The sequence below is a fragment of the Phoenix dactylifera genome, chromosome 15, assembly GCF_051530095.1.
Source record: "Phoenix dactylifera cultivar Ajwa chromosome 15, Ajwa_hap1_PhDact_Kaust_v1.1, whole genome shotgun sequence".
Taxonomy (NCBI): Eukaryota; Viridiplantae; Streptophyta; class Magnoliopsida; order Arecales; family Arecaceae; genus Phoenix; species Phoenix dactylifera.
The window spans coordinates 11,243,909-11,315,997 of NC_143204.1; the positions used below are offsets into that span (position 1 = coordinate 11,243,909).

At 40.5% G+C, this 72,089-nt stretch overlaps 1 long non-coding RNA gene and 1 pseudogene across 1 annotated transcript; both read left to right on the forward strand.

The window, feature by feature from the left end:
* The first annotated feature begins 23,889 nt into the window (after positions 1 to 23,889).
* LOC149751224 (premnaspirodiene oxygenase-like) lies at positions 23,890 to 57,243 on the forward strand (annotated as a pseudogene).
* Positions 57,244 to 66,337: 9,094 nt separating this feature from the next.
* On the forward strand, positions 66,338 to 67,096 carry LOC149751225 (uncharacterized). Its single transcript, XR_016398569.1, has 2 exons — positions 66,338 to 66,559; positions 66,677 to 67,096. It is a non-coding gene; the product is annotated as an uncharacterized LOC149751225 (long non-coding RNA).
* The last annotated feature ends 4,993 nt before the right edge of the window (positions 67,097 to 72,089 follow it).

Below are 72,089 nucleotides of genomic sequence, written 5' to 3' on the forward strand. Positions count from 1 at the left end.
GGACTTGACCCAATTGGATTGGGCTTGATCTAAATCAATTAGAAGACCTTATTTGATGAGGATTATGAGTTCAAATAATCAGAATTAGATAAGGAGAAGAATCTCTAAATTTTAGGAACCCATCCTTATCTTCTTGGAGAAGAATGACACCTTGATTTATCTCCAATATTTTTTATGTCTATCCTCTTTATTTTTGGCCAAAAATTTGCATGAGAAGAGAGGAGGCATGGGGATATATTTTCTATAAAAATGGTGCCTTAAATCTTTCTAGAAAGATTTAGATGAATTTCCTAATTTGTAGGGATTGCATGGTGAATGAAATAGGGTGGTCTGTGGCTGAACTTTGGATGCATGAATTCCTATCTTTTAGGGATCCAAAATGCACAAAATTTGGATATGTTTATCTCCTCTTAGCTACCAAACTATCAGAATTTTTTGGGAATTTTATCAGCCAAATTAGTTGGCTAAATTAGGTGTGAGGCATGGGATGGTCTTTTGGCTATAAAAGACCCCCATGCCTTGGGCTCAATATATACCATATTTAGAGGTTTCAAAAAATTCTGAAAAAATTCTTTGAGGGCCTCCATCCCTTCTTCTCCTTCTTTCTCACATCCATCCTCCATCTCCTTGAAGAACAATCAAAGGTTGAGTGTTTAGAAGGAAAAACCTTCAGCCATTGCAACGTTCCTGCGCGAGCTAGCACTCCCGCAGAAGTCGATCTACCTAGGGCTTCGCGTATACTTCTCATAGAGGCCATTCGTGTGCGTGGCTGCGAAGTCAAGGATCAGATCCAAAAGTTTCTTTTATCATAAAAGGTATTAATCCTACATCAATATTTTATTTTGGAGTCAGAGTCTAGGTCTGATTCTCCGAGGTTTTACCCTCTTTTGGGGCTCCTCACGGAGATATCTCCAGAATCCATTCAATGGATATTCGGAGATTAATTGGAATAGAGTTTTTAAGTTTTAGATCTGATAGTTAATCATGCATGAAAGTTTTAGCATAATTGTTTAAACGATTCCGGCATAATCCTATGTGTTCTTAAGGTGTTGATTTCTAGATTTAATCTTGTAAGCATGCATGAATTAAATTGTTTGATTCGATTTTGCCGCTGCGTTTTAAAACTTAAAAAGAACTACGTATGGCTTGATCCCCTTTATGAAGGGGTACATAGGCAATCCGATCAGGTTCAGCCATGATTTTTTTTTTAAAAAAAAAAAATCAGCATGCTTAACACCGAAGAACCTAGGATTCACTTTCAGTGGTATCAGAGCAAGGTTCATGTTTAAACTTTTATGTTTTAATTTTTGCAATTAAATCTAAAATTATGAGCATGCTTAGATTAGATCTAAAGTATTTTTTTATGATTGATTTAATTGCTGATTATGCATGATTAACTAGATCTGAAATTTTGAATGCATATGATGCATGCTTGTGTTAAGATTTGTAACATAAATAAATCTGAAATCATAATATTGTTTAGATTAGATCTAAATAAAATTTATGATTCATATGATCTCTGATTTTAAACAAATTAGATCTGAAAATAAAAGTAAAAAAACAAATACATAAGATATATGTTGTTTGTATTAATTCATGTTGTTATGTATATGTGATGCATGAACATTAAAATAATGACTTAAACATGAATTAAATCTGATTATATGTGATTAATTACAAAAACTCAGATCTTAAAATATGTTTTAAGAACTGAAAGATTGTAATTAATATGTAATTAAAAAGAAATATGCAATGATCAAAACTTTCATAAGTCTAAACTTAATTGAGAATTAAGTGTTATGAAATAGAATTGTAACTCAATTAATTGACATTGCATAATTATTTGGGCATATGGGTTAGCTTGAATCAAGTTTCTAGGATTGGGTTAGACCTAAGGTTAGAATCATACATGAACAAATAGAATTAATTGATCAAATCTAATTAAGTAGTAATTAGATTAGGTCAAGAAAATTCTAGGTCAATTTACAATAGTTGTAGATGGATCAAGTCCATGTCTTTGATTAGACCAAGATGGAACTTGATTTAGGCTCAGAGGTGTAGCCCGAGTCATTTGAGTAATCAAATCAAAATTGATTAACCAGTCGGTGTCTAAGGTAAGTTTGGCAGTTTTGACCGGTGGTTTTTAATTGGGAGCTACTCGCACTGATTCGTCTTTGTCGAGTTAATGGCATATCCCTTCCACTGATCTCACTTATCTGGCCGACATGGTCAATCACATTTTGATTGGATCACTTAATGATTCGAGTTAGCCCATGCCTATAAGAAAAATCAGTTTGACTGATTTAGGTGCCTCCTTAACCGGTTTGAGTCTAATCTGATTTGGTGAAGTCAGTGGGAGAAATTAGACTAACCGGATCTTCTTATCTATCTAATTAAGAAATCCTCTAAAATTATTAGGTCCTTAAAATGAAATGATTATGGGGATAACTAGGTCATAGCCTCCCATTAAGTTGGGTGATAATGGGTCCAATATTTTGATAATTATTGGAGGCGCGACACGCCTGGTACTTATCAAGCATTGGAATTGTCATTCAATATATGATGAGTTAAGTGTACCTTCAATAGGCGGTCAGGTGAGCCGAGCCACACTCGGGCTTGGTCGTCTATTAGTTGATTAGACTTAACCCTATCATTTAATGGTTGGACCTGACTAGGGTATTCGGTGGAGGCGTCACACGCCTGCCGAAGAACCTAGGGCAAAATTATCACTAGAAGTTGCTTGGTGAAGCAACTGGTTTAGAACTGTTGGGAACCCGCCCATGCCGCTGATATTTCAAAAATTAAATCAGATGGCAGCGGAAGAGGCATGTGCGGGATCGACGTTCATCGCATGAACGTTGTTTCGAGACCTTTCGTAATTAGGTAAGAATTAAAACTTTTAAAACTAATAGGAAGATCAAATCTTCACCTTGCGCGGGTAGATGATCACCGCAAATCTGAATTCGTGATTTTGGAAGAGGGTTCGCTTGAAGCCGTTCAAACGTCCGGCCTCTACGGGTATCCACACGAAGCAGGAACCGATCCAAGCTCTCTATCTCACCGGGGTGCTAGCTCCCTTGCAGAGATAGCTTTTGATGGCTGATCTCCTCTCTTTCAATCAACCCTTGATTGTGCTTGAGTGGAGGAGGAAGAAGAAGGGATCTTGAAGAAGAACAAGAAGGCTAGATGCAGCCTTTGCTTTCCCTTGCGTCGAATCCCAAACGAAGGAGGAAGAAGAGGACCGCCAAGAGATCTTTCTTGCTCCCTTGCTTTCGGTTGAAGACCAAGGAGGAAGAGGAGGAGGCCACGGCTGCAAGGAGAGGGATTCATTCCTCTAGGGCGCCGGCCCTAGCCTCCTTTTAAAGGGAGTGGAGCTCCTAACAATTAGGAGCTCCAAGACAACTTGCCAAAGAGGGGGCGCCGGCCCCCTCTCTTCATGTCGCCCTAGCCAAGTGGAGAGGGGCTGATGCCCCTCTTACTTGGTTAACCTAATCCTCTTCCAAAGAGGATTAGGTGCCTCTCTCATGGTTTAATCCTAATCTAATTAGGATTAGCCAATTTTGGGTTCAATCTATGCTAGTCCTAATCCAATTAGGACTTGAGTGAACCATGACTCAATTGAACTCTTCAATCCTAATCCAATTAGGAGTCATGTTGATTCATTAGATTAATAATTAATTTAGACTTAAGGAATCCTAATCCAATTAGGATGTATTTAATTTTAGTCCTAATCCAATTAGGACTCTATTTGAATCCGAAGTCCTAATCCAATTAGGATTTCTAGGAATCCTACTCCAAGTAGGAATCCAATTTTAATTCAAAATTCCTAATCTCATTAGGATTGTAGGAATCCTATTCCAAGTAGGAATCCCAGTCCTACTCCAACTAGGATTCCCAGTCCTAATCCAATTAGGACTCTAGGAATCCTACCCGAAGTAGGACTCTTGTTTCAAGTCCAATTAATTAATTCCCTTTGTTCCTTCTTCAACTTCTTATCAATCAAATTGATTACTCGTGATTCATAATCACTTTTCAACCATCGGATCGGTTAATACTTCTAGTGTGTGTGACCCCATAGGTTCTATTCTGACTGGTAGTGAGATATATTGTGATCTCTATCACTATATCATTGAAAACTCCTTTCAATGGGTTGGAACGATTCCAACTCTACTCATTAGGGTTTATCGATCATCGAGATAATCCCTGTGAGTCCCACCATCCACCAGTGACACCTAGCAGCATGTAGTGGCTACCCAGCAGAATGGAATGATGAACCTCTAGGTGCAGTTAACATGTGATACAGTCCTACTATCGTGGATCCCTACAGGACGGAGGTCATGGACAACTCGTCAAACCCCATCGTCTGTCATATGTCAAGATTTATTCGACTCGAGTTCGATAGTGGAAAACTCTTTCTCCACTTTATATTACTGCCCTGGCCAAGGTCTTAGAACTCAGTCTAACAAATCACATAGGATCTCTCCTCTTCTATCAAGGTCGATAGATTCCTTGTAGGTGCATACCCTACTCCTACAGTGAACCTACTGCAGCCAATCTACACTGCATGGACCCATATGGCTAGAGACCATGTATGTGTGCAGTCAAACTACAATAACCTCACTGTGAGTAGCCGAAGCACCGCAGGTCAAAGGACCAGTCACACTACTGCAACATCAAGCAAGTCACTGACGAGTGGATAGACATCCAAGTGACTTCTTGTCTTGGTCACGCTCAGTACCCTTGTTCTCTAACAAGCACCTGCACTATCACTTCAGTGTCACTACACTGTGGACTCAAGTCTCGTCCATCCAGAGGAAAAGTGATCTGTGCACTGATCGGATCGATCACCGTCCTCGTGATGATCCATTGATCAGGAGCATTTAGAAATTAATCACCAATGATACATGGCTCAAATTCTCAACTCTTGAGAATATGTATCATCATCTTATTAATTTCTTGGACGATTCATAGACACATAAACAATATGAATGAAAAGATGCCTTTTATTTATTCAATAATAAATAGTCAAGTACAAAATTATGTCCCTAGAATTAATAATGTGTCAGCCAGATTGGCTTCTAGGGCATACATCTAACAATCTCCCACTTGCACTAAAGCCAATCAGTCATATATCTAAGCCCCATCTTCTCAAGGTGGGCTTCAGTTTTTTGCTGATTTAGCTGCTTAGTGAACGGGTCTGCCACGTTATCCGCGGAGTCTACTCTCTGCATTTCTTCTCAACATAGTCGCGTATGAGATGGAAGCGCCGCTCTATGTGCTTGGACTTCTGATGAGACCATGGCTCCTTAGCGAGAGCTATGGCGCCATTATTATCGCAGTAGAGTGTAATGGCATCTGATGGCATTACATTTAGCTCTGCAATGAATTTCTTGAACCAGAAGGCTTCCTTTGCAGCTTCAGAGGCGGCGATATACTCAGCTTCCATGGTAGAATCAGCAATGATCGGTTGTTTGGAACTCTTCCAATTTACCGTACCACCATTGCACAAGAACACATATCCAGATGTAGACTTTCTATCATCAATATCAGTCATAAAGTCTGAATCTGTGTATCCTTCTACCTTTAACTCCGATGCTCCTCCAAAGACCAAGAACAAATCTTTAGTTCTTCTTAAGTACTTAAGAATGTTCTTCACAGCTGTCCAGTGCTCTTCACCTGGATTCGACTGATATTTGCTAGTGACACTCACAGCAAGGGCTATATCAGGTCGTGTACACAGCATGGCATACATGAGGCTTCCTATTGCAGAAGCATAAGGAATCCTGCTCATGCGTTGAAGCTCTTCAGATGTGTTGGGGCACATCTTTTTGGAGAGATGAATCCCATGCCTAAGGGGTAATAGACCCCTCTTGGAGTTTTCCATACTGAACCTCTTCAGTACCTCCTCTATGTACATCTTTTGTGATAGGCCAAGCATCCTTTTAGATCTATCCCTATAGACCTTTATCCCCAAAATGTAGGATGCTTCCCCAAGGTCTTTCATGGAGAACTCTTTTGATAACCAGACCTTGACCGAGGTTAGCATAGGAATATCATTTCCTATCAGGAGGATGTCATCCACGTACAGTACGAGGAACACGACAGCACTCCCACTAACCTTCTTGTAAACACATGGTTCCTCTTCGTTCTTGATGAACTCAAACGATTTGATTGCATCATTAAAACGAGTATTCCAACTCCGAGATGCTTGCTTTAGTCCATAGATGGACCTTTGCAGCTTGCAAACCTTGTGATCACCATCACTGGAAGTGAAACCTAAAGGCTGCTCCATATAGATATCTTCATCAAGATATCCATTCAGGAAAGCAGTTTTCACATCCATCTGCCATATTTCATAATCATGAAATGCTGCAATGGCAAGCAATATTCGAATGGATTTCAGCATGGCTACAGGTGAAAAGGTCTCCTGATAGTCAATGCCTTCGCGCTGACTATACCCTTTCGCTACTAGCCTTGCCTTATAGGTCTCTACCTTTCCATCCGAACCTATCTTCCTTTTATAGATCCATTTACATCCAATAGGTACTATACCTTCTGGTGGATCTACTAAGGTCCAGACTTGGTTGGAATACATGGAGTCTATCTCTGACTTCATGGCTTCCAGCCATTTCTCGGAATCGATATCAGATATCGCCTCGTCGTAGGTATTGGGATCCTGTACATGTTCCCTATCTCCCATGAGGAACATTTTCTCGGTGTCCTCTACTAGTATACCTAAGTATCTTTCGGGAGGATGGGAGACCCTACTAGATCTACGAGGTGGAGGAGGTACTACGTGTACTGGCTCTGTATGAATAGGTTCTATAGGATCCATGACTCGTTGCTTTTCAGAGACTCTCTCTTCAAGCTCAATTTTTCTCCCACTGCCTCTATCAAGGATAAACTGGTTTTCCAGAAAGACGGCATGTCGGCTCACAAACACATTGTGATCCTCTGAGATGTAAAAATTGTATCCTAATGACTCTTTAGGATATCCAATGAAACGAGCACTTATGGTCCTAGGCTCTAACTTGTCCGCCTGTAGTCGCTTGACGTGGGCCGGACATCCCCAAATCTTGAGATGACCAAGACTCGGCTTCTTACCATGCCATATCTCATACGGTGTGGTAGGAACGGATTTAGAGGGAACTCTATTCAATAAATAAATTGCGGATAATAAGGCATCTCCCCAAAGAAACATAGGTAGATCAGTGAAGCTCATCATGGATCGGACCATATCCAATAGAGTCCGATTCCTCCTTTCTGACACCCGGTTGAGTTGAGGTGTACCCGGAGGTGTCCATTGTGAGACTATGCCATTTTTCTTGAGATAATCCCGGAATTCCCCACTAAGGTATTCTCCTCCTCGATCTGATCGAAGAATCTTAAGGATTTTTCCAGTCTGTTTTTCTACTTCATTTCTGAACTCTTTGAACTTTTCAAAAGACTCAGATTTATATCTCATAAGATACACATACCCATATCGTGAATAGTCATCGGTAAAGGTAATGAAGTATGAATAACGACCCCTGGCTAGCACATCGAATGGGCCACACACATCAGTGTGTACCAGGGTAAGTATTTCAGTGGTCCTCTCCCCATGTCCTACAAAGGGTAATCTAGCCATTTTTCCTTGAAGACAGGACTCACAAACTAGATATGACTCGGAAGTCAATGGGCCAAGAAGCCCATCTTTCTCCATTTTGTTCATTCTGTCCTCTCCAATATGGCCAAGCCTGAGGTGCCACAAATACTTCTGGTTTATCTCATCTCTGGATCTTTTAGATCCTATGGCACTCACTACTTGCTCAGACACATTCACAGACACATCAATATGCAAGTGATAGAGACTATCAATCATGAAACCACGTGCAACTAATTTATTTCTGAAATAAATAGAACAGCAGTCTTTGTCAAAGGTCAAAACATGACCATCCTGTGCTAAACACGAAACAGAAATCAAATTCCTGCTAGCAGCAGGGACATAATAACAGTCTCTAAGCAATAAACTAAATCCAGACGGTAATCGCAGAGGGTAGGTGCCCACAGCTACAGCAGCAACTCTTGCCCCGTTGCCAACCCGAAGGGTCACTGCACCTTCCGCCAGCCTCCTACTTTCCTTTAGACCCTGCATAGTAGTGCACAAATGAGCACTAGAACCAGAATCTATAACCCAACTAGAAGTAGAAGAAACTGTAAGGTTAGTTTCAATCACGAGCAAGTCTAACATACCTTCAGAAGGTGTGTCTTTTTGGTTCTTCAGGCTCTCGAGGTATGAAGGGCAGTTCCTTTTCCAGTGGCCGTTGACGTTGCAGTGGAAACATTTTCCTTTGTCATCAGCCCTTTTCTTATGAACTTCCTTCTTAGGCTTTTTGTCTTTCTTCTGCTTCTTAGCAGGCTTCTTTTTCTTCCAAGTAGACTTTCTCTTGGAACCAGAAGTCAACTCAGCAGCAAGGACATTGCCCCTTGAACCTTTCAAGGCTCCCTCAGCAGTTACCAACATGTTTATGAGTTCAGTCTTAGTGCATTCAATCTTATTCATGTGGTAGTTTACTATAAACTGACCAAATGAATCAGGAAGTGACTGTAGGATCAAATCCACTTGTAATTCCTTGTGCATGTCCATACCGAGCTTCTCAAGCTCCTCTAGGTCCTTGATCATGGTTAGACCGTGATCATGGACAGACTGCCCCTCGCGCATCTTCGTTTTGAAAAGCCTCTTGGACACTTCAAAACGAGCTGTGCGACTCTGCTCACCATACAACTCTTGCAGGTGTGCCAGTATGTCCCTAGCAGTCTTCATATTTTCATGCTGGCATTGGAGTTCATTAGACATGGATGCCATCATATAGCATTTTACTCTAATGTCATCATCCAACCACTTTTTATGCATCTCACGCTGAACATCAGTAGGACGTGTTGGTAGTGTAGGGATATCTGAATCGAGTATGTAGCCTATTTTCTCACAGTCCAAAACAATTTTGAGATTTCTAAGCCAGTCTTTGTAATTGGTTCCGGTCAGTCGGTTGGTCTCAAGAATACGGGTCAAAGGGTTTGAAGCTGACATTGTATCTGCAGAGAGTAAAGATTCTAGTTAGACTTTTGTACTTGATCCTAATCTGTTCTAAGGTCTTTTAGAACAAATGTAACTCCCACTATTTTCTCGAATCACTTACACTCCCCTGGTAGGAAAACGGAAATCCCACATGACTAGGGTTTCTAATGGGTACTGCGGTCCCACCAATTTACATGCCACCTCACCTAACAGTTATTGGTGACACATAGATGGATGAGTGTACAACTCTTGTACAATGCTTCTCAAGCATGTTGCAGTGTAACTTGGTCTCTAAGCCATGAAGACCTCACCTAACAGTTATTGGTCCCATTTCTTAGTTAAGTCAGACCCACCGTATAACCGTAGGAATAAAGTCGTCATTGGGTCCTTACCTAACAGTTATTGGTGCCCAACCCCACCTTTACCCTACAACATCTCATGTCTATAGAGAGGTCCAGCCCTCCGATGCAACTTGACCACTGTGTCCAGCCGAGACAAATCAACATCAGAAAGGCCTTAGCAGCTCTACTACAGTGGAAGACCTATTGACTTAATATTGATTAATCAGGTCTTAGTGTTTGCAACTTGAGCCCTTCATAAGAGGTAATCGAACAATTGGCCAGGTAAGCAGGTGGGAGGCTCCCCTTACTCAGTGAGTAAGGTCCTAATTAAGTAACCACCTTTCATGCTTTCCTAGACACCAATTAGATCAATTAATCTAATATGACTTGCTCATGTCGGTTCACCCTCGACTTGATTGAGGAGGTTTTGATTTAGGTCTCAATTGGGTTTGATACATCACATGTAAACCTATCTATCCGACTCGCATTCACATCACATGCAAACGGTACATCACAGGCAGTTATAATCGCAGCATCAAATTAAAGCTAAACTTTAACTAGGTGATGATCATGGATTCTAATTAGGTCGTATTACAAGCACATGCACATCAATCGATCAAGTGGTCTTCAACTCTTGAATTGGTTCCAAGCCTCCTTGATTCGATCCTTGATCAACTCTTGATCCCATCGCCATCAACCGCTTAGATCACCTTTCATCTCATGCCTTTGCTTCAACTTGATCGTTGATGTACATCACATCACAGAAATACAACCAGATGTAAAATAAAAATAAAAATAATTTACATCTCCTTTTAGGAGGCACGCAGGCCTCTCAAAATATCAAATAAGATGCATGCAAGCATCTGAAAAATTACATGACATTGCAGATCACATCGCAGGTCATTACATTTGATACCAAAAGGGGTTGAATCCTATGATCATCACCGTATGCAACAATTATAATTTTCAGATCTGAAAACTAACTGATTATATCATGACATAGGTCGCTGATCATGCTAATCATGATTCTAAACTTTGTAATCCCATTAACAATGCAATTAGAATCATCTTTTTATCGCATAAAAATCAGCATGCAAAAAATCAGCACCCCTGAAAAATCTGCATGCAGAATTTTTCAGCATGCATGATCAATCAATTTTCAGATCTAATAAGCCTTTAAATATTTAATTCTTACCTTAATCTACGAAGCCTAGGCTCTGATACCACTGTTGGGAACCCGCCCATGCCGCTGATATTTCAAAAATTAAATCAGATGGCAGCGGAAGAGGCATGTGCGGGATCGACGTTCATCGCATGAACGTTGTTTCGAGACCTTTCGTAATTAGGTAAGAATTAAAACTTTTAAAAAAAATAGGAAGATCAAATCTTCACCTTGTGCGGGTAGATGATCACCGCAAATCTGAATTCGTGGTTTTGGAAGAGGGTTCGCTTGAAGCCGTTCAAACGTCCGGCCTCTACGGGTATCCACACGAAGCAGGAACCGATCCAAGCTCTCTATCTCACCGGGGTGCTAGCTCCCTTGCAGAGATAGCTTTTGATGGCTGATCTCCTCTCTTTCAATCAACCCTTGATTGTGCTTGAGTGGAGGAGGAAGAAGAAGGGATCTTGAAGAAGAACAAGAAGGCTAGATGCAGCCTTTGCTTTCCCTTGCGTCGAATCCCAAACGAAGGAGGAAGAAGAGGACCGCCAAGAGATCTTTCTTGCTCCCTTGCTTTCGGTTGAAGACCAAGGAGGAAGAGGAGGAGGCCACGGCTGCAAGGAGAGGGATTCATTCCTCTAGGGCGCCGGCCCTAGCCTCCTTTTAAAGGGAGTGGAGCTCCTAACAATTAGGAGCTCCAAGACAACTTGCCAAAGAGGGGGCGCCGGCCCCCTCTCTTCATGTCGCCCTAGCCAAGTGGAGAGGGGCTGATGCCCCTCTTACTTGGTTAACCTAATCCTCTTCCAAAGAGGATTAGGTGCCTCTCTCATGGTTTAATCCTAATCTAATTAGGATTAGCCAATTTTGGGTTCAATCTATGCTAGTCCTAATCCAATTAGGACTTGAGTGAACCATGACTCAATTGAACTCTTCAATCCTAATCCAATTAGGAGTCATGTTGATTCATTAGATTAATAATTAATTTAGACTTAAGGAATCCTAATCCAATTAGGATGTATTTAATTTTAGTCCTAATCCAATTAGGACTCTATTTGAATCCGAAGTCCTAATCCAATTAGGATTTCTAGGAATCCTACTCCAAGTAGGAATCCAATTTTAATTCAAAATTCCTAATCTCATTAGGATTGTAGGAATCATATTCCAAGTAGGAATCCCAGTCCTACTCCAACTAGGATTCCCAGTCCTAATCCAATTAGGACTCTAGGAATCCTACCCGAAGTAGGACTCTTGTTTCAAGTCCAATTAATTAATTCCCTTTGTTCCTTCTTCAACTTCTTATCAATCAAATTGATTACTCGTGATTCATAATCACTTTTCAACCATCGGATCGGTCAATACTTCTAGTGTGTGTGACCCCATAGGTTCTATTCTAACTGGTAGTGAGATATATTGTGATCTCTATCACTATATCATTGAAAACTCCTTTCAATGGGTTGGAACGATTCCAACTCTACTCATTAGGGTTTATCGATCATCGAGATAATCCCTGTGAGTCCCACCATCCACCAGTGACACCTAGCAGCATGTAGTGGCTACCCAGCAGAATGGAATGATGAACCTCTAGGTGCAGTTAACATGTGATACAGTCCTACTATCGTGGATCCCTACAGGACGGAGGTCATGGACAACTCGTCAAACCCCATCGTCTGTCATATGTCAAGATTTATTCGACTCGAGTTCGATAGTGAAAAACTCTTTCTCCACTTTATATTACTGCCCTGGCCAAGGTCTTAAAACTCAGTCTAACAAATCACATAGGATCTCTCCTCTTCTATCAAGGTCGATAGATTCCTTGTAGGTGCATACCCTACTCCTACAGTGAACCTACTGCAGCCAATCTACACTGCATGGACCCATATGGCTAGAGACCATGTATGTGTGCAGTCAAACTACAATAACCTCACTGTGAGTAGCCGAAGCACCGCAGGTCAAAGGACCAGTCACACTACTGCAACATCAAGCAAGTCACTGACGAGTGGATAGACATCCAAGTGACTTCTTGTCTTGGTCACGCTCAGTACCCTTGTTCTCTAACAAGCACCTGCACTATCACTTCAGTGTCACTACACTGTGGACTCAAGTCTCGTCCATCCAGAGGGAAAGTGATCTGTGCACTGATCGGATCGATCACCGTCCTCGTGATGATCCATTGATCAGGAGCATTTAGAAATTAATCACCAATGATACATGGCTCAAATTCTCAACTCTTGAGAATATGTATCATCATCTTATTAATTCCTTGGACGATTCATAGACACATAAACAATATGAATGAAAAGATGCCTTTTATTTATTCAATAATAAATAGTCAAGTACAAAATTATGTCCCTAGAATTAATAATGTGTCAGCCAGATTGGCTTCTAGGGCATACATCTAACAAGAACCTACCAATAGGTGCATATGGGTTAGCCGAGCCACACTCGGGCCTATATGCGATCTATTGGGTTCTAGTGCCCACTAAAGAATTAGGAGTAATTTTTCGAATTGGAGGTAGAGGCTACCAATTTGTATAAAATAGTGTGAGTACCTTTAGACTAAAGTCCAAGTCTAATATGTTTAGTCAATTCATATACTAATAACCAAATTTTCTTTTATACAGAAATGGCCATTAATTTGTCACTTCGCTCATTATTGGATAATGACAAGTTGACAGGTCCCAACTTCAATAATTGGTATAGAAAACTGAAAATTGTGCTAGAGCATGAATGGATCCTTTATGTGATAACAGATCCGGCACCTGAGCAGCCCGCTGCTAATGCACGGGGTACAGTCAGAGACACTTATCAGAAGTGGCTCAGTGATCATATCACTGTCCGTTGCATTATGCTCGCTGCAATGAATGATGAGTTTAGTAGGCATTTTGAGAATGCGCAGCCGGAAGACATCATTCAAGTGTTGAATGAATCTTTCGGTATTCCTGATGATGTTGAAAGGCACAAGACTAATTATGCTATTTTCAGCGCACGTATGAAGGATGGGGCTTCGGTGACCGATCATCTATTATACATGATTGAGTTAATCGAGCGCCTAGGCACTTTCGGATCTTCCCTACATGATCAATTGGGGAAGGATGCCATACTGAATTCTCTTCCTAGTTCGTACTGCCCATTTCTCACCAACTTTCGTATGACGAAACTGGTAGTAAATTATCACCAATTGTTGGGTTTACTACAAACTTTTGAGAAGGATCACCAACTCCTAAAGGGTCGGTGAATTTAGTGGGAGGTTCGTCCAGAGGTCGTGGTACCTTTAAGAAAGGAAAGAAGAAAAATAAGAATCAAAAGAAAAATGTGCAACGTGCTAAGCCAAGTCAGACCAAAAAGATTAAGGCTGACCACAATCTGGCAGAATGCTTCTATTGTAAGAAGCAGGAGCATTGAAAGAGGAATTGTCCTCAGTACCTTACCTCACTTGACCCAAACAGGCTAAGCAAGAGAAAAGGGCAATCAGTTGCTGATCAAGGTATTTATATAATAACACCTTGTAATTTCTCTATATGTGATAATTCGACCTGGGTATTAGATACTGGAAGTCCGTTTAATATATGCAATTCGTTGCAAGAACTTCAGGTCAATGAGAGATTTGAAAACAGCGAGAGATTCCTGAATGTTGGAGATGGAAGATCTGTTCCAGTTCTAGCTTTAGAAAATCTCAAACTTGTTTTCAATTCTCATGTAGTTGTCTTGAGTGATTGTCACTATTGTCCTACGTTCTTATTGAATATAATTTCCGTAGACCTTTTGGCCATGAACGACTATGAAATTTCAATAAAGAAATGTTCTTGTGATATCATTATGAATGGTGTTACTGTAATGAATGGACAATTGAGCAATGGCATCTACTTGTTATCACAACCTGTTAATGTAATGTACACATCAAGTAAGCGTCCTAGAATAGATAATGTCATGGATGTCTACCTTTGGCATCATAAGCTAGGTCATATTAACAAGAACAGGATGAACATGTTAAGTAAAGAGGGAATCCTCAATGTTAATGATTGTGAATCATTGACAACCTGTGAGTCATGTCTTCTTGGTAAGATGACCAAATCACCTTTTACCAAAAAAGGTGAACGAGCCAGTGATTTATTGATTCTTGTACATTCTGATGTATGTGGACCAATGAGCACAGATGCTAAAGGTGGGTATTCATATTTCATTACGTTTACAGACGACCTTTCTAGGTATGGTTATGTCTATTTAATGAGACATAAATCTGAAGCATTTGAAATGTTCAAATTGTATCGTAATGAAGTAGAAAAACAAACTGAAAAGAGTATTAAAACTCTTCGATCAGATCGAGGAGGCGAATACCTTTCCAATGAGTTTTTGACATATTTAGGAGAGAATGGGATTCTCTCCCAATGGACTCCTCCTGGTATACCACAGTATAACGGTGTATCAGAAAGAAGAAATCGAACTCTGTTAGACATGGTTCGATCCATGATGGGGTTTGCGAGTCTGCCCATATCCTTTTGGAGATATGCACTTGAGTCAGTCTGCTACATTCTAAATAAGGTTCCAAGTAAGTCTGTAAATAAAACACCACATGAGATGTGGACTGGACGTAAGCCGATGCTCTCTCACCTTAGGGTTTGGGGGTGTCCAGCGTACGTCAAACATTTGAAAACAGACAAACTTGAACCCAAGTCTGACAAATGTTTCTTTGTTGGTTATCCTAAAGAAACTAAAGGATGTTACTTCTACTTTGCTGAAGAACAAAAGTTGTTCGTAAGCAATAGAGCTGTTTTCTTAGAGAAAAAATTTCTTAGTGAAGGAACTAAAAGCTCTAATGTTGAGCTTAAGGAAGTTCAACATGTAGAAGATCCGACACCATCTACTAAACCAGTTGAGTCGGATTTGATTAGATCAGATCCAGAACCCATATTAGATGCACCATTAAGGCGATCGGGTAGAGTACCACATCAGCAGGACAGATACTACGGTTTCTTGGTCCGGGATGGGGATCCTATCGAACTTGATGAAAATGATGAGGATCCGATCATATATATGGATGCAATGCAGAGGTATGACTCTGATAAATGGCTTGGAGCCATGCAATCCGAAATGGAATCCATGAAGGTCAATGATGTTTGGACATTAGTTGACCCACCCGAAGGAATTAAACCCATAGGGTGTAAGTCGATATTCAAAAGGAAACGGGGCACAGACGGAAAGGTAGAGACCTGTAAAGCCCGTCTGGTTGCCAAGGGTTATCGTCAATGTTATGGTATTGACTATGACAAGACGTTTTCTCCTGTGGCAATGCTCAGGTCCATTCGGATTGTGCTTGCGATAGCAGCACATTTAGACTATGAAATCTGGCAAATTGATGTAAAGACCGCATTTCTAAATGGAGATTTAGAAGAGGAAGTGTATATGATACAACCTGAAGATTTTACATCTGCAGATGAGTCTAAAGTGTGCAAGCTTCAAAAATTCATTTATGGATTAAAACAAGCTTCACGGAGTTGGAATATACGTTTTGATAAGGTAATCAAAACATATGGCTTCATTAAGAATGAAAAGGAACCTTACATTTATAAATGGGCAAATAGTTCAGTTATCATATTTCTTGTTTTGTATGTGGATGACATTCTTTTAATCGGAAATGACATTCCTGCATTACAAGGAATAAAGGTTTGGCTATCATCTCAATTTGCCATGAAGGATTTGGGAGAAGCATCTTACATCCTAGGGATGAAGATATATAGAGATAGATCTAGAAGATTACTTGGATCATCCCAATCCACATACATTGATACTATACTGAAGAGGTTCAGTATGATTAATTCTATGAAAAGCTATCTTTCGATGGGCCATGGAATTAATCTCTCTAAAAGGGATTGTCCGATAACCCCTCAAGAAAGAGAGAGTATGGATAGAATTCCATATGCTTCGACAGTGGGATCTATAATGTATGCCATGATATGTACTAGACCAGACGTGGCATACTGATGAGAATACAAAATGTCATATTTTTCTTTCTTAATGTTTAGTCTTGTATACTTATTTTATGCCTAAATGTACTCATTATTCTTATATTTTGATTTAGGATGCAAATGGAAGCGTTAAGTAAAAAACGAAGCTAATTGGATGATTTTGGATAGTTTCAATATTGCTTCGTAATCTAAGCATAACTTTCTCATCCGAGCTCTGATTGTGATGATTCAAGATGCTGTGGAATGCCAAGAAAACGCTCTACAACTTTCATGTTTTAAGTTTTGATAGATACTAACGTTATCAAGGTCAAAATTGGTCTCAAAGTTGCTGCACGTCCTTAGCCTGCAATATGTGGATTTGACTCGGTCAATTTTCAGAAGTTTCCAGATTTGATGCACGAAAATCCCAGCTGGAAACACCACTTTCCCAGTTATATTAGGACTTTATTTTATTTTTCGTAATTAGTCAGATTTGAATATTTGTTAGGAGATTTTTTTGGAAGGGATAAAGGTGAAAGAAAGGGGGCTGCAAAGGGGGCTCTTTCTCTTTTCTCTTGGAGGACTCCTCTTTCTCTTTTCTCCTTGGAAGTTTGCATCCATGGCTCTGCGTGGCTAAAGCTTTTATTGGTCTAAGAAAACAGAAGCCTCGGAATCAATAAAACTGTGAGATCTGAATTTGTTTTCATTGTTCAATTCATGCTTTGATGTCGAATGTCCTTCTGTGCATATTTTCATGATTATTTTCGTTTAATGACTAGGAGGCCTACTAGTTTATTATTCGTTGCAATCTACTGCTAGGTTAGATATCAAATCCGTAATTGTTTGATTCCTCTAATCTGTGAAGCAACTAAGATCTAATAATTTGCTGCGTCAGAAATTTTTAGATCTTAGGAAGAATACTCGGCTAAATCAAATGCAACCGCTTGTGTTTGTGTTGTTTAGTTTTATCGATCTCTCTAACTCTTAAGGCTGCTACTAGATTAAACCTTTAGCGCTTGTCTTGGGTTGTTTAGTAGTTAGGGTTAATTAGATCGCTTGTTTTTAATTAACTACAACTAAGAAGAGATAGAAAAATATTTCTATCGGTGGACATTCAAAGTGCAAATTGATATCTTTGCATCAATGATCAGTTGTAAAATTTCGATGGTAGATGTTGACTTAGACCAAGATTTGTTCTTTTGATTGATTTCAATACTTAAATCTGAATTCTTCTTTAGTTGTTTTATTATTTTTATTATACTCAAACCCCTCCCCCTCCATCCTTGTTCAAGTTGCATAAAACTAGGCTAGATACTCTCCGTGGGAACGATCCTTACTCGCACTACTACATATATATTTTTAGAAGTATAGGTTTTATTTTTGGTTGCCTGCGACAGCACACCACATACTCACTAGGAGTAGTGAGCAGATACCAGTCCGATCCAGATAGCAACCACTGGAAGGTTGTAAAAACCATCCTTAAGTATTTGAGAAATACTAAAAATCAGTTGCTTGTCTACGGTGATTCTGACTTAAAACTTGAGGGATATACCGATTCAAGTTTTCAGTCAGATCAAGATGATAGCAAGAGCGTGTCGGGATATATCTTCACTCTTAAGGGTGGTGCTATCTGCTGGAAGAGTTCCAAGCAGCACACAGTGGCGGATTCTACAGAAAATTGAAACAAAAGAAAATATGGCTGACCCATTTACCAAAGTCCTCGGCATCAAAGAGTTCAACGAATACAAGTCGAAGATGGGTATTAGATACTGTGCCGATTGGCTTTAGGCTAAGTGGGAGTTGTTGGGAATTGTATCCTAAATGTCAATTGTCAGCATATTGATGATTGAATTTTGTAAATGAATTGATAAATTAATAAAGTATTATTTGGCATTATTCATCATTTCATCTTCAAATAAACTCTTATATGATGAAGTCCTTAGGACTTATGTTATGATAAAGGAGGATTTATCTTTGAGTCCTTAAACTTGTTCGCGACCAAATGATATGTTGTTACTAGGACGACAACATTATCGAGATTAGGTCGTTGTGTGACATATACGTTGGTTGTCCTCTTAACCAAGGAGTGTGGAGATACTGGTATGCCATACAAGTGAAGTGTAGGAGTACATTTCACTGAACGTGACCACTTCCGGAATGCTCTACTATCAAGAGATATTCCGAGTGGATATGGGTATAAGTTTGGCCCTCTGACCTGAGATCGCAACCTGTGACTAGCAAGCAACTCATTGTACTTTGGTACCGGACTACCTAAATTTCTAATTCAGTGACGGAAGGTCACTGGGTGCAGTCAAGTACTTGCGTAGTCAGTTGTGAGTCGAGATGGAATTGACCCCTCCTGCAAACAGGAGATAATGTCTTGTGATTAATTTAGCAAAACCTTGGCCAGTGTAATCCCAGTGAGGAGTCACGGGATATCTAAAGTTAATCACATAATGGATGTACTAATTATAGGGTTGACAGTGAGCTCTAAGTCATCCTGGCATTAGGAGTCAAAGGGATTGAATTATACAGTAACCATAGTCCAGGGTTCCAGAATATTTGCTTCGCATATATTCGGCCTATCCGGACGTCGGGTACCATTGCTAGATGGTCACATCGATTAGTATAGGAAGACGTTCCTATACTACCGGCTTAGGTTCGAACCTATAAGGTCACACGCATAGAAGTTTCTAGGTTGATCAAATGGCTGATTGATGATTAAGAATCATTCAGGGGTAATTTGGTCAATTTGATTGACAAATTATCCAAAGCAAAAATTGTATTAAAATAATTATTGAATTATTGGAGGATTAATTAGCAACTAGATTGCTAATGAACTCAATTTGATTGAGTAATTGGGCTTAGGTTGAGCCAAATTGAATAGGATTCAATTTGGGCTGCATCAGGGTTTGACCTAATTGGATTGGGTTCAACCCAAGTAGATTGAGCTTGACCCAATTGATGGGACTTGACCCAATTGGATTGGGCTTGATCCAAATCAATTAGAAGACCTTATTTGATGAGGATTATGAGTTCAAATAATCAGAATTAGATAAGGAGAAGAATCTCTAAATTTTAGGAACCCATCCTTATCTTCTTGAAGAAGAATGACACCTTGATTTATTCCCAATATTTTCTACGCCTATCCTCTTTATTTTTGGCCAAAAATTTGCATGAGAAGAGAGGAGGCGTGGAGATATATTTTCTGTAAAAATGGCGCCTTAAATCTTTCTAGAAAGATTTAGATGAATTTCCTAATTTGTAGGGATTGCATGGTGCATGAAATAGGGTGGTCTACGGCTGAACTTTGGATGCATGAATTCCTATCTTTAGGGGATCCAAAATGCACGAAATTTGGATATGTTTATCTCCTCTTAGCTGCCAAACCACCAGAATTTTTTTCGAATTTTATCAGCCAAATTAATTAGCTAAATTAGGTGTGAGGCGTGGGATGGTCTTTTGGCTATAAAAGACCCCCATGCCTTGGGCTTAATATATACCATATTTAGAGGTCTCAAAAAATTCTGAAAAACTTCTCTGAGGGCCTCCATCCCTTCTTCTCCTTCTTTCTCGCATCCATCCTCCATCTCCTTGAAGAACAATCAAAGGTTGAGTGTTTAGAAGGAAAAAGCTTCAGCCATTGCAACGTTCCTGCGCGAGCTAGCACTCCCGCGGAAGACGATCTACCTAGGGCTTCGCGTGTCCTTCTCATAGAGGCCATTCGTGTGCGTGGCTGCGAAGTCAAGGATCAGATCCACAAGTTTCTTCTATCATAAAAGGTATTAATCCCACATCAATGTTGGAAACCCGCCCATGCCGCAGAAAATTCAAAAAATTCAGATGGCAGCGGAATCGACATAAGCGGGATCGACGTTCATCGCATGAACGTTGTTTCATGAACCGTTCGTAGTTAGGCAAGAATTAAAAACTTTTAAAACCTTTAGGAAGATCAGATCTTCACCTTGTGCGGGTAGATGATCACCGCAAACTGATGATCGTGGTTTTGGATGAAGGTTCGCTTGAAGCCGTTCAAGTGCCCGGCCTCTACGGGTATCCACACGAAGCAGAGGACCGATCAAAGCTTTCTTGTCTTCCTGGGGTGCTAGCTCCCTTGCAAAGACTTCTTTTGATGGTTGATTTTCTCTCTTTCAATCAACCCTTGATTGTGCTTGAGAGGAGGAAGAAGAAGGATGAAGAAGAGGAAGAAGAAGAATCCCCACGCAGCCTTCTTTTCTTCCTTGCGTTGGATGAAGGAAGGGAGGAAGAGGATGCCGCCAAGACACCTCTTGGCTTTTCCCTTTGCTTGCGGCTGAAACAAGAGGAGAGGAGAGGGGTGGCCACGGCTTGAAGAGGAGGAAGGGTCCTTCTAGGGCGCCGGCCCCTTGTCCTCTTTTATAGCCATCTAAGGCTCCTACAAATTAGGAGCCCTAGACTAGTTTCCTAAGAGGGGGCGCCGGCCCCCTCTCTTCACCCTTCTCCACATGGAAAAGGGAGGGGCATATGCCCCTCCTCATGGTAAACCCTAATCCACATTAAGTAGGGTTTGGAATGCCCTAATGTGGTCAAGCCCTAATCCAATTAGGCTTAGCCCAAGGGTGAACCAATTAGGATCCAATCTAGGTAAGTTCTAATCCAATTAGAACTTAAATCAATTTTGACTCAATTGAACTCTTCAATCCTAATCCAATTAGGAGTCTTATTGATTCATTAGATTAATAATTAATTGTGACTTAAAAAACCCTAATCCAAATTAGAACATATTTAATTTTAGTCCTAATCCAATTAGGACTCTATTTGAATTCGAAGTCTTAATCTGATTAGGACTCTAGGAATCCTTCTCCAAGTGAGAATCCGATTTTAATTCAAAACTCCTAATCTCATTAGGATTGTAGGAATCCTATTCCAAGTAGGAATTCCAGTCCTACTCCAACTAGGATTCCCAGTCCTAATTCAATTAGGACTCTAGGAATCCTACTCGAAGTAGGACTCTTGTCTCAAGTCCAATTAATTAATTCCCTTTGTTCCTTCTTCAACTGAATATCAATCGAATTGATTACTTGTGATTCCTAATCATGATTCAACCATCGGATCGGTCAATACTTCTAGTGTGTGACCCCATAGGTTCTACTCTGACTGGTAGTGAGATATATCATGATCTCTATCATGATATCATTGAAAACTCCTTTCAATGGATTGGAACGATTCCAACTCTACTCATTAGGGTTTATCGATCATCGAGATAATCCCTATGAGTCCCACCATCCACCAGTGACACCTAGCAGCATGTAGTGGCTACCCAGTAGAATAGAATGATGAACCTCTAGGTGCAGTTATCATGTGATACAGTCCTACTATCGTGGATCCCTACAGGACGGAGGTCATGGACAACTCGTCAAACCCCATCGTCTGTCATATGTGAAGATTTATTCGACTTAAGTTCGAGAGTGGAAAACTCTTTCTCCACTGTGCATACTGCCCCGGCCGAGGTCTTACGAACTCAGTCTTATAAATCACATAGGATCTCTCCTTATCTATCAAGGTCGATAGATTCCTTATAGGTGCATACTCTACTCCTACAGTGAACTTACTGCATCCAATCTACACTGCATGGACCCATATGTCTAGAGACCATGTATGTGTGCAGTCAAACTACAATAACCTCACTGTGAGTAGCCGAAGCACCGCAGGTCAAAGGACCAGTCATACTACTGCAATATCAAGCAAGTCACTGACGAGTGGATAGACATCCAAGTGACTTCTTGTATTGGTCACGCTCAGTACCCTTGTTCTCTAACAAGCACCTACACTATCACTTTAGTGTCCCTACACTGTGGACTCAAGTCTCGTCCATCCAGAAGAAAAGTGATATGTGCACTGATCGGATCGATCACCGTCCTCGTGATGATCCATTGATCAGAAGCATTTAGAAATTAATCACCAATGATACATGGCTCAAATTCTCAACTCTTGAGAATATGTATCATTATCTAATTAATTTCTTGGACGATTCATAGACACATAAATAATATGAATGAAAAGATGCCTTTTATTTATTCAATAATAATAAAGTCAAGTACAAATTATGTCCTAGAATTAATAATGTGTCAGCCAAAATTGGCTTCTAGGGCATACATCTAACAATCAATATTTTATTTTGGAGTCAGAGTCTAGGTCTGATTCTCCGAGGTTTTACCCTCTTTTGGGGCTCCTCACGGAGATATCTCCAGAATCCATTCAATAGATATTCGGAGATTAATTGGAATAGATATCTCCAAGGGCTGCTTCGCAGCTTGAGTCTTTGTATTTTAGTTAGGATACGGGAATTCTATAAATATCCCTTTTGTTTGCGGGCCCTTTTGTTTTTTAAATTTCAGATCTGATAGTTAATCATGCATGAAAGTTTTAGCATAATTGTTTAAACGATTCCGGCATAATCCTATATGTTCTTAAGGTGCTGATTTCTAGATTTGATCTTGTAAGCATGCATGAATTAAATTATTTGATTCGATTTTTCCGCTGCGTTTTAAAACTTAAAAAGAACTATGTATGGCCTGATCCCCCTTATGAAGGGGTACGTAGGCAACCCGATCAGGTTCAGCCATGATTTTTTTAAAAAAAAAAATCAGCATGCTTAACACCGAAGAACCTAGGATTCACTTTCAACTGCAACATCAAGTAAGTCACTAACGAGCAGATAGACATCCAAGTGACTCTTGCATTGGTCACGTTAGGTACCCTTGTTCTCTAACAAGCATCTGCACTATCACTCCAGTGTCCTACACTGTGGACTCGAGACTTGTCCATCCAAAAAGGAAAGCAATCTGTGCACTAATCTCATCGGATCAATCACCGTCTCCATGATGATCCATTGATCAAGAGCATTTAGGGATTAATCACCAATGATATATGGCTCAAATTTTCAACTCTTGAGAATATGTATCATCTTATTAATTTCTTGGACGATTTATAGACACATACATAACGTGAATAAAAAAAGATGTCCAATATTATTAAATAATAACAAAGTCAAGTATAAAACTATATCCCAGAATAAATAATTTGTCAGGCACATTAATTGTTAGGACATACATCTAATAATACCCTTAATGTCATGCGTTGACTAACCCGTTACTTTGCTATCACGTGGCTTGACAAACTCGACGATGGAGACCAGCCATTTGACTTCTTCGAGTACTTCTGTTTCCTTTCATTATCGTCGTCGCCTCACTGCCAGCGGTTTAGTCTGCAGCCGCCGTTGGAGACCAGCAGGTCAGACCAAGATTGCTTGATATTTCTACATTATTGACTGCCCGCTCCATTCTATCGGTGAGCAACTCTGCATGCTCCTATTTATATAGACTCCTATAAATAGCCAACACTCCATTAAGGCATTAACAAAGCGTCAGAAAACCTAGAACTCGACTAATGCCAGCCATGGAACTCAACTTCCTTTCCTTCCCCTTTCTTTTCTCCTCCTTCCTGTTTCTTCTTGTAGTGTTCAAGGTAGCCAAATCCACAGCAATGAAGATGCCTCCAAGCCCACTGAAGCTCCCCATCATAGGACACTTGCACTACTTACTAGGAAATATCCCTCACCGTGCCTTCGGAAACCTGTCCTGGCGATATGGGCCTGTCATGCATCTCAAGCTCGGACAAGTCGACCATGTAATCATCTCCTCTCTGGAGGCCGCGAGAGAGATCATGAAGACCCATGATCTCATCTTTGCCACCCGACCAAGACTACTCATCGCTGAGGTGTACTACAATTGCAGCGACATCGCCTGCACTCCCTACGGTAACTACTGGCGGCAGCTGCAAAAGATATGCACCGTCGAGCTATTAAGCACAAAGCATGTCAAGTCCTATGCGATGCTTCCACAAGAAGACACTACAAGAAATTATGGTTTTGCCGACTCTTCATCGCCGATGCTATCAAACAGCGTCGGCGCATTTCAAGCGGGGGCAAAAATTCGACGAAGTTTTTTGTTAGCGTCGGGTGAAATTTGGATACGACGACGCTTTAAAGCATCGTCGGAGGCCAAAAGGGCCCAACACCCCCGATCCCTCCTTTTTCCTCCCCGATCCCTTGCCTTCTCTCTCTCTCTCTCTCTCTCTCTCTCTCGCATGCGGAGCAAACCCTAACCCTTTCACCCAGCCGCCATCCCCCCTCCTTCCTCCCCGATCCAACTTGTTCTGCTTCGGATCCCCCTCCCCTTCCGAGCTTTGACGACGACGGTGGCCGTCGAGAAAGGTGTTCTACCCCTCCGAGCTGAGGATACGGCGGTGACGGCGGGCGGGCTGTGGTCCGACGCGATGAGCGGCCATGGATGCAGGCAAATGGAGGCCCCCGTCCATCTCATAAGTTTCATCTCCCCCTCACCTCTCCATCCACCCTTGCAGCCCCATCTCCCTCCAAGAACTCCTCCTCCTCTCACCCTCCCCTCATCAGAGGCCCAGGCCGCGGCTCGTGGCATCCAAAGTTCGACAGGCCCCGAGGAACGTTCGAAGGGCTCGGAGGCGGCTGGAGAAGGAGATCGTGAGAGATGAGTATGTTTTGATTCTTTAATTTTTACGGTATGTTCTTTCTAGTTCCTTTTAGCATCCAAAGTTTCATTTTAATTGTTAATGGTTTTTTGTTTTTCATTTTCTTGATTCTGGAACCCTGCAGATCGGCGCATCTGAGGGCGATGGAGGTAGCCAAGGAAGCTGATGCTCTGCTCTCCTATGACCACAATCGCCGGCTGCCCCTTTGGTCGTCGACAGCGGAGGCCAGAGAGTAGATCATGAGCATCTGGGACCAGGCCGACATAGTTAAGATCAGTGACGCCGAGCTGGAGTTCCTGACCGGGGAGGACTCTGTGGAAGATGAGGTTGCCATGAAGCTTCTCCTGGTCACCATCGGGGACAAGGGTCCACCAAGGTATTTGCAATTCCCAGTAATTAGAACAGCGCAATTCCGTTCTTTTGATCTGACTGAAGTTTCTCTTGATGCAGTGGCTACCCCAAAGCAGATCAGAGAACTGATGAAGGTTGACGGGCTCACCAATGATGAAGTGAAGAGCCATTTGTGGTAGGTTTGGATTCAATTTGATTGCCTCTTTGCTTCTTGCTTCTTAAAGTTTCATCTGGTTGTCATTTCTCAGATGGCATTGATAAAATGTTCTCTTATGCTGTTTCAGAAATATCGGCTACATACTCGAAGGGTGCCGAATGCTTCGGCGGCAGTGAACCGTCTTGTTGTCGTTATGGGAGATTTATGGGTTCCCCAGGAGCACTATTCTGTTTCAGTCTGGTTCTCCCCAAACCCCTCTTCAACTAGCTGGTGCTGGCCACACAATCTCCATTACTGCTGGAGATAGCTGCGAGGAAGAAGATGGGAAATCGGAGAGCTGCAGCTGGAAATGAGAGGAAGTGAGGCCCTAGATATCTATTGAAGAGACTGACATATGGGAATCAATGTATAGACAAATCAAGAGTTCTACTGATACAATACCAGGGAGAAACCAACGGGTTGGGAGTAAAATTCTGTGATATAGAAGGAAGAGAGGAATAGCCATGCTGAGGAAGGGAGTTAAGCCAACAACCATCGGGGACACCAAGTCCCCGATGAAAAATATTTTTTTAAAAAAAACTTGGGGCCAAAGCCAACGCTTATAAGCATCGGCGTAGGCCGTTTTAGCGACGCTTTTAAGCGTGGCTAAAAAGCGTCGCTAAAAATCTACCTTTTACAACGCTTCTCAAGAGCGTCGAAAAAAATTTTTCCCACTCCGGTATCACCGACGCTTTGGCGATGCTTCTGTTTGCGTCGGCGGTACTTTAGCCGACGCTTATAAGCATCGCTAAAGGTTTCCAAAAGCGCCGAAAAAAGTTGGTTTTCCTGTAGTGAGAGATTTCGAACCTCATGGGAGATATCTCCATGATGAACAAATCTCCTGTTAACCTCTCCGAGAAGCTTTTCGTACTAACCAACGACGTGATCTCAAGAATCACATTTGGCAAGACAGGCAAGCTTGGGCAGAGTTTTATCTCGGTGTGCAAGAAATTGTTGGTGTTGGCCTCTGGATTTTGTGTAGCTGATATGTTCCCCTCACTGAGCTTTATCGACACTCTCAGTGGATTGAGATCCGTGTCAGAGAAACTTCGGCGTGAGATGGATGAGATCCTTGAGGAGATAATCAAGGAGCACAAAGAGAAGAGAACCATGACAATTAGCAACAAAGGGGATGATGAACAAGAGGAAGATCTGGTCGACGTTCTTTTAGGGCTGAAGGAAAATGGTGGACTTGAGTTCCCTCTCACGGACACCAACATCAAGGGCGTAATCATGGTCAGTATGCCTAACTAATTACTTATTTTCACGCTTGTTGCCCAAATAGACAACCCAAGAGGGGGGGTGAATTGGGTTTTAAAATAATTATTACACTTAAATGGTTTGTGAGATGCTAATTAATACTTTTTGCAAGTTGATTAATTAGATGCTATGTGCAGTGAATGAAATGAAAGTAAGAGAGACAAATGCAATCACAAACACAATGATTTTATAGTGGTTCGGAGCTAACCCTTGCTCCTACGTCCACTCCCCAAGCCTCACTTGGGAATTCACTATAACCCCTCGGATTACAGCCGGTTGTTTTACAAGCTCACAACCTAACTTGTTGTTTTACGAGGTCACAACGAACTCGGTCGGTTTTCTCAGGCTCACCGACTAGAACCACCCGATTGTTTTCTCGGGATCACAATCGAACCCTCACACGTTGGTTTCAACCTAGGCTCACCAACAAATTTTTACACCCTTGATTCAATCCCCTGATTGAATCAAGTAAGGACCAAATGGATAGAAAGAACAAAGAGAAAAATACAGCTTCTAAATAAGCAGATATTCAGCAATATGAATAATATAAAAGTTAAGAGCCCTCAAACAAGTTTATGATGATGTAGTGGAGGGCTTCTCGAACTTTGGGTCTCCTCTTGAACGTCTTGAAGACTTAAAGGCAGAAGGAGACTTCTTTAATGCTGGGAAGAGTTGGTTGAATGGAGTTAATGGCTCTCTTCCTTCTTTTTCGCTGAAATCCCTTTGGCAGATGAAGTTATTGTGTTTTCTTTGAAAGGAATGTTACTTCTCTACCTTGCTACAGTTCTCTGTGGCTATTTAAGCCATTTCCCCCAGAAACTAGCCGTTAGACACACTTTACTAGCCGTTCTGCACATTCTGCACATCCTGACAATGTGTCCATTGGGATCGGAGTCGACTCGCGCGATCTGGAGTCGACTCGGCTGTAGCAGGAGTCGACTCATGCTTTTCTGGAGTCGGCTCGGCAACTGTTCCGGATTTGAATTAAAGTGTTCTTCTCGACTGGGAGTCGACTCGACTTAACCCGGAGTCGACTCCCCAAAGTCTGGAGCTGACTTGGCACTTTTGGAGTCGGCTCATCCCAAGGAATCCATAGAGATATTCTTCAACTTCACTCACTCGAGTCGACTCGGAAATTCTGGGAGTCGACTCGGCGCTCAGAGCCCGAACTTCCGATCTTCTATCTTTTGGCTCGTACAGTCTTGGAGTCGACTCGAACTGTTCTGGAGTCGACTCGGCTCTCAGTATCCGAAAAACAGTCTTCTGTCTTTTTGGAGTAGCGCTGCCTTGGAGTCGACTCGAACTGTCTTGGAGTCGACTCGCGTCTCAGAGACAACAATACTGTCTTCTGTCTTTTTGGGGTCGCGCTGTCTCGGAGTCGACTCGGGCTTTGCCGGAGTCGACTCGGCTCTTAGTGTCCGAAAGTTGCTCTCTGACTTTTGCCTTGTATAACACTGAGAGTCGACTCTCGCTTCCTTTGGAGTCGACCTGCCAACCATCGGAGTCGACTCGCGTTCCTCAGGAGTCGACTTGGCTCTCAGGGTCCAAAATGACTTCTCTGTCTTTCTGTCTGTAACTTCCTGGAGTCGACTCATACTACTCTGGAGTCGACTTGGCAAGCATCGGAGTCGACTCGCGCTTTTCAAGAATCGACTCGCTGACAGGTTTTGAGTTATATCTTTCTGTTCGTCTGTCTGTTTTCAGTCGGAGTCAACTCGTAATGTCCCGGAGTCGACTCGAGCCTATGCCAGTGCTTCTGATATGCTTGGAGTCGACTCGAAATATCCCGGAGTCGACTCGAGTCTCAGACTTTGGTTCACATTGACTTCTTAACTTATCCAAATTGTCTTGAACCAAATCTAGAGACACTTAGCCATAAATTTACAAGGATATCACTGAAACACTAGATTGAATTCATTAGTAAACATAAGATATACTCAAATGCTTTGAGCTCATCAAAATCAAATAGAGTTATAATCAATCACTCCATAATCTCCCCCTTTTTGATGATGACAAAACATTGAGTATATGTAAAGTGAATTGCTCAACAAACAAGGAGAATTATAGTAAAATTTGAAAATGAATTCAAGTGTCTAGTTAGTTTTAATTTATCCAGACTTGAAAGGTGTGAAACAATAAATTTCGACGTTAAGGCTCCCCCTTTCATTTGGAATTATATAAGCCTTCATGTCATGCAATCAATTGTTTGGCTTATATATATTTAATGATTTTGCTTTCTTAAAAATTCAGATTCTCCCCCTCAACACATGCATTCAACTTTGTTTTGATTCTCTGAAATTTCTTTTAGTGTATGAAAGCTTTTGAACTTAAATTTTTAGTTTTTAGAGGAAAAATCTGCCAATTTGTTCTTAAGTAGGATTCAACTAATCTCCGAATATTCCTTGAATAGATTCTGGAGATTACTCCATTAGGAGCCCCAACAGAGAGATAATGAGCCTCGAGGTATCGAACCCACTAAGAACAAATTATTGTGTGTTTTAAGAGTTTTTTTTAATTGATTTTCATTTTGATTTCTTTTACATATCTATTAAATATTTCTCCCCCTTTTTGTCATCATATCAAAAAGGAAGAAAGCAGAACACACAAGCAAGTAGAGATCAATGTGCACAATATTGAAAAAAATTGTCTACTCATTGTATTGATGTATATGTAAGTACATTTGTGAATACAATAAGTAAAGCAGTAAATACATGTCAAAGTAAACAAAATAAGCTAGGGCTTCCTCGAGGATGTGGCTCCTCCCCTCAGTCTGGATTGTTCTATTATGAGACTGACTCCATCCGTGACGTTCCCTAGCTGGGTGATAATGGCCGAGGTGGCCCTACTGTGCGTCGTGGATAGCTCGGTCAGAGTCTGCTGGAGTGTGTCCAACTTGGCAATCAAGACATTTGCCAAGCGCTCGGCCCCCTGATTCAGGCTGCCCATGTCGTGTCGGATGTCATCTCGCATCTGTCTTGTGTTGCTTGTGACATCGCTCAAGTTGGAGAATTGGGCTTGTATCAGGCTCCTGACGTTGAAGATCTCCTCCCTCAGATGAGCCGTCATCTCGGTCACGGCTGAAAGTGAGGGAACCAACGCAGAAGAAGGGGCAGTGGCTGGACCTCGGAGCTCCCTCAGCAGGTCGTCCCGAAGATCCCGCACAATCTCCTGCCGCAACTCCCGGAGCTGCTCAGGAGAAATCCGGACCTCCATCGGCTGAGTGGGTGGAGCTGAGGAGGAGGGTCCGGCTGAGGTGGAGGGTGCTGAGGTGGAGGGAAAGGTAGAAAAGTCTGAAACTGGATCAGGACTGGGGGAGCGTCTAGTAGTAGGTGTGGAGGAGGATGGTTTCCTGACCCAGATTCCCTCTACCTTATGAAATCCCATCCTGTGTAGGGTTCCCTCACCCATGCGATCTGTCCATCGCAGTGCGCGAGAGGATTCCCCCTCAGGAATGGGGATCTCAGACTCCCTAAAGATAAGAGTGTATAGCATCCCATAAGGAAGGGTGAGCCTAGGTCTGTCTAGTGGCTCACATAGGTATCTGTAAATGAGTTTGGGAAAGTTAATTGGAGTATCCTGAAGGATGTAGAACATAAGGGCTAGGTCCCTCTCAGATACAAAATCAAAGCGGCCGGTCTTAGGAAAAAGGGTCCTAGAGATGATACTCAAGAGGAGCCGCATTTCAACTGACAGTGAACTAGCGGACACCTCATCGAGTGGAGACTGGGGTGGACTCCCTAAAATGGCCGTAAGGGCCTCAGTCCTATCCTCAGGATGAGTAGGAGATACCCCTACTTGGGGAAGATGGAGGATTTGAGCAATGATATCCTCCAAAATAAATAATGGGACACCCGCTACGGTCCCCTCTATCCCACCATTTCCCCTATGTACTGTTCCATAGAACTCCCTAACTAGACCTGGGTATGTGGGGAGATCTAGGGAACAAAAGAACTCGAGTCCCTGGGCCCTCAACCTATCTCCTATGGTGAAGCCCTCCCGGGAGAGATAGTCGAAGTTGACGTATCTCCCGGTGGAGACCGCCTTCCCGGCGCACGGTCGCAAGGGTACCGGCCTTGGCGGGGAACGAACCGGAGGTTGTGGCCTCACGGGATCGTTCCGAGCCTTGGACCGTCGCTCAGTGCCGCTCGCGGGTTGGGGCCTCTTCCGGCTTGGGACAACCGACTTGCAGGGCATGGTTGACCTAGGGATGGGGTAAAACCCTAATGGACGGAAGAAGGTCGACGGGAAAAACCCTAAGGACGGTCGGAGACGATGTAGGAGACGGCTCTAGGATTTGTGAACAGTGGCGGCGGTGAATAGAAGTTTTGATTAAACGCTTGGATTAGGGTTAAAAACTCGGATCCCGACCGCGAGTCGACTCCTGTAAGTCTCGAGTCGACTCGACCTCGAGTCGACTCCAAAATATGCGCGAGTCGACTCCCCTAATGCTGTCATCGACCTCAAGTCGACTCCCGTCTATGGGCGAGTCGACTCCCCTTATGCCGCCATCGATCTTGAGTCGACTCCCGTCTATGTGCGAGTCGACTCCCCCGTGTGAGCCGACTCTGAAACTTACTCGAGTCGACTCGAACTCTGGCACGCACCTAAAAGTCATGCTATTTTCGTACCAACCAAGGGACAATCACTAAGTTATGATCTGATTTGATGAGAAACTCCATATTTAGCACAAGATAATCATCAAAATCAATGAACTAGAAGAGAATATCACTAGGATGGATCAATCACTCCTAATCCTCTCCTAAGCGCACTAAATCTCTCTTCACACAAGGGTTTTGTGAAGATATCAGCTAATTGATCATCAGTGCAAACAAATTGAAGTGTCACATCACCATTCAGTACATGATCTCTTATGAAGTGATGTCTTATCTCAATATGTTTAGTTCTTGAATGCTGAATTGGATTTTTAGTTAGATTAATAGCACTAGTGTTATCACAATTAATAGGAATTTTATCTTGTTTAATTTCATAATCTTCCAATTGTTGTTTGATCCACATGATTTGAGCACAACAACTCCCGGCTGCAACATATTCAGCTTCAGCAGTAGATAATGCAACCGAGTTTTGTTTCTTGCTAAACCATGAGATTAGATTTTCTTCTAAGAATTGACACGACCCGCTGGTGCTTTTTCTATCAAGTTTACAACCAGCAAGGTCTAAATCTGTGTATCCTATTAAGTTCAGGCTAGATTCTTTAGAATACCATAAACCTATATTTTTTGTTCCTATTAGGTATTTAAAGATTCTCTTGACTGCAATTAGATGAGATTCCTTAGGATTAGACTGATATCTAGCACACATGCATACACTAAACATGATATCAGGTCTACTTGCAGTGAGATACAATAAAGATCCTATCATACCTCTATACATCTTTTGATCTACAGATTTACCTGATTCATCTTGGTCTAATTTGCATGATGAGCTCATGGGTGTGTTGATTGACTTGTTTCCCTCCATATCAAACTTCTTAAGCATCTCCTTGATGTATTTAGCTTGATTGATGAAGATCCCTTCTTCAGATTATTTGATTTGAAGCCCGAGGAAAAAGTTCAGCTCTCCCATCATGCTCATCTCAAATTCACTCTGCATCAAATCAGCAAATTTCTCGCAGAGGCAATTGTTAGTAGCACCGAAAATAATATCATCAACATAAATTTGTACTACTAACATATCTTTGTTTTTCTTCTTTAGAAACAGTGTTGTATCTACATTTCTCCTAGAGAACTCATGTTCTAGTAGAAATTTGCTAAGTCTTTCATACCATGCTCTAGGTGCTTGTTTCAAACCATAAAGTGCTTTGTTCAGTTTATACACATGATTAGGGTATTGATGATTTTCAAAACCAGGAGGTTGTTCTACATACACCTCCTCATTAATATACCCATTTAAAAATGCACTTTTTACATCCATTTGAAATAATTTGAAATCCTTAGAGCATGCAAATGCTAATAATAATCTAATTGCCTCGAGTCTAGCCACAGGAGCAAAGGTTTCATCAAAATCTATACCTTCTTCTTGATTATACCCCTTTGCTACTAGTCTAGCCTTATTCCTTATTACAATTTCATTTTCATCAAGTTTGTTTTTATATATCCATTTGGTACCTATAATTGAATATTCAGAAGGTCGTTCAACTAGATTATCATACCTTGTTTCTAGTAAATTGGTTTAATTCTTCTTGCATTGCATTTATCCAATTTACATCTTTTTCAGCTTCTTCTATGTGTTTGGGCTCAAAATGTGAGACAAAAGCTAGATGATTATTTAAGTTCCTAAGAGATGCCCTAGTCCTAATAGGTTGAGATGGATCATCTAAAATTAATTCCTTAGGATGCCCGTGAGCATACCTCCAAGCCTTAGTCAGCCCATGATCCACAATAGCCTCTTGGCTTGATGATGCATTTCCAATTAATTTTTGTTCATCATCTTGTAATATCATCTCATCAATCTTTTCTTCAAGAATTTCAGCATCATCATCAAGATTAACTCTCTTACTAGAAGAGATATTACTAGAATCATCAAAAACAACATGTATAGATTCTTCTATAACTAGAGTTCTTTTATTAAAAACTCTATAGGCTTTACTAGTTGTAGAGTACCCTAAAAATATACCCTCATCAGATTTAGAGTCGAATTTTCCTAGATTATCTTTCCCATTATTATGAACAAAACACCTACAACCAAAGACATGAAAATAATTTACTTTGGATTTTCTATTTTTCCAAAGTTCATAAGGTGTTTTCTTTATAATGGGTCTCAATAAAACTCTATTTAATATATGACATGAGGTATTAATGGCTTCTTCCCAAAAGTACTTAGGGAGGTTATTTTCACATAACATGGTTCTAGCCATTTCTTCTAGAGTTCTATTTTTCCTTTCCACAACTCCATTTTGTTGTGGTGTCCTAGGTGCAGAAAAATTATGAGTTATCCCCTTTTTACTACAAAACTCATCAAATAAATGCTTTTCAAATTCCGTTCCATGGTCACTTCTAATAGCTATGACTGAAATATCTCTAGCATTTGTTACTTCCTTATGAAATTTCTTAAAAACTGTAAATGCTTGATCTTTATGAGCTAAGAACATGACCCAAGTGTATCTAGAATAATCATCTACAATAACTAGAACATATTTATTTCCACCTAGACTTGTGGTTCTAGTTGGTCCCAATAACTAGAGATCCATGTGTAGTAGTTCTAGAGGTCTAGAGGTAGAGACACAATTTATTGATTTAAAGGAGTTCCTTGATTGTTTGCCATATTGACAAGCTTCACATATTTTATTCTTTTCAAACTTTAGTTTTGGCAAACCTATCAAGGAATCTCTTTTAACTAGCTTTGATATTGTGTCCATACTTGCATGACCTAACTTACGCTGCCATAACCAACTAGCATCATTGTCCTTAGTTTCATTAACAACTAAACATGGGTTATGTTTGGCTAGATCCTCAATGTCTACTACATACACATTTCCTCGTCTTATTCCTTTAAAAACTAAACTATTGTCATTTGAGTTGGTTATTATGCATAAGGATGGTTTGAACAAAACATCAAAACCTCTATCACACAATTGACTAATGCTAAGTAAATTATGTTTAAGACCATCAACATATCGAACATTATCAATAAAGATTGAAGGTACTTTACCTATACCAATGATGTGACCTTGGTTATTGTCTCCAAAAGTCACAGCACCTCCCTTCTTAGCTTCAAGGGTGAAGAATTGATCCTTGTCACCCGTCATGTGTCTTGAGCAGCCACTGTCCAAATACCAACAATTTTTGTCGACTTTGGCTGCAAGACACTCCTACACAAACAAATCATACAATTTTAGGTACCCAAGTTTTCTTGGGTCCTTCATGGTTAGTAATGTTGGTTCCTTTTGGAACCCAAATCCTTTTAATTTTTTTTTTAGTTTTTCCTTTTCTATAATCACATACATTTGCTTTGTGTCCTAATGTTCCACAGCAAAAACATGTTATTTTCTTAGTTTTACTTTCCCCAGCTTTAACAAAGAAATTACTAAGGAGTTTTTGCTTATTTTTAGGTTTATACCCTAAACCAGCTCTATTGAATACAGCTCGTTGACTATTAAGTATCATCTCTAATTTTTCTGAGCTATATGTAAATTTTGTACAAAAGGTTTGTACTTTTCAAGTTCTAGTGTCAATTTTTGTTTTTCTATTTTTAGATCATTTAGTTCTTTTGTGAGACTCTCTTTTAATATATGTTTATTGTTTTTAAGTTCTAATATTTCTTTGTTCAGCCTTTCGTTATCTTTAGTTAAGGTATTATTCTTTTGACTCAAGATTTGGTTGCTAGTCTTAAGTTCTGCATTTTCTTTAATAAAAACATCTTTATCCTTAACTAATGTATCATACTTACGGAGGTGAGTTTGGTTAGTTAGTTTTAATTCTTTGTTTTTAAGGTTTATTGTCTTGTACTCGTCCATTAATTCATTGAAGGCATCATATAATTCATCGAAAGTAAAATCTAAATGTGTTCCGGATGTTACCTCATTGTCGTTAGCCATAAAACAAAGGTTGGCCTTTTTTTCTTGCTCCTCATCCGATGATGATGATGATGTGTCGGAGTCTGATAGGGTGGAGACAAGGACTTTCTTTTTCTTGTACTTGCTCCCCTTCTTCAGCAAAGGACACTCAGCTCTGAAGTGCCCCGGCTTCTTACACTCATAACATCCGATCCCCTCATTTTTCCTTTTCTTACCTTTATCCTTGTGATAGGAACTTGAGGGGCCTCTCCTTTGATGAAAGGTCTTCTTACGGTTGATGAATTTTCTGAATTTTCTTACAAGGAGAGCCTCATCATCATCTCCCTCATTATCTTCTTCTTCACTGCTACTGCTGCAAGATAAGTCTTTGTTAGTATAAACAGATTTTAATGCTATTACCTTTTTTTTGTGAGAGGACTCTTCCTCGCTGTGTTGTTTCATTGTGAGCTCGTGCGTCATTAGGGATCCAAGAAGCTCCTCAAGTGGAAACTTGTTCAAGTCCTTGGCTTCTTGAATTGCCGTCGCCTTGGCTTTCCATGACCTTGGTAGACAGCGAAGAATCTTCCTGACAAGCTCACTGTTAGTATAATTTTTGCCAAGGCTTTTTAGGCCATTGACAATGTCAGTAAATCTAGTGAACATGCAAGTTATTGTTTCATTAGAATCCATCTTAAATAATTCATACTTATGAACTAATATATTTATTTTAGATTCTTTGACTTGATTCGTGCCCTCATGGGTCACTTCAAGTCTATCCCAAATCTCTTTTGCAGAAATGCAAGTAGAGACTCTATTGAATTCATTTCTATCTAATGCACAGTAAAGCACATTCATTGCTTTGGCATTGAGTTGTGCCTTCCTAAAGTCATTGTCATCCCAATCTTTTTCAAGTTTGGGTACAGTGACACACTCTACATAAATGGAAGGGATGTATGGTCCATTTAGTATTATGGTCCACATCTCATAGTCTTGGGCTTGGATAAATATTCTCATCCTAGCCTTTCAATATGAGTAGTCGGATCCATTAAAGAATGGGGGTCTTTGGGTAGACTGGCCCTCAATGTGGGAAGATCCAAATGGGGTTGTCATTTTGATCTTTTACTCTTTGGGTAAAAGAGTTCCGGCTCTGATACCACTTGTTGCCCAGATAGACAACCCAAAAGGGGGGGGGTGAATTGGGTTTTAAAATAATTATTACACTTAAATGGTTTGTGAGATGCTAATTAATACTTTTTGCAAGTTGATTAATTAGATGCTATGGGCAGTGAATGAAATGAAAGTAAGAGAGACAAATGCAATCACAAACACAATGATTTTATAGTGGTTCGGAGCTAACCCTTGCTCCTACGTCCACTCTCCAAGCCTCACTTGGGAATTCACTATAACCCCTCGGATTACAGCCGGTTGTTTTACAAGCTCACAACCTAACTTGTTGTTTTACGAGGTCACAACGAACTCGGTCGGTTTTCTCAGGCTCACCGACTAGAACCACCCGATTGTTTTTCCGGGATCACAATCGAACCCTCACACGTTGGTTTCAACCTAGGCTCACCAACAAACCTTTACACCCTTGATTCAATCCCCTGATTGAATCAAGTAAGGACCAAATGGATAGAAAGAACAAAGAGAAAAATACAGCTTCTAAATAAGCAGATATTCAGCAATATAAATAATAGAAAAGTTAAGAGCCCTCAAACAAGTTTATGATGATGTAGTGGAGGGCTTCTCGAACTTTGGGTCTCCTCTTGAACGTCTTGAAGACTTGAAGGCAGAAGGAGACTTCTTTAATGCTGGGAAGAGTTGGTTGAATGGAGTTAATGGCTCTCTTCCTTCTTTTTCGCTGAAATCCCTTTGGCAGATGAAGTTATTGTGTTTTCTTTGAAAGGAATGTTACTTCTCTACCTTGCTACAGTTCTCTGTGGCTATTTAAGCCATTCCCCCCGGAAACTAGCCGTTAGACACACTTTACTAGCCGTTCTGCACATTCTGCACATCCTGACAATGTGTCCGTTGGGATCGGAGTCGACTCGCGCGATCTGGAGTCGACTTGGCTGTAGCAGGAGTCGACTCATGCTTTTCTGGAGTCGGCTCGGCAACTGTTCCGGATTTGAATTAAAGTGTTCTTCTCGACTGGGAGTCGACTCGACTTAACCCGGAGTCGACTCTCCAAAGTCTGGAGCTGACCTGGCACTTTTGGAGTCGGCTCATCCCAAGGAATCCATAGAGATATTCTTCAACTTCACTCACTCGAGTCGACTCGGAAATTCTGGGAGTCGACTCGGCGCTCAGAGCCCGAACTCCCGATCTTCTGTCTTTTGGCTCGTGCAGTCTTGGAGTCAACTCGAACTGTTCTGGAGTCGACTCGGCTCTCAGTATCCGAAAAACAGTCTTCTGTCTTTTTGGAGTAGCGCTGCCTTTGAGTCGACTCGAACTATCTTGGAGTCGACTCGCGTCTCAGAGACAACAATACTGTCTTCTGTCTTTTTGGGGTCGCGCTGTCTCGAAGTCGACTCGGGCTTTGCGGGAGTCGACTCGGCTCTCAGTGTCCGAAAGTTGCTCTCTGACTTTTGCCTTGTATAACACTGAGAGTCGACTCTCGCTTCCTTTGGAGTCAACCTGCCAACCATCGGAGTCGACTCGCGTTCCTCAGGAGTCGACTCGGCTCTCAGGGTCCAAAATGACTTCTCTGTCTTTCTGTCTGTAACTCCTTGGAGTCGACTCATACTACTCTGGAGTCGACTCAGCAAGCATCGGAGTCGACTCGCGCTTTTCAAGAGTCGACTCGCTGACAGGTTTTGAGTTGTATCTTTCTGTTCGTCTGTCTGTTTTCAGTCGGAGTCGACTCGTAATGTCCCGGAGTCGACTCGAGCCTGTGCCAGTGCTTCTGATACGCTTGGAGTCGACTCGAAATATCCCGGAGTCGACTCGAGTCTTAGACTTTGGTTCACATTGACTTCTTAACTTATCCAAATTGTCTTGAACCAAATCTAGAGACACTTAGCCATAAATTTACAAGGATATCACTGAAACACTAGATTGAATTCATTAGTAAACATAAGATATACTCAAATGCTTTAAGCTCATCAAAATCAAATAGGGTTATAATCAATCACTCCACAACGCTACTTAGAAAGTGTTTATGGCGAGACATATGCTGCTTCGAATTCTCATGTTTCTCATCATAAATTTTCAGGATATGTTCGTCGCAGGGACCAAGACAGCATCAACAACGATGGTATGGGCGATGGCGGAACTAATGAGGCACCCTGAGATGATGGAGAAGGCTCAAGCGGAGGTGCAGTGAGTGCTGAAGGGAAGGGCCAAGATTGAGGAGGGGGGACATGAGGGAATTCCACTACATGAAGCTAGTGATCAAGGAGACTCTAAGGTTGCACCCATTGTTGGATCCCATTTTAATTAAACCCTGATCCCGTTTAATTAGAACCCACATTTGACAAGTGTCCCTTGAATTTCGTAAATTTTGATAAGCTTAAGGGCATTAAGGTAATTTTATCTTAGTGAGGATTATCTTGATGGGGGGTGACTCTCCACGGGTGTAACTAATCACGACGTTTGGTCCCTGAAGAGGGCTATAAATAGCCTGTTAGACCCCTTCTCTAATACATGCATTAAGAGCTCTCTCTCCAGAAGATCTCTCACTAATCTCTATCCAGATCAAAGCAATCTTGATTGATCGAGGCTGCGCACGCATCTCAAAGTTCAATTCAAGATGGATTTAGCGACTCAAGGTATGATTTATGATTCATTAAAGTTAATCAATCCATCAATGGTATCAGAGTGGATGGATTCTAAAATAAATTATACCAGTTTAACCTATCGGACGAGTGAATGGGAGAACCCAATGTTATTTAAACATTGGAAAGATTTTTGTCCGACCAATATGGGACTAAACTCCTATCTCGGGATGGATCGTTTTTGCCCATATTACTTAAAGAAATGAAGTATTTTCATTTGGGCGATGTGGGACTAAACGGTTCACTTCCTTCCACCGTTGTTTAAGAAAAGGGAGGAAGGGAGAGCCCTCCCCGTCCAACTGGTGGCCAACAGTGCCACCGTCCAAGGCCCGACTCTCCGGCAGCCCCTGCAGCCCGCCGCCTCGGTGCGCCCGCAGCGGCTGTGACTCCCCGTGGCCACCATGGCCACCGCGGGCGGAGAAAAGGAAATTAAAAAAAAGGGGAAAGGGGGACTCGGCCGCCATGTCCTGCGGCCCGCCGCTAAGCGGCCATGGCCACTGCCAGCGGTGCCAGCCGCGCCTCCCACGGCGCCCGCAGCAAGGCTTGCGGCCGATGCCCCTACGGCCCGCGACCGCACCGCGGCCGACCCTACGGCCGAACCCCGCGGCCGACCGGCCTCCGGCCCCACCCTGCGGCCGTGTTCCCGGCCTCCGTACAGCCAGCAGCGGCGGTTGCACCACCGAAAGGATGGGAGGAGATCATCGATTTTGGCCGCCTCCTCCTCTTCTTTCGATCAGCCTCATTTGGGAAATATGAAGTAAGCGGATCGAGTTTCAGGTTTGGGTTCCAACCCGAAATCCGAATCCATTTAAAGATATATAAAAAAAAGGTGAAGGGATTAACAAGTTTCGGGTTATTGGGTTTCGACCCGCAATCCGAAACCCGAATCCTTTTGTTTAAATTGGGCCTTTTACAATGAAACCCCTGACAATATGTTATTTTGAAAAAGGGGCCTCAGAAATTCATATACGGTCCCCAGACAAAAGTTAAAATACAGAAAGGTGCTCTAAATATATTTATGTGGTCCCTGTACTCAAATTTCATTACATTAATTTGTATACAGTCTCCAGAAGAAAGTTGAGTTAAAGAAAGGTCCTAAAATATATTTATTTGATCCCTGTACTTAGGATTTATTACAGAACAGTACACTGATTATTACATATTGGTCCCTATAATGAATTTATTACATAAATGATCAATTTAGATGCTTTCTTATGATGATACATGATTGTTTATATTATTCATATTTTCATGATAAAAGGGTGATATATGCATGAGACGAGCCAAAGCATCCCATAAATTTTAGAATTCTCTAATTTAATTTAATCAATAAAGAGTCTTTTATCACCATCTCATGAAATTGAATAGTTGCATCATATATAATGAATCAGCCCCAAAGGGAAGTCATTATACAAAGTTAATGATGGGATGAAATAATATTATTAGTATGATATTTATGATGAAATCTTGTTGCCCAAAGGCCTTGAATTCTTCATTATTTATGAACAGTATCTAGTAAAATTTTATCCATTGAATAACGGTGTCTAAGAAAAGCTTGTCAAAAAGGCATACGTGCCTAAGAAAGGCTGGTACTTTAGTGAGCCTAGTGCTCCACCACCGATCTGGAGCTAATCTGGCTGTTATTCTTTAGATTTTTCTAACTAGATATATAAAGTTCATTAAATATCACACTTAATGCATTAGTTTTATCATAAAGGGGTAAATCATGTAAAGTTAATTTTGATTTACTCATTAAATTGCTAACATGAGTTAGTGATTTAGATAAGGTTTTAGCGTAATTATAGCATGCATATTGATAGTAAGCATATGTTTTGCAGCTTTGTTTCCGACAGTTTTTTCACAATCCACATCATGCATCCCAATACTTAATGGTTCAAATTTCTCGGAATGGAAAGAAAGGCTGACATTTACTTTAGGGTGCATGAATATTGATCTGGCACTTCGTGAGAACATGCCACCTGTCCCCACGGAGGAAACTACGCCAGAGGAGAAAAAGTTGTATGAGAGGTGGAAGCGGTCAAACCGCTTAAGTCTTTTACTCATACAAAATCATATCTCCAGAAAGATAAGGGGATCAATTCCTGATTGCAAAACTGCAAAAAAAATTTAACAGTAGTAGAAGAGCAATTTGTGAGCTCAAAGAAATCCCTAGCCAGCACCTTAATATTAAGGTTTGCTTCCTTAAAGTATAATGATAATGGTGGCATACGTGAGCACATTATGGAATTACGTGACATCGTTGCCAAATTAAAATCATTGGAAGTAGACATGTCAGAGACTTTTCTTGTACACTTTGTTCTTAATTCTCTGTCTATGGAGTATGCACCATTTAAGATCTCATACAACACACATACAGAAAAATGGACTATGAATCAACTTCTAGCCATGTGTGTTGATGAGGAGCAGAGAATAAAACAAGAGAGGCAAGAGAGTGTTTATCTCACCTCTCATAAGGGAAAAGGATATAAAGAGGTTGGTGGTACCAGTCATCATATTCCTATCAAGAAGAAGAAAATGAAAGTGTCAGCTAAAATGACTGACAAAAAGCAAATAAAGTGCTTCTTCTGTAGGAAACAGGGACATTTGAAAAAGGACTGCACCAAGTACAAGAAATGGCTCGAAAAGAAAGGTACTTCTCTTTTCTTAGTGTGTTATGAATCAAATTTTATTGATGTACCTCATAACACATGGTGGATTGTTGCCCAGTAGATACAACCCAAGAGGGGGGGTAAATTGGGTCTTTTAAAACTTTTAGACTACTTCTAAAACTTTTCAATTAATTATGCTAAGTTGTATAGTTGCACAGTGAAATTTAAACTTAGCAACAGTTTGATGTATAGAATGTGACTTGATTGAATATGCTTGCAACTAAAGGATGCGCGGATAAGAGTTAAGCAAGCAATTTATCTAAGTAAGTAAGTGAGTAAGTTAGACAATGACAAGAGGCATTACAAACACAACAAACATATAGTGGTTCGGTGCACCCCAGCACCTACATCCACTCCCCAAGACCTCTTGAGAATTTCACTATAATCCTACAGATTACAGCCGGTTGTTTTACAAGCTCACAACCCAACTTGTTGTTTTGCGAGTTAACAACGAACTCGGTCGGTTTTCACAGGCTCACCGACTAGAACCAACCGATTGTTTTTTCGGGTTCACAATCAAACCCAGTTGGTTTTTCCACATGCTCACCAACCACAACCTTACAACGATTGTTTTTCGGGTTCACAATCAACCCAGTTGGTTTTCCCAAAGGCTCACCAACCACAACCTAACACCGTTGGTTTTCCCCTTTGGCTCACCAACAAACCTTAACCCCTTGATTCAATCCCTTGATTGAATCAAGTTACAAGATATTAGAACACGAATTTAAAACAAATATCAAAGCTTCTTAAACAAGCAAATATAACAATATAAACAAATAGGTAAAGAGAAGCCCTCAAACAAGTTGTGTAGATGAGGAAACTCGGCTTCTTCTTTACTTGACCCTCTTCTGATTTCGCACGAGGTAGAGGATCACTGAGGCAGCACACAGTTGGAGAGGAAGCTTTGGAATTCACTCGGATGCTCTTCTTCTCTCTATTTTGCTTTGAATGGCCCTTTTGTGCTTATGGGAGATTTTCCTTGTAATCTCTTTGAAATCTCTTTTCTAAATGTTCTCTCCCACTTCCATACCTTCTCCCCTAGCTCTCCTCTTGATTTTATAGCTTTACATGTCGTGAAAACAGAAATCTAGCCGTTAGAGACAAAAATAGAGCCGTTGTGCACAGTCTGCAACTCCTGACAAAGTTTCCGTTGGGATCGGAGTCGACTCGCGCGATCTGGAGTCGACTCGGCTGTAGCAGGAGTCGACTCATGCTTTTTTGGAGTCGGCTCGGCAACTGTTCCAGATTTGAATTAAAGTGGTCTTCTCGACTGGGAGTCGACTCAACTTAACCCGGAGTCGACTCGCCAAAATCTGGAGCTGACCTTACACTTTTGGAGTCGGCTCATCCCAAGGAATCCATGGATGCATTTTTCAACTTTGCTTACTCGAGTCGACTCGGAAATTCTGGGAGTCGACTCGGTGCTCAGAGTCCGAACTCCCGAGCTTCTGTCTTTTGGCTCGTGCTGTCTCGGAGTCGACTCGAACTGTCTCGGAGTCGACTCGGCCCTCAGTATCCAAAAAACAGTCTTCTGTCTTTTGGGGTCGCGCTGCCTTGGAGTCGACTCGAACTGTCTTGGAGTCGACTCGCCTCTCAGAGATGAAAATGCCGTCTTCTGTCTTTGGGGTTGCGCTGCCTCGGAGTCGACTCGGATTTTGCGGGAGTCGACTCGGCTCTCAGTGTCTGAAATTGGCCTTCTGACTTTTTGCTTGTTTTCCTCTGGAGTCGACTCTAGCTTCCTTTGGAGTCGACCTGCCAACCATCAGAGTCGACTCGAGTTCCTCAGGAGTCGACTCGGCTCTCAGGGTCCAAAATAGCTTCTCTGTGTTTCTGCCTTGTTACTCCCTGAAGTCGACTCGTACTATCCAGGAGTCGACTCGAGGACTATTCTTTTGGATTTTCCTTTGAATTTGCTCTTCCAACTTGAGTCCTTTGAACTTGAAACTTGGGTCAATAAATTGTAGCTTTCTTCCAACTTTTCTTGAGAGCTTTGGAGGCCTTCTTGTGTTCTTCCAACTTGCTATATTCCTTGCAAAATAACTATCTTTCTCCTTGCAACACAAACGTTAGTATTTATACTTCAAGATTTTGTGATCATCAAAATCAATCTTTAAATCAATCTTTGGGTCATCAGTCTCCCCCTTTTTGATGATGACAAAACTTGGAGTATATGCAATATAAAATATATTGTGTTCTAGAAGTAGTGCATAGCTAAGTTAAAACATACTTCATGATAATGCCTTAGATTTAATCAGCTTAACATAATCAACATATCTAAATATAAGCTGGTTTGTATTCAACTCAGAACATACAGAATATAAAGCATTATGAACATATAGTTAGGTATTTCTCCCCCTTTTTGACAACATCAAAAAGATAGTGAAACATTAAGCACAAAGATAAGACTACTCAAATATTTCTTTTTCTTATTGTACTCTGATTTGCATGTCAAATTATTGCAAGGATATGAATCATATAACTCAAGGCAATAATATTAGAATAAGATTAATGAGCATAGATCAGAGCCAATTAAGATAATTTCAGAGCAGAACACATTGAATGTGATTCCAAGGATAGTTTTCAACTCAAGTGTAGATGGAATCTTTCTTAAGTTAATTCAAGAAGTACCACGAATGATATTCAAAGAAAGCACGAATGGAAATCTAACCTCTCTTCAATAATAAGTATGAAAGCTCGTTCATTTAAGATCTTTTGCCCAATATATTAAGTATTTTATCAACATGAGAGCAATTTAATTAATTTTCAGAGTATAAGTGCAAAACTTATATACTTGAAAAACATATCATCATGTTGGATCATTAATTCTTAATGACTTCAAAGTTCTTTTATGATAATAAGAACATTGGGGTACAAATACCAAAATATGCAATTTTTGATACATCTTAGAGCTCATTTAAAGACTTTCTTTTATTTCTTTAGAAAATAAGCACAATTTGATACATAAAAATATGAATTGGCATAAAATTTGAAGTTCTAAAGAGCAAGCCAATTAGGACTCATTAGTGAATTTCAAAATAGATTTTCTAAAAGATACTCAAGCAAATTCAACATATCATACTCCCCCTTTTTTATTAAATTAGAGGCTCTTAAGATCAACTATTTGAATTGCAATTTGGTTCATGATTTATGCATAAGATATATTAACCAAATAACAAGCCTCAAGGTGTATCATAAAGATTTTCAGATTAAATTTCAGATGATACATATTGGAGAGCATTAGGATCACTTTTTATTTAGTATGCTTTCTCTCTCCTTTAGTTATAGATTTATGCGATTAAGTTCCATAAGATCTCTCCTTCTAAGATTTTCTTTCCCCCCTCAATTGATCATTCCATTTAAGAGTTTAGAATTTGAAGATAATGTTCAGTAAAATTGTCAATCTCAAAAAAAATATTTTCTATAAGTTTCAGCTTATTTTTATAAGACTCAATGTTTGAGATAAGACAACCTTTATAGAACTCATCTCAAGGTATAAACTCATTATATAATTAAAGCAAGTCTTGCAATATAAGGAGGTTCATTAAAATCAATCCATAAAAAGATACTGAATATCTAAAGCTCCCCCTTAAAAGATGCATTCTTCTTTAATCATTCTTTTCTTTTGTTGAATTTCAGATTTTAATGATAAACGTGAATAAAACTGAAACTTTATGATATCAAGAATGTAGAGTGATCTAGAATTATTCAAAATTTATAGCAATCACTCTTTTTAATCTTTCAAGAACAAGTTATGCTTCCTCTTAATCTTTGAGAAAATGTACTGAAATATTAATCAGAAAATGATTCATTTGAAGCTCAAATTCTTTTAAAAGCATTTACATTTTCTTTCTTTTAAGAATCATTTGAGTGAGCTGAAATGTTTCTAGACTTAAGATCATTCACTCTCTTAATAATATATATATATATATATATATATTGATGGAAGTCTTTAATAATGTAGGAGAGAAAAACATATAGATGATCATTGAAGTATATATATTTATAGAACTCAATTTCTTAATTATAGTTTTTCAGCAATGTATACATGAAGCACAATAAATCTTTTTAATATCAAAATAAAATTATATATTTAAAAATATTTGTTTGCAATTAAGATCATTGAAAGACACATCATTTAGACCAATATTAGTATACTTTAAAGATAAGAAATGATATGTTTCGGATGCGTATCAGAGCAATCAACCAAGGCATCAAAATTAATTTTGTTTTTCTTACATTAAGATTTTATTTAGAGATCATATTGAGTTTAAGCTTTTATACAAAATCAGATTCTGAATTTCATAAAGATTTTCAATAGAGTCTTTCAAAGTCATAATTTGAGATATGTATCTTCCACATTGTAGCTCATCTTAAATCATTATGATTGAAAACACATATTTCAATAACATTAGAGCACTTTCAGAATCTTTATATTTAATATTGAGTTTCGATACACAATGGAGGATATTTTAACAAGTATTAGGACATTATGTATCAAAGTTAGGCAAGTAGAAAGATAGATCAAGATCAATTCAAAATAGAAATATCCTTCTCTTCTTCTTTTTGCAACTCTATTTAACTTTCAAAGATAATCGTGAATGACAAATCTGAAATTTCTTTTCAATAGTACCGGAATAAAATATTCAATCAAATTATTTAAGCATGGAGCATTACACAATATTGAGAGTCCGTAATTTAAAGCATCATGCCACATGCAAAATATATTATATGTTAAGTCATGCATTAACATATTAAGACCAAGCATGTCAAGAATCAAAATCAATTCTTTTCGAATTAACTCCCCCTATTTAAATATAATCTTCCACTAATTTCATCCTTAAAGTGTGTTTCCAAGTGATTAAAGCTTGACTTGATCCTTCTTATATACTTTCATTTACTTTGTTATTCATTTTTATTTTCTTATGCTCTATACTCTATTTGCTCCCTATCCGGTGGAGTTGGAAGGGGCACGAGGTACTACCACTAGCCTCCCTCTTGTGCCGTCCCTAATATACCCTACACCGAATAGTTGGGTCAAATAGTACCGGATACTACCACTAGCCTCCCCATTGGCACCATCCCTATGATGAGCAATATAGAAAGGTTAAAATGTTCACTTTAAATTCTCCCTCTATTTAAGTGTAATTCATTACGGATTTTATCATTCCAAAAGAATGCTCACACAAGTCTCACAAATATGCTGAATATATTATGCTTGTTTTGCATTTTCTTAAGATTGGAGTATTTGCCTTTACTTAGATTTTACTTCTCTTGAATAATATCCATTATCTTTTCTTTATCTCTCTTTCTTTTTGTTATTCTCAAGTAATTTACTTGAAAGAGCAGAATAAAGAAATAATCAAATGTATCATATAGAGGTATATCAAGCAAACAACATTTTCATTATGCTCAAGAATTCATAGCTTCTCACAAGTCATTTTAAATCAACATTTTAAGTATATACTTGTGTATTTCATGGTTATGATATAGGCAAAGGAATATTTTAGTTTGAGCAAACCATGAAACAATTTTTAAAAGCATAAGTCAATCAATACATATATAGACATGATATCAAGAAATTAATAATTAAAGACTTTAATCATGCCATAGTAAGATTTAAATTAATGACTTTGCTCAGCTAATTTATGAGAGAGGTATCTAAAATTACCGAATCATTCTGCATTCTTCAAGTCAAAAACCTACTAGAGAGGTATCTAAAGTCCTCTCTCTTGTTTACATGTGAATGTTTATTGTACCTTTTATGGAGGTGTCCTTCAAGTTGGAATCTCTCATTTTCTTGCTCAAGGATCCTGCAAGCTCCTTTTCTTCCTTGAAAGAAAGTTATTAGTTTCTTCAAGATACAAAACATTCATCCACCATATTTTTAACTAGATGACTCAATATAAGATATGATATTAGTTGAATGTTGAGTCACTTTACTCAAGAGATTCCCTAAGTATAAGCAAGCACATATCACTTGAACTAAAAAGATGGTTTCATTAACCAATATGGTTCAAGTACAAGCATGTGAGACAATAGAAGGATTTATCAAGATCAAATCAATTTCTTATTTTCAACATCAATTTAGCTTAGATTCTATTTGCTTAAGATAATTGTCAATAAGGCATGCTAGCTAAGTTTTGATCAAATTGCCTTAAACAATTGTTTCTATCAAAATTCAGATTATGATTCATTTGTTATCAATAAATTATGATTCATTAGAGTTAGATTGAAGTCTTGCACAAGGGCATATAATGATCACACAATCTGGTCTATTAGGTATATGATAAAATAATTATTCTATCATGCTTTTGATGCTTGTTCCAAATCACAAATTGCTTTATCATATTTGTAATGAATGTTTTCAAATAAGGTGGTTATTTTACATAGATCTGAAATAATCACATAGAAGTGCATTCTACACATTCATTTGACAGAATATAAAGCTCATAAAGCAAGCAAATGATAATGGTGATCTTTACTTCTAATCATGCAAGAATTTCATCAAGATTTATTTCATCTTTTCTTGATTTAGTCTTTTAGTAGTTATCAATTTTTCTTCATTAAGTGCATTTCTGAAAAACTCAATTTGGTTCTAATTATTAACAAGTTTTCAGATTGTTATATGTAAAAGATTAACCATATACATATATAATTTGATTTTAGTATTTTGATAATAAATCATTAGTCTCATAAAGAATAAACTGAATTGATATTTCTTCAACTAAAATCTTTTCATTGAATATTCTATACGCATTGCTTGATGAATGATATCCAAGGATAGAAATATCTTTATCAGATTTGGCATTATTTTCAAAAGACCATATCAAGCATATCATAAGCTACTGAAAAATATGAAAGATATGCAACAGATCATTTTCTATTTTTCAGAAGATCATATGGAGTTTTCATCAATAATAGACCTAATAGAAACCATATATATGACAAGCAATGATGATAGCTTTTAACAAAAAAATTATTTAAGTAGATGACTATCATACAATATTGCCTTCTTCATTTCTTCAAGGATTCTATTAATCCTATTTTACTTATAGTGTTCTTGGTGCAGAAATAATTGAATTCAATATTATTTTCTGTGCACAACTTAATACAAAATTGGTTTTCAACACTATGCCATGATTCATAGTTTGCAAACCTTTTTCATTTGATCCCTTTTTGTGAGTTTGTGCCAATGCAGAAAATATTTCAATTTAAGTGCCAAGAACAAAACCAATGTAAGCTTTTGAAAACTTAGTGTTGGAAACAACATCTTTTAGATTTAGAAATTGATTTTTTGTTTGTTTCCTTAATTAACATGCATAGTAAACTCTGACCTTTTAGAAGATACTCTAAGTAAGCCAATGGCAAGGTCTTTTGAGATTAAGTACATACTAGCATGAGTTGATTTTATATCCCAAAGATGGTTTCTTTAATCTTGGTATTCCATACCAAGTGCACTTTTTCATATCTATGATCGATAAACAATAATGCCATGGATAAAAACTCTCAATCAAGCATATAGAGAATTCATAGAGTTATTCTTAGCTACTTATCCAATAGTGAGTAAATCATACTAAAAAATGAAGTGATTTGATTATTTTTCTAAAAGTATTTTCTATATCACAAACTTGATCAATAGTTGCAATTCATATTTTAATCAAATACTAAAGCAAAAATAATGGTGAGATGCAAGGATTACTGATTTCATTATTATTATTATTATTATTTTTTATTTAAAATTACTTTTCATAAGTATGTTTTGAGTTTCATTTTTTTTGACGTGTGTCTAGAACACCCATTTGTATGAATCTATTTGTTCCATGGGTATCTTGGCACATCTATGTCTACATCCTCATATTTTTATTTTGGGTACCCAAGCTTGCTTGGGTCCTTGAGAATTAGGACATATGGTTCCTTTTGGAACCCAAATCTGTTTAATAGTAATAACTTTACCATTTGATTTAATTGTACTAGAACTATAGGTAAGGTTGTTATGTCCATTCTTTTCATGTTTGAAATAAGTTATCTTATTTAATGGTTTGCTTGGTGAATTGATAATCTTTTTCTCTAGAGATTTATTATTAAGTAAAGGAGTCAAGCCAAATTTTGATTTATCATAAGCAACACATTGGCTTTCAAACATTATTTTTAATCTTTCTGAACTTTCATTGAATTTGTTAATAAGAGATTTTGATTGGTTAATTTCTTTACTTAAGTTTTGATTTTCTTTAATCAAATTCTGATTTTTCTGAATTAATTGTTCTGAATTTAACCTTAAAATTTCATTTTCAGAATTTAGTTTATCTTGTATTTCATCATTAGAATTTCTTTCTTTTGAAATTTTCAGATTTAGTTTCTTAAGATTTTTATTCTTCACAGCTAATTTTCTACATTCACCATACAAATCATGAAAAGCATTTAATAATTCATCATAAGAGAATTCTTCTTGAAAATCATTTGAGGTAAGAGTAGATTCAGATTTTACCTTGTCTTCTTGTGCCATAAAGCACGAGTTAGTTACCTCTTGTAGTTCCTTGGAGCTAATATCATCATTGTTGCTCCTAACTTTTAATTTCTCACGAGTTAGTTACCTCTTGTAGTTCCTTGGAGCTAATATCATCATTGTTGCTCCTAACTTTTAATTTCTTGCTTGACTCTTTCTTGGTCAAGGCTTTCTTCCTTTTTATCTCTTTCTTCCTTTCTTCTAGCTTCCTCTTCTTCTTTGTCTTTAGGAAGCTTTTGAATCTTTCTTCCTGATTTAGAGTGTTTCCTGCATGCTCAATGTTAGTCTTGCAATTATCCTCAAGTAAACTAACATGGGGTTCTTCGGAAATATCATAAGTTGCTTCAAGAGTATCCCATATTTGTTTGGCAGATGAACATATACAAATTTGGTTGAAAATATTTTTATTAAATGCACAGTAGAGAAGGTTCATAGCCTTAGCATTTAGTTCAGCCAAATTTTTATCGAACATACTTTCAATTAATTTCGTGGGTGTGTGTAGGCCATTTGTTATGACATTCCATAACTCATAGTTTTGTGATTGAGTAAAGATTTTCATTCTAGCTTTCCATTGAATATAGTTAGATCCATCAAACAGTGGAGGTCTGTTTGTGGAAAGTCCCTCAGCAAGTAATACGTTATGTGGGGTTGTCATGATCTTTGGCTCTAGTCGGTTAAGACTACAAATAATATTTGAGCACCTGCTCTGATACCACTTGTTGCCCAGTAGATACAACCCAAGAGGGGGGGTGAATTGGGTCTTTTAAAACTTTTAGACTACTTCTAAAACTTTTCAATTAATTATGCTAAGTTGTATAGTTGCACAGTGAAATTTAAACTTAGCAACAGTTTGATGTATAGAATGTGACTTGATTGAATATGCTTGCAACTAAAGGATGCGCGGATAAGAGTTAAGCAAGCAATTTATCTAAGTAAGTAAGTGAGTAAGTTAGACAATGACAAGAGGCATTACAAACACAACAAACATATAGCTGTTCGGTGCACCCCAGCACCTACATCCACTCCTCAAGACCTCTTGGGAATTTTACTATAATCCTACAGATTACAGCCGGTTGTTTTACAAGCTCACAACCCAACTTGTTGTTTTGCGAGTTAACAACGAACTCGGTCGGTTTTCACAGGCTCACCGACTAGAACCAACCGATTGTTTTCTCGGGTTCACAATCAAACCCAGTTGGTTTTTTCACAGGCTCACCAACCACAACCTTACAACGATTGTTTTTCGGGTTCACAATCAACCCAGTTGGTTTTCCCAAAGGTTCACCAACCACAACCTAACACCGTTGGTTTTTCCCTTTGGCTCACCAACAAACCTTAACCCCTTGATTCAATCCCTTGATTGAATCAAGTTACAAGATATTAGAACACGAATTTAAAACAAATCAAAGCTTCTTAAACAAGAAAATATAACAATATAAATAAATAGGTAAAGAGAAGCCCTCAAACAAGTTGTGTAGATGAGGAAACTCGGCTTCTTCTTTACTTGACCCTCTTCTGATTTCGCACGAGGTAGAGGATCACTGAGGCAGCACACAGTTGGAGAGGAAGCTTTGGAATTCACTCGGATGCTCTTCTTCTCTCTATTTTGCTTTGAATGGCCCTTTTGTGCTTATGGGAGATTTTCCTTGTAATCTCTTTGAAATCTCTTCCCTAAATGTTCTCTCCCACTTCCATACCTTCTCCCCTAGCTCTCCTCTTGATTTTATAGCTTTACATGTCGTGGGAACAGAAATCTAGCCATTAGAGACAAAAATAGAGCCGTTGTGCACAGTCTGCAACTCCTGACAAAGTTTCCGTTGGGATCGGAGTCGACTCGCGCGATCTGGAGTCGACTCGGCTGTAGCAGGAGTCGACTCATGCTTTTTTGGAGTCGGCTCGGCAACTGTTCCAGATTTGAATTAAAGTGGTCTTCTCGACTGGGAGTCGACTCGACTTAACCCGGAGTCGACTCGCCAAAATCTGGAGCTGACCTTGCACTTTTAGAGTCGGCTCATCCCAAGGAATCCATGGATGCATTTTTCAACTTTGCTTACTCGAGTCGACTCGGAAATTCTGGGAGTCGACTCGGTGCTCAGAGTCCGAACTCCCGAGCTTCTGTCTTTTGGCTCGTGCTGTCTCGGAGTCGACTCGAACTGTCTCGGAGTCGACTCGGCCCTCAGTATCCAAAAAACAGTCTTCTGTCTTTTGGGGTCGCGCTGCCTTGGAGTCGACTCGAACTGTCTTGGAGTCGACTCGCCTCTCAGAGACGAAAATGCCGTCTTCTGTCTTTGGGGTTGCGCTGCCTCGGAGTCGACTCGGATTTTGCGGGAGTCGACTCGGCTCTCAGTGTCTGAAATTGGCCTTCTGACTTTTTGCTTGTTTTCCTCTGGGAGTCGACTCTAGCTTCCTTTGGAGTCGACCTGCCAACCATCGGAGTCGACTCGAGTTTCTCAGGAGTCGACTCGGCTCTCAGGGTCCAAAATAGCTTCTCTGTGTTTCTGCCTTGTTACTCCCTGGAGTCGACTCGTACTATCCAGGAGTCGACTCGAGGACTATTCTTTTGGATTTTCCTTTGAATTTGCTCTTCCAACTTGAGTCCTTTGAACTTGAAACTTGGGTCAATAAATTGTAGCTTTCTTCCAACTTTTCTTGAGAGCTTTGGAGGCCTTCTTGTGTTCTTCCAACTTGCTATATTCCTTGCAAAATAACTATCTTTCTCCTTGCAACACAAACGTTAGTATTTATACTTCAAGATTTTGTGATCATCAAAATCAATCTTTAAATCAATCTTTGGGTCATCATGGATTGACTCTGGTGCTACTATCCATATATGTAAAACTTTGCAGGGATTGTTGAACAAAAGAATTCCAACGGAAAGTGAACGAAGCATCATAATGGGAAATAAGATGCGTTCACATGTGGAAGCTGTTAGAACGTTCAAATTGACCTTAAAGACTGGCCATATTTTGTATCTAGAAAATACCTTCTATGTACCTGGATTTTCAAGAAACTTGATATCTATTTCTAAATTTACTTCCTTTGGATATACTGTTTCATTTGGACGGTCATTTGTAAACCTTTCCTTAAATAATATTATTGTTGGTAATTGCTTTTTAGAGGATGGTTTATTCAAATTAGACCTTGATACATCCTTTGAGCTATCTTTTTTATCCCTACAAAATAAAGAACATTATGGATTAAAACGTAGCATGATAAACGAAAATTTCTCTATGTTATGGCATCGACGACTAGGTCATATCTCCATAAAAAGAATCAAGAGATTAGTAAATTATGAAATTTTACCAACTCTTGACTATGGTGATTTTGAAACTTGTTTAGACTACATCAAGGGAAAGCAGACTAACAAGTTTAAGAAAGGTGCCATAAGAAGCACAAATTTATTGGATCTCATACATACAGATATATGTGGGCCCTTTTCGACCCCATGTTTTACTGGTCATAAATATTTTATCACCTTTATTGATGATTACTCACGCTATGGATATCTCTACTTGTTATATGACAAGGCTGAGGCATTAAATGCCTTTAAGCTTTTCAAAACAGAGGTAGAGTTACAACTTGATAAAAAGATTAAAATTGTGAGATCAGATAGAGGTGGTGAATACTATGGTAGGTATACTGAAACTGGACAACATTTAGGTTCATTTGCTCGATTTCTTCAAGAGCAAGGTATAGTTGCATAAAACACTATGCCTGGTACTCCTGATCAAAATAGAGTTGTGGAAAAATGAAACCGAACATTAATGGAGATGGTAAGAAGTATGATTAGTCACTCAACTCTCCCAATTTCTCTGTGGGGTGATGCCTTAAAAACCGCTGCATATATTCTAAACAGGGTTCCTACTAAAGCTGTCCCAAAAACACCCTATGAAGTTTGGACAGGTAGAAAACCTAGTTTAAGACATCTACACATTTGGGGGTGTTAAGCTGAGGCAAGGGTGTACAACCCACAAGAGAAAAAGTTGGACTTTAAAAGCAATAGTTGTTATTTTATTGGTTATCCAGAAAAGTCCAAGGGATACAGATTTTGTTGTTCTAATCATACTTTGAGGATTGTAGAGACAAGAAATGCTAGATTCCTTGAAAATGACCAAATCAGTGGGAGTATAAAACCTCAAGAAATTAATTTTGAGGAAAAGCAAACTCCGTATGATGTGCAAGATTCAAATAAGCTGCTAATGATTCCTCCACCTATCATTGATAAGGATTTGGAGGAGGATGAGTCTACTTTTAATATTCCACTTGAATCTGTGCCAGTTATCACTGAGAATGTTGCTCCTCCACCTATAGAACCAGTGGATCAAGAAGCAACTTTAAGAAGGTCATCAAGGGTAAGGAGATCTCCAATTCCACCAGATTATATAGTATACCTTCAAGAAAGCGATTATGACATCGGAAATATAGATGATCCAATAAATTTCTCACAAGCCATAAATTCAGTAAATTCCTCCAAATGGCTAGATGCTATGAAAGATGAGATAGATTCTATGGCTAAAAATAATATTTGGAATCTAGTTGAACTACCTCTTGAAGCTACTGCAATACGCTGCAAATGGGTTTTTAAAACCAAAAGAGACTCCAAGGGCAAGGTAGAGCGACATAAAGCCAGACTTGTTGCCAAAGGATTTACTCAAAAGGAGGGCATTGATTATCATGAGACATTTTCTCCAGTTTCAAAGAAGGTCTCTTTAAGGATAATTATGGCTTTGGTGGCTCATTTTGACTTAGAGTTGTACCAAATGGATGTGAGAACTGCATTTCTTAATGGAGATTTAGAGGAAGAAGTTTACATGAAACAACCTGAAGGTTTTGTTTCAGAAGATCAGAGTCAAAAAGTTTGCAAGCTAAATAAGTCTATATATGGACTCAAGCAATCATCCCGACAGTGGTATCTTAAGTTCAAGAACGTCATTTCTACGTTTGGCTTTGTAGAAACATTGTTGATAGATGCATATATCTTAAGATCAGTGGGAGTTGATTTATTTTTCTAGTCCTATATGTAGATGACATTTTGCTTGCTAGTAGTGAATTGGCATTGCTTAGAGAGACTAAGCAATTTCTCTCCAGTAATTTTGATATGAAGGATATGGGTGAAGCCTGATATGTCATCGACATTGAGGTTTATAGAGATAGATCTAATGAAAAAGTTTGTCTATCTCAAAAAGCCTACATTAAGAAAATGTTAGAGAGATTTGGTATGGAAAATTCCAAACCAAGCCTAGTGCCTATTACTAAAGGTGAAAAGTTGAGCCAATCATAATCTCCGAGGAATGAAATTGAAAGGGAGCATATGAAAACATTTTCATATGCTTCGCTAATTGGAACTTTAATGTATGCTCAAGTCTGTACCGGACCCGATATAGCATATATTATTGGATTATTGGAGAGATTTCAAGCTAATCCAGGAATGGAACATTGGAGAGCTGCAAAGAAAGTATTGAGATATCTTCAAGGGACTCAAGATCATATGCTCACATACAACAAATCCGATCTCTTGAAGATAGTTGGATACTCAGACTCAGACTTTGTGGGATGTCCAGATAGTGAAAAATCAACATCAGGTTATATCTTTTTACTAGCTGGTGGTGCAGTCTCGTGGAAGAGTTCGAAGCAAAAGATGACAGCTGCTTCAACAATGGAAGCTGAGTTATTAGCATGCTATGATGCAGTTACACAGGCTATTTGGTTGAGGAACTTTATCACAGGCCTACAGATCGTGGACACTATTTCAAGGCCTATAAAGTTATATTGTGATAATTTAGCTGTAGTTTCCTCAATAAAGAATAACAAGATATCCAATGGAAATAAGCACATGGAGGTGAAATATCTTGTTATAAAAGAAAAATGTAATGACCATAAAGTTTCAATTCAATACATCAATGATGTGCTTATGTTGGCAGATCCTTTGACCAAAGCAATAGCCCCGGGATTGCATAAGGAGCATGTCGGTCAAATGGGCCTTTTCTGTATAAATTAATTGATGTATTATTGTGCACATTTTAGATGGCTGTAAATCACATTTATTGTATTTTCTGCTTTAATGAATTCATATGGTTTATGCATACTATGGTAGCAGAAATTGTGATTAAAGAATGGATTTCATGAGAAATTCATTGATAAGGGTTTGGTTATGATGATTTAGTAATATAGTGATTATGGAAGGTTATACGCCAATCAAATAGGTGTTATTTCCGCCATGGTTCGTATTATTATTCTCAAAGTAGTAATAAAGTTTGCCCAAAATTGATATCAGAATAAAAAAAATACGCGTATAAAGATTATAAAATTCAAATGCTAAGGATATTTCACTTGTCAATATGGTCCAAGTGGGAGAATGTTGGGATCCCATCAAGTTGTGGCCCATATTGGCAAATGGCGTCAATATGGTCCAAGTGGGAGAATGTTGGATCCCGTTTTAATTAAACCCTAATTCCATTTAACGACTCAAGGTATGATTTATGATTCATTAAAGTTAATAAATCCATCACCCACCACTTCTGCTGCTGCTGCCGAGGGTCTGCACCAAGAGTTGCCAAGTGGATGGCTACGATATTCCCGTTGGAAGCCGGGCAATGATCAACGCTTGGGCTATAGGAAGGGATCCAAGGTACTGGGAGGACCCAGAAAAATTCAAGCCACAGAAGTTCGACGGCAGCTCGGTGGACCACACGGGTAACAGCTTTGAGCTCCTGCCTTTCGGTCGGGGAAGGAGGATTTGCCCTGGGATGAACTTTGGGTTGGCCGAAATGGAGCTGATCCTGTCCCACCTACTCTACTATTTTGACTGGAAGCTTCCGAATGGAATGGGCCCCAACGATGTGGAAATGACCGAGACCTTTGGGGCAGCCGTGGGCCGGAAATCACCCTTGTGCTTGATCGCCACTCCTTGCGTACCCATTCAGGGTCATTAGATGCGTCTATCGAACTGAATACCGTATAAGATACATATCTGAAGTTGGTTAGATTTTACTACTCCTTTGTGCTTTCCAATCGTAATATTATTATTCGTATATGATGGATTTAATGTTGGGATAAATCATATGCATCTTCAAGATTTGAAACCATGGATAAAGATGGCTAAAGATAGCGAGCAAGGTGAGACTATCGGTCTCAACTATCACCCTACTCACTTGTAATTCCTGATGCTTAAGAAGAGCCTCCTTTAGCCTAAAATTCAAATGTGAAGGACATACTTACGTAAATAGCTATCTTCTTTGTAGAAAGCAATGTCTCACGCTGCATCTTCAAAAGTATATATAATTATTGAAATAAAAGGCAAAATTATTATTCATACAACGTTGCATGTTTGGCACACTAATTGGAAATTGCAGGATGCGCAACGAAGCAACCAAAATTAGTTATAATTCCTAGTCATAATATTTCCCTAGAACCAGCACTAGTATATGAGCGTTCTAAGCTACATGCTCCGGCTCATGTACCGTAAAATTCCAGTCTTAAGCGGACAAAACCAGATTTGGCTTGTTGCCTTCTTTTTATTTGGTGGTGGTGCAGGCGGCGAAAGGTAAGAAATTCTCGTCATTTGAATGACTAATATTTCTACAAGCTCCTACCAAAGATATAAAGAAGGTTAAGTTAAAAACCTTCGAGCAGATGGCCCACCTACATTGACCTGGGCAAGCTGGAGGGGTGCAAGGTCAGTGACCTGTTTGCCCATGGCGAGCGAGTTTGGGATGTGGACTTTGTCCGACGAATATTTGGAGAGCAACGGGTAGAGCGGGTGCTCGTGGTGCCAATCCCGGCAGGCGAGGCGGAGGACAGAAAGGTGTGGGGCAGGATTGGCAGACCGGAAGTGCGGACTCGAGATCTTCTCCAGCTATTCTGGAGGACTTTAGTGCGGCAGATTGAGGGGAGGTGGATCTGGAGGCTGCGCATCCACCCCCGAGTGATCTTGTTTCTTTGGAAGGTGGCCTGGGGCTATCTGCTCATCAGGAGAGTTTTGGCACAGTGGAGGGTGGACATTTTCCTAGGTTGCTGGGCCTGTCAGGAGGCGGAGGAGATTATCCACCATGTCCTTTTTGGCTGTCAGCAGGCTGCTATGATTTGGGAGTGTGTCCCAGCCTCAGTGAGGTTATGTCCAGGATGGTTATCGAAAGATGACTTTTTGTAAATAGCATTTAAAATAATATTTTTTATTTAAAATAGCATTTCATAAAATTTATAAATCACATATGAATCGATAAACAAATTATTCAATGTAAAAATAATATTTTATAAATATAGAATCTAGAAAAGTAAAATAGGGTTGTATTCTTTTTTTTTTATCTCTTACTCCACGTCAAACAAGCCTCTACTCTTTTTTTCTTTTTTTTTCGTTCTTCTACGTCAAATCAAATAGGGTTTTTTTTGTCCTCCCATCCTAACTCTTACGTCTGAACTAGGCCCAGTTTTTTATTGTTAGCGGAGCCGAATATTACAGGTCCTCCAACTGGTTGGGTGCTTCCGTCCACCAAATTTAAGGTGGTGATTTCTCACCTAGGGGACCGTGGCCCAAGCAGTTAGATATTTTTTTCTACAGGTCCACTGTATTCCGCGTGCACATTTAGCACTTCCAGCAATCTTACAGAGGGTGACTTCCGTTACTAAGAACATTATATTCCGTGCGAATCCGTCGACCAGCGGAAAATTCGTTGCCTCGCTATCAGGCTCGTTGGGTTGAGAAACTCATTGCCCAGCAGAATTCGCTTCACTCAATGATGCGCTTCGCAATGCCCTTCCAAAATGAACAACGGAAGTACAAACTTTTCCGCAATGTGACTTTCTGCTACTTTCGTGTCCTTTCATTATCTTTGCCACTTCACTGGCTACGGTTTAGTCTGCAGTCGCGGTTGGTGACCATAGGATAGGGATGGTAAGATAGGGATGACAATCGGATCGAATCGAACATAAATAGATCGGATCAAATGCAGGTCGGATCAGAAAATCATAAATCTGAACCCGACCTATTTATTAAACAGGTCAGAAATTTCAAACCTGAACCCAACCTGTTTATTAAACAGGTAATCCGATCCGACCTATTTAATCTGTTTAATAAACAGGTAGCCCGTTTAAGCCATCCAACTCGTTTAACCCATCCGACTTGTTTAACCCGTTTCCGCCCAATGCCATGCCCCTTTTTATTAGGTTTTCTCCCCTTCTCCTCCTCAGCCACCTGAACCTCGCCGCCTGCCACTGTGCCCTCTCCGGACCCGACGTTGAACACCAGCGGCGACACTGCCACCCCTCGCCAGATCCGTTCCCGGCGGGGGCCGCCTTCATGAGCGCAGAGCTTGCTCGGACGGCGAGCGCGGCCAAGTCCTCCGCGTAGAGCCGGTGCCTCAGCATTGTCCTTGAGAGGAGGAAGTAGAGGTTCCCCGGCCGGAGCTCCTCGCCAGTGCCGACGGCAGAGACGAACCCATCGATCTCCATCATGTCAACGTCATAGGCGAAGCACGTGGGATCCTTCTGGAGCACAAGCGAGACTCTCATGGAGCGGTCATACTCCCGGAGCTCGCCGTCCGTGAAGACTGAAGATCACCTTAGCCGTCCCCATCGGCATCACCGTCGCCGCGACCGCCTTGCATGAGGTGCAGATGCCCATCGGCGCTCAGAGGAAATGATGATAACCAGCGATTTCCTCCCACCTCCTCGAATGGTTTTGGTTTGGCACTCAGAGGGAAAATTTATATTTTATACAGGAGAAGGCGATTTGTCGCCGAGCAAGCGAATGCCAGGGGGAGTTCTATATACACCCCCCCTATTGCTCAGGACACCCCCCAAAAACCAAAAAAAAAAATACCCAAACTAACCTTTAGTGTAATTACCATATTGCCCTTGAAATTTTCTCATACACCCCCCCTTCCTCCTCCTCCGTTTCGTTTTGAAAAGAAAAAAAAAAAAACACCCCTCAAACCCCCCTTAAACCCCTCCTCCCCCGTTCCCCCTTCTCCCTCTCGTCGCCGGCATTCTCCCGATCTCCGACCACCTCGCCGGCTTCTCCCGGAACCACCTCGCCGGCTTCTCCCGAAATTTTTTTTTTCACGGTTCGTGCTCCGTTCGGCACTGGATCGCCGAACAAAAGGCTTCTGTTCGGCTGAACAGTGCCGAACAGAAGCCTTCTGTTCGGCAACCCTCAACCGAACAGATCTGTTCGGCTGCACAGTGCCGAACAGAAGGCTTCTGTCCGGCACTGTTCAGCCGAACAGAAGCCTTTTGTTCGGCGATCCAGTGCCGAACGGAGCACGAACCGTGAAAAAAAAAATTTCGGGAGAAGCCGGCGAGGTGGTTCCGGGAGAAGCCGGCGAGGTGGTCGGAGATCGGGAGAATGCCGGCGACGAGAGGGAGAAGAGGGAACGGGGGGGTTTTGGGCGTTGGCGAGGTGTTTTGGAGGGGAAGAGCGGGGTGGGGGGGGGGGTTTGGGGGGTGTAGAGAGCAATTTAGGTGAGGGGGTGGGGAGGGTGGGGGGTAATTTAGGAATTTTTAATTTTTTAGGGGTGTCCTTAGCAAATGGGGGGGTGTAGAGAGTATTTAATTTTTTTTTAATTTTTGGGGGGTGTCCTGAGCAATAGGGGGGGTGTATATAGAACCACCCGAATGCCAGGCTGTAAGTTGTTGAGGCCTGGGTGGTCATGGGGAAAAGGGCTTGGATTTGGAAGAAATTACGGGGTCTGGGACTCAGGACATAAACTAACCGTAACAAATCCATGGAGCTCGCGTGGAAATTGAGCCAAGACGGGAGTTTGGCCGAGGCGGTGAAATCGGGCCGAGATGGGGAGTTGGGCTGGCCCTAGACCTTATCTTGTGGGTTGTGGTTCTTATTTATCAACCCAACAGTTAAACAAGTTATACAGGTTAAACGGATCAGACGTCTAAAATCTGTATCCGACCTAATTAATAAACAAGTTAAACGGGTCAAGCTGTTTACGATCCGAACCTGTTTAGGTCAAACCCAAACCTATTTATGGTGGGTCGAACACGGATCAGATTGGCAGATCAGGTCATATTTTGCCACCCCTAATAAGGTTAGACCAAGATGGCTTGATATTTCTACATTCTTGGCTGCTACACTCAATGAAACCACTCCATTTTACTGCTGAGCAAGTCTGCATGCTCCTATTTATATGCTCCTATTGTAGATGATTGTAATACATCAAGCTCGAATGTGTAGCCTGGTGACACAGAGCTGGTCAGTACCTTGTAGATGATTGTAATACATCAAGCTCCAATGCGTAGTCTGGTGACGTAGAGCTGGTCGGTACTTACCATGGTGCCTCTGCAGGTGATGGCATATGTGACACTAGCTGCAGTGGTAGCGGCGGCACAATCAGCGGTGCTCGGGGATCGAGTTTGGGCAGTCCGAGCTGCAATGGATGAAGATATGCAATCTCTATGGGAAGTTCTGTACCCAGGTTGGGGAGGGAAATGTGATCTCATTTGTGGTTAGCCTCAGCATGGTCAGCCTCTCTGGTTTATCTGCCTTCAACCTCTTTCGCATGTACAGGAAAACCAAAGGAAAGAGTAGTGGAAGTTGGTAGGTAGATTCAATTGCAGCCTGTAATTTGGCATCAATAATAGTATCCTGGGAATCCTTCGCCTTGTGCTGGTAAAGTGGTTAGCCTTTAAGAGTGAATGCAGGCTTTGAAATGTTCATCATACGTATGTAATAAATGCAAGGCATGATTCTAGATGCTATGTACTTTGTGGAGTAAAAATTCAGTATAGAACTCATCTAGTTTGGTTGGATCTCCAAGATATTGACTTGATGATTCATTGTGGCGTGTTTGTTATTGGTTATGGAAGTCTTCCTTGGAGAGGAAAGAAGCATGTGACAAAATTGAAGTAATTAAACTGTTCAAGTAGGAAATTGTCCATGAAGCTTTCCCATCTTATCAAGCAAGATGTTGTTGCTTTCAATTTTTTCATATCAATGTAGTTTTTTGTTTCTCGTCAAAGTCCCATTAGGTTTTTAATAACTGAAGATGCTCACAAGTTACAGATTCCGTATAACTCTTAAACATTGAAAAATTCGATATATGAGTAAAAGAATGCCAACTTAAACATGAAGTCTTTGGTCAATATTTTTCTAATTTGATATGGAAAGGTACAAATTTGCAAAATTTTAAAGAACAAATATTAATATACTTGGGAATATTATAAATAAGAATCAACTGAAGCAAGCAATGAATGCTTGAATATAATTAGTTGAGAGTAGGTGAGAGGAGATGGAGTTGGTAGGATGAACATAGAGGATTAGTTTAGATGAGGGTTCATTTAAAGAAGAAAAGACATTTAGGAAGAAGGAGAAGCTAGTTATATATGATATTGTTGAGCCATACTAGATCAGAATCATGCCGGGCATATTCTTTTGTTGAACCAAATTAAAGAGTCGGGTCAAGTATGTTCGAGTTGAAAATTACAAAACCCAAACTCGGCCCTCTTTCCAAATCATTTCAGATTTTTGATCCAAACCAATCCATGGGCCTTCAAAAATACATAGGATCAGGTCTAATAGGTTTGAGACCTAGGTGGGATCATAGGTTGACCTGATCTACATACTTTCCTATAGAAATGTTTGGTATGGGATGACCATCCCAAGATCAAGAATGATGTAGGTGGAAGTGATGGGATCACCATATTTGGTTACACCATGATGATCCTATGTGGCAATGATCCTAAACCACCCTCACTCTTTAAATCACCATTTAATCAAGTGATAGGATACCCATCCTTAAGTTCGAAAATCTAAAATCACCCTAGGACAGTGATCTTACAGAAATTTGAGAACAAATATACTGTGTAATCTAAAAAAATTGGTATATCAATATATCGTTAATATATTATATCAATATTATATTATATATTGTATATTATATTATATTATATATTGCATTTATGATGTATTTTATGTTATAATATATCATTAATCATATTATTATTGTATTATTATTTAATGATAATTTTAAATTATATTAGAAATATATTATTGTAGTTTATATTTATATAATAAAATTATTTAATATATTAATTTTAATTTTATTATTTTTTAATCCATCACCCCTGTTCGGTAGTTCACCCCTATTCGGCCAAGTGATGGGACGAAATTAGCTTCCTCTGTTCGGCCGTTCACCCCTGTTTCGGAAAAATCCATCACGAAAATTCTCTTCTCTAGCTGCTCCTCTCGGTGTTCCACAACCGCACGATGGAGCTTAGCCACGTGTGAGCAAACTGAAGCCCGGATCAACTTGGGCTTCTATTTCTTGGAGCCAGGTCTTGTTTCTCTCGTCGTTCACCGGTAGATGCTGAACAGGGTTTTTAACACTCTAGTCATTGGGCCCGAGCAGCCTGGGTATGCTGTCCAACCCATGAATAGGTTACTTTTGATGGTCAATCTTAGATTCCGTGTGAGGGAGTACTCGTCCGAGCAAAAAGATGCTAAGTGGGGGATTCACACTCTAGTCCTTTAAATACGGTAAAATCCTAATTCCTTTATATTTATTTAGCTTTAATGCATGATAGAAAAATTAGAGTAGGACTAATTCGGATATTGAAATCTAAAATTAGGAACTAGCAAATACTCAATTAACTAATATTGATAGTGGCTAATCAAAGACATGTTGATTATATAAGGTCCGCACATGAACTGATAAATACTGTATCCAAATTTTGCAGTTCGTAGAGGTAAGAATCCTTTTGTGTTCACACACACACACACACATATATATATATATATATAATATATATATATATATATATGTATGTGTGTGTATATATATGTTTATTTATGCATTTACGTATCATGCAGCACCGATGGTTTTTGGTTTTGAATGGGCTATAGATTTCGGTTCATTGCATGCTCACTTATGAATATATAAAAATATGCTTCTTTAAACTATACATGTATCAGATATCAATGATTTTGGTTGCCTAGAATATGATACCAATTGCTTTGAAATTTAGCATGGAATATAAGTATTAACTTATCTTTTATTTGAAAATAATAAAGATTGAATAATTTGATAGTTGAGAGGTATTTAGACTAACCTGGTTATATGAATTGACATCATGGACTTACACTTGGGTATTATGGATAGCTACCATAGGCTAATGCATGGGAATTGTGGATAGTTGCCATAGGCTTATGTATGGGTATTATAGATAGTCCACTAATTCAGGAGAATCACCAAACACGAAGTAGACCACTTTGGTCACTACGAGTATTCAGAAGGATCACCAAACTTGATATGGATCATTTTAGCCATTCGAGTACCCAAGAGGATCACCAAACTCGATGTAAAATACTTTGGCCACTATGAGTATTCAGAAGGATCACCAAACTTAATATGCAACACTTTAGCCACTACGAGTATTCAAAAGGTTCACCAGACTCGATATGGACCACTTTGGCTACTATAGATATCCAAGAGGATCGCCAAACTCGATGTGGATCACTTTGGCCACTATGAGTATTCAGAAGAATCATTAGACTTGATATGGAATACTTTGGCCACTACGAGCAGGGCTGAACAGGGTTCAAGAATGAGATCCACCACATCAGAAAGCCGAGTCGCAAGCCATACTTCAAGATACAATAATTTGCTCAAACGATGCCCGAATGAGATGATCTTTTTTTTTTGAAAATAGATACCTTTTTGAGATCTACAACAAGAGGGTTGAATTGAGATAAAATTCCACCGTTTAAACCCCGAAATGAGCTGTTCAAATTGAAAGTTTTCTTTTTTGATAAGACTTTGATCGGGCATAGCTCTCTATCCGAGAAGAATCAAGCGAAGCGACGTCACACAAAGTTGATGTGGAAGTTTAGATCTACATCCTCAAAATTTTTAGCTTTTTCTAAAAAATTTCTACTAGAGATTTTCATTTTAGGAAAGGGAATCCTGCTTGGTTTAGAAAGATGAATCCAACCTAAATTGTGTTAGGACGGACGTCACATTATAAATACAGGTTATATCTTATTTTTTTAATGATTAATGAAATAAAAGGAGACTTAAACTGTACTTTCGCAATATTCCATCTTCTTCTAGTTTCTTTTGAGAGATCCAAGTTGAGCGGATTGAAGAAAATCCTTCTTCTCTCCGATTGGATCAAGTTGGTATCCGAGCCTCGGTCCTCTATATCTATAGGAGCCTTAGTGCATGGTCCAGATGCACGAGCGGTAAAAGTAGTCAAGAGAAGGGCTACCCATGCTTAAAATATTTTTGAAGATTGAAGACGAGTATAGTTGCAGTTCTACCTCGATGGATGATGAGATGATGAAACATCTCACACAAGTAGAGAAGAAGATAGCTCAACTCACCGAGATTGTATCTCAATTAGCGATGCCTTCAACACGAGCACCAACAACTCTATCTCCAAGCAAAACTAAGTGGTTCAACCGTAAAGTAGGAAAGCAAACATTTTTTTCACCTTCAGTTCTGATTTAGCAAGAGCTAAATTTTCTAAACAAGAAGAGCTCTGATCCAAGAGGATCATCGAACTCGATGTATACTAGTTTGGCCACTACGAGTATTCAAATGGATCACTAAACTCTATGTGGATCGCTTTGGCGACTACAAGCATTCAAAGGGATCACCAAACTTGATGTAGAACACTTTAGCCACAATGAGTGTTTAGGAGGATCTTTGGACTCAATGTGAAATACTTTGGCTACTACGAGCATTCAGAAGGATCAATAGACTCGATGTGGACCACTTTGGCCACTACAAATAGTCAAAAGGATTACTAGACCCGATGTGAATCACTTTGGCCACTACGAGTATTTCACTACAGCAAATGAAAGTTTTGCCGACTGACTTTTTCCGACGCTAGGGGAAAGCGTCGGTAAAGGTTGGCTCAGCGCCAACCTTTTCCGACGCTTTGGGTTAGCGTTGGAAAAGCGAAACAAACAACGATGCTCTAAAGCGTCGTTATAAGCTTGAGAAACAACGACGCTTATAAGCGTCGTTAGAAAACTTAAAACCCACCCCCTCGCTCGATCGGCCCCCTCTCCTCATTTCGTATCTGCGAGCCCTAGATCGGCCCCCTCTCCTCATTTCCTATCTGCGAGCGCGCCGACTTTCCCGCTGCCGTCGACCTCTCCTTCTGAGGTAAGCCACCTCCTTCTCCTCCTCCTCCTCCTCCTCCACCTCAAACTAATCTCACCTCCATCCCTAGCCCCGATCGGCGATCGAAGACTCCGCTACTCCGCCGCCGTCGACCTTGCCGTCGTCTGAGGTAAGCCTCCTACTCCTCCTTCTCTTCCTTCTCCTCCTCCTCCTCCTCTTTGTTTTCTTCTTGTCTTTAACTCTCTTCCGGCCCTGTCTCCTCATCCTCTGCCGGTCGATGCCCTAGCTGTGCGCCGACAGCTCATCTCCATCCCGAGCGAGCCCTAGCTACTCCGTCGTCGTCGACATCGCCGTCGTCTGAGGTAAGTGATCCTCATACTCTCCGTCTTGATCCTCATACATATTTTCCTGTTATTGGGGTTAGGCAAAACAATGAACAATGGAAGAGAGAGCGCTAAGCAGTAGATGAGAAAGCAAAGGGATTTTGGATGGTAGACTAGTAGTATTTCTAGACCAGAGCACTTTCTATGGCTATCCGTGGCTGCCATATGTCATGGGTCATTCTTTTGATGGGGATTTTAACCTGTTATGCTCTTGAAGGGCTACTTTATGTTATTTGCATTTAAGTTTCATCTTGTTTTATGATTGCTATTCTATAAATGATGGTCGCCTCTTTAAATAATGAATTTGATTCTCTAATTTGTGATATTAAGAGTTGGTGGGTAGTCGTCGTTTCTTTAAGGTTACAAATATTAAAATGACTTGTTAAAATATTGTTTTTGTTGTCGGCACCCCACGCCGGAACCCACTCACACCAGCGCCGCCACCGACGTCGGACAAGCAAGAGAGATACAAACGGATAAGCACTCTCTCGCTCCCTCGACTCCGGACTCAAGGATCACCTCTTCGCTCCGCCTACGAAGGGCAAAAGATTACCCCGTGGTATCAGTAGGGTAAAACACTTGAGCACCGCAACGGATTATCAAAGATCAAAGGAAGAAGAAGAAAGAAAATAGCAAAGCAAACACAAAGATGTAACGAGGTTCGGCTACAAATAGCCTACGTCCTCCACCGCTCCAAATCTCAATAAGGATGAACTGATTACAGAGATAGCACACACCCGAACGATCACAAGCGATCGATCTACAAGAGATTCACACAAAATTCCCTTTGCACAAGAAGTAGGATCCCAATCCTCTTCTTCTCTAGAACCCTAGCCTCACAAACAAGAGTATCTCTCAAATATACGGCCAATCGCTATAACCCTAGGGCTCTCATGAGTCCTATATATAGTCTCAAGACCTTCAGATGATCATAGCCGTCGAAACGCCAACAAAACACCAAAAGAAAACTCATCCGTATGATTTCCGCGAGCTCGAGTCGACTCGGCTTTAGTTCGAGTCGACTCGGGCACGTCTGGACAACTTCCAGTATGACTGGCACGATCTCGAGTCGACTCCACTGTATCTCGAGTCGACTCGACGATGCTCCGAGTCGACTCGACTGTAGTTCGAGTCGACTCTGACAGTCCAGACAGAAACATGGTTTTTGCGGCTTTCTCCTCTCGGGTCGACTCGACAGACCTCGAGTCGACTCGACTGTTCCCGAGTCGACTCGACTGTAACTCGAGTCGACTCCGACAGTCCACCAGACGGAACTATTCAGAATTGATTCTCCTTCAATTCTCTTCATCACTAAAGGTCTCCACATACCCCAACAATCTCCCACTTGGAGACCTTGGGTATATTCTCTTGTTACTTGGTTCTCCTCTGTGCTCCCACTGAAACTGGATCATCCTAGTGAAATCGGTACGATGCCTCCTCAACGTCTTCAAGCATGAAGACCAGCAGAAGCTGAACAGCTCCTCAGCTTCTCCACCGTGACGACCTTCGTCAACATATCTGCAGGATTCTGACTTGTATGAATTTTCTCCAACTTGACGAGTCCCTGCTCGAGCAATGACCTCACGAAGTGGTACCGTATGTCAATATGCTTCGTCCTTGAATGAAAAGCTAAATTCTTCGCCAGATGAATTGCACTTTGACTGTCTGAATATAACATGCAATCCTTCTGTTCCTTCCCAAGCTCCTTCATCAAGCCTTGAAGCCATATTAGTTCCTTGCACGCCTCTGTGGCTGCCACATACTCCGCCTCCGTAGTCGACAATGCAACAACTGGTTGCAACCTGGAAATCCAACTGACGGCTCCACTGCCCAAGGTGAACAAGTACCCTGTCGTGCTTCTCCTGCCGTCCAAGTTCCCTGCCATGTCTGAGTCCACATAGCCCTGTAACCGGATCTCAGAACCTCCATAGCACAATGACATGTGCTCAGTGCCTTTCAGATACCTCAGTATCCATTTGACCGCGCGCCAATGCTCCAAGCCTGGGCAGCTCATGAAGCGACTCACAACTCCCACTGCTTGAGCAATGTCTGGTCTCGTACACACCATAGCGTACATCAAGCTCCCCACTGCCGATGCATACGGGATTTTTGACATATTGAGCTCCTCCACCTGCGTCTTCGGACTTTGCCCGTTTAAGAGCTTAAAATGGGCACCCAGCGGTGTGCCAACAGGTTTGGCACCCTCCATGCAGAATCTCCTGAGTACTCGGCTGATGTACTCCGCCTGAGATAGTCTGAGGATATGTTTAGACCTATCTCTGCTGATCCGCATCCCAAGGATCTGTTTTGCTGCTCCTAGATCCTTCATTGCAAATTTTCTTGACAGCTTCAGCTTCAATTTTGCAATCTCATGCATGCTAGCTCCTGCAACTAACATGTCATCAACATACAATAGCAAGATAATGTAAGATGTACCGAAGTCCCGGAAGTAGCAACAGTGATCCTCCTGACATCTCCTGTATCCTATCTCAAGCATGTAACTATCGAACTTGAGATACCATTGTCTGGGTGCCTGTTTCAAACCATAGAGGCTTTTCTTTAGTTTGCAGACTAAGTCACCCGTGCCAGCTGCAATGTATCCCTCCGGCTGCTGCATATATATCTCCTCATCGAGATCTCCGTGGAGAAAGGCCGTCTTCACATCAAGCTGCTCTAAGTGAAGATCCTCTACTGCCACCATGCTCAGCACCGCTCGAATAGTACTCATCTTGACTACAGGAGAAAAGATCTCTGTGAAGTCGATACCTGCTCTCTGCTGAAATCCTTTTACAACCAGTCTGGCCTTGTATCGCTTCTTCCCGCCTTGCTCTTCCTTCAGCCTGTAAACCCATTTGTTTGACAGTGCTTTCTTCCCCTTGGGCAGATCCACCAAATCCCACGTTTGATTCTGTTCCAATGACTTCATCTCATCATCCATGGCCAACTCCCACTCCTTCCTGGTATCAACCTCCAATGCCTCCGTGAAGCATTCAGGTTCGCCATTATCTGTGAGCAGCAAATAACTAAGAGTCCCATCATACCTTTGAGGAGGCTTCCCATGAGTACTACGAGTGGACCTTCTTAGTTGTGGAGGGGGTGCCATTGCTTCAGGTTCTTGCTCTGACTGAGTCTTCTGACCAGAATTTGTAGACTCCTCTTCAGGATCCACAAAACACGGCTCAACAGGTTTTGTTTCTGATTCAGTGCTCTGCTGCATTTTCTCATTAAATACCACATCATTACTACGAATGATCTTCTTGTGTTCGGGATCCCAAAGCCGGTACCCAAACTGTTGACCTCCGTATCCAACGAAAATACACTTCTTTGATTTGGCGTCTAGTTTGCTTCTTTGACTGGAATCAACATGGACATAACTGGTACAACCGAATACTCGTAAGTGCGCCAAATCAATCTTCTTCGCTGTCCATGCTTCCTCAGGAATCCCAAATTCAAGTTTCTTTGATGGCCCTCTGTTGATCAAGTAGGCAGCAGTGTTAACTGCTTCCGCCCAAAACTGTTGTGGCAATCCAGCATGTATCCTCATACTCCTGGCACGCTCATTAATTGTTCTGTTCATCCTTTCAGCAACTCCATTTTGTTGTGGTGTTCCTGGAACTGTCCTTTGCCTGACGATCCCAGCATCTGCACAGTAGTCCTCAAACTCCCTGCTACAATACTCACCACCGTTGTCCGATCTCAGGCATTTCAACCTCTTTCCTGTCTCGAGTTCTACCATCGCCTGCCATCTCCTGAAGACCCCAAATACCTCTGACTTGTGCTTCAAGAAGAACACCCAAAGCTTCCTGGTAGCATCATCAATAAAAGTAACATAGTACTGAGATCCACCAATGGAAGAAACTGGTGCAGGCCCCCACACGTCCGTGTGCACGAGATCTAGCTTTTCTTGCTTCCGAGGTTTACCTTCTTTGTTGAATGAAACACGCTTCTGCTTTCCGAGAACACAATCCTCACAGAAGTCCATCTCAACACTCCTGAGACCCTGCAGCTTTTCCAACTGGTGCATCACCTCCAGTCCCTGATAACTCATGTGCCCAAGTCTACAATGCCATAACTTGGTGTCCACATCTGCTGCAACAACTCCAATAGAGTTCTCCGTGCCGTTGGTGACATAAAGTGTCCCAACCTTCTTGCCACTAGCCACCGTCAACGAACCTCTGGATATCTTCCACTGATCAGCTGTGAAAGTAGCCTTGTACCCCTGGCTCGCCAACTGTCCAACAGAAATCAGATTCCTCTGCAGTTGAGGTACGTGCCGTACGTCCTCAAGCTCAAGTGAAGATCCAGAAACCAACTTCACTTCCGCGCTTCCCCTTCCTTGTATGGTGCAAGGCTCTCCATCCCCTAGGTAGACTTTGCCAAAGTCTCCCTTCTCATATCCTCCAAGAAGCTTCCGTTGGGATGTAGCATGGAAAGACGCGCCCGAGTCTATCACCCAAGACTCGTCACAGGTAGACAAAGATAGAACGAGGGCATCCATATCACCGTCTTCAGCAAGATTTGCCAGATCCTTGCTGACTCCTTCGGTGTGGTCGCCTTGCTTCCCTTTAGGAGATTTGCAATCCCTCCTAAAGTGCCCCGTCTTCCCGCAGTTCCAGCACTTCGCTCCCTTGTTCTGAGGTGCTCGAGACCTGCTGGATCTCGACTTCGAGTCGCTTCGAAATCGACCGTCCTTCTTTTGTCTTCCCCGGTCAGAGGTGTTTAGTGCACTTCCAGACGACTCCGTAGCTCCAGAAGATTTCCTTCTTGCTTCTTCACTCAGAAGCACTCCCACAACGTCATCAAAAATCAACTTCCCCGTTGCCGAAGAGTTGCTCACCGTCATCACCAGGCCCTCCCAGCTATCAGGCAATCCGGAGAGGATTAGCAATGCCCGAATCTCATCGTCAAAACTAATCTCCACTGACTCCAACTGGGCCGTGAGTCCATTGAACTCGTTGAGGTATTCTGCTACGCTGCCGCCATTTTTCATACGAAGATTAAACAACCTCTTCATGAGAAATACCTTGTTTGATGCTGAGGGTTTCTCGTACATCCGCGACAATGTTGCCATTAACTCCATCGTCGTCTTCTCGTTTTTGATGTTGAATGCCACTTGGGATGCAAGTGACAATCTGATGGTGCCGAGCGTCTTCCGATCGAGGACCTCCCAGTCTTCATCGGACATCTTCTCTGGTTTCTTTGCTCTACCTCCAAGAGGTAAATAGAGATCCTTCTGGTAAAGGTAATCTTCTATTTGCATCTTCCAAAACCCGAAGTTCGTGCCATTGAACTTCTCAATTCGCAACTTCCCTTCAT